This window comes from Asparagus officinalis, unplaced genomic scaffold, assembly GCF_001876935.1.
Source record: "Asparagus officinalis unplaced genomic scaffold, Aspof.V1 AsparagusV1_Un672, whole genome shotgun sequence".
Classification (NCBI taxonomy): domain Eukaryota; kingdom Viridiplantae; phylum Streptophyta; class Magnoliopsida; order Asparagales; family Asparagaceae; genus Asparagus; species Asparagus officinalis.
The window spans coordinates 13,953-86,041 of NW_017972933.1; the positions used below are offsets into that span (position 1 = coordinate 13,953).

The window sequence follows — 72,089 nt, forward strand, 5'->3', positions numbered from 1 at the left end:
GAGGTTCATGAAGAACCAACACCTCTTCCTCTCCGAGCGTAGAAAATTCTAAAAATGGTTTCAGACGTTGACCATTTATTTTAAAAATGTTACCATTTTTAGGATTTTCTATCTCGACAGCCCCATGCGGAAAAACTTATGTGAAAAAACTTGTTTGACAAAAAATGGACCTGTCCATCTTGATCTTAGTTTTCCAGGAAAAAGATGTAATTTTGAATTGTACAATAAAACTTTCTGTCCTGGAGAGAAATTTTTTCGCAAAATTGATTTGTCATGAAAAATTTTTGTTTTCTCTTTGTAAATTTTTGAGTTTATGTATGCATCATTCCGAATTTCTTCCAACTCATTTATTTGGAGCAATCTGTTTTTACCTGCTGAGTCTGAGTCAAAATTTAACTGTTTTATTGCCCACATTGCTCGATGTTCTAATTCTACTGGTAGGTGACAAGCTTTCCCAAACACTAATCTGTATGGTGACATCCCCAAATTGGCCTTAAAAGCTGTTCTATACGCCCACAGAGCATCACACAATTTTACAGACCAATCTTTTTTGTTATGGTTAACTGTTTTTTCTAAGATTTGTTTGATCTGCCTGTTTGTGACCTCTACTTGTCCACTAGATTGGGGGTGATAAGGAGTTGACAATTTGTGTGTGATTGAATATTTCCTCATCAAAGCCTCGAAAGAACGGTTACAGAAATGTGTACCGTTATCACTGATGATCGCTCGAGGTACTCCAAACTGGGCAAAAATGTTCTCTTTTAAAAGCTTAACAACAACCTTGTTGTCATTAGTTTTGCAAGCTACCGCCTCAACCCATTTTGACATGTATTCAACGGCTACTAGAATGTACACATTTCCAAAAGAATTTGGAAATGGTCCCATGAAATCGATGCCCCACAGATCAAAAAGTTCAACAGATAAGATGGGTTGTAGGGGCATCATATTTCTTCTAGTGACCTTTCCTAAAAGCTGACAGTGGTTACAAGTTTTGCAAAACTCGAATGAATCCTTAAAGAGAGTGGGCCAATATAGCCCAGATTGAAGAACTTTTTCAGCTGTTTTTCTGGGACCAAAGTGGCCCCCACAGGCTTGCTCATGACAAAATGATAGAACACTCCTAGTTTCTTCCGTGGGAACACACCTTCTAAAGATCTGATCAGGACAGTATTTGAACAGATATGGATCATCCCAGTAAAAGTATTTTACTTGGGAGAGAAAACAGGATCTATCCTGTTTGGACCAATGAGAAGGGATCTGGTTCATGACTATGTAGTTTACAATGTTAGCGAACCAGGGAATAGATTGGATTTCTAGGAGTTGTTCATCTGGAAAATGTTCATTGATTGGAACAGTTGATGTTGGTGCATTCGAGAGTCGAGAGAGGTGATCTGCTACGGGGTTCTCTGTTCCCCTTCTGTCAAGAATTTGAATGTCAAACTCTTGAAGAAGGAGAATCCATCTAATGAGCCGTGCTTTAGTATCCTTTTTGGTCAAAAGATGGATCCGAGTGGGAATCAGCTCATTAGCCTCATTTTGGATCACGGTGATCCCAGATTTCTTTGGAACAACTTGGACTGGACTCACCCATGAACTATCAGAAATGGGATAAATGATCCCATGATCGAGACATTTCAGAATGTCTTTCCTAACGGCTTCTTTCATCACTGGGTTTAACCTACGTTGAGCATCTCTAGTAGGTTTGGCATCATCTATCAAATGGATTCGGTGTTGAACAATGGTTGGACTAATCCCTTTGATATCAGCCATGGTCCATCCAATGGCTTCCCTATTCTCTCTTAAAACAGCTAAGAGAGCTTCCTTTTGACCGGTAGTCAACTCAGAAGAAATGATAACTGGTAAAGACTCGTTCTCCCCTAAGTAGGCATACTCTAGATTTTCGGGTAGAGGTTTGAGCTCTAACTTAGGGGGTTCCTCCACAGATGGGCGAAGCTGGACTCGGGGTTCTATCTCTAAAGGTTCTCGTTGCCAGCCAACAGCAAAAACATGATTGACCAGCGGTTCTATCTCAAGTTCGTCATCAGAAAGCTCCTCAATCATTAAATCAGATGCATTTGAATCAGACTCACACTCTCCCTCTTGTTGTTCACTGGATATTCCTTGAATGAAATTCACTTCCATGGGTTCATCAGATGGATCACTAGGCTGTCTCCCTAAGTTGAAGATATTGAGGTCAACAGTCATATTCCCAAAAGATAGTTTCATCTGACCGGTTCTACAGTTTATCAAAGCATTTGAGGTGGCTAAGAACGGTCTTCCTAGAATGACGGGGATTTGACTTTTGAGATTGGAAACGGGCTGCGTTTCCAAGACAATAAAATCAACAGGGAAAATGAACTCTCCAACTTTGATCAGAACATCCTCTACCTCTCCTTTGGGAATTTTTACAGATCTATCAGCTAACTGTAGAGTGCATCTTGTCGGTTTAAGTTCTCCTACACCTAGCTGTTGATAGACTGAATAAGGAAGGAGGTTGACGCTGGCTCCCAAGTCTAGAAGTGCCTTATCAATGTGAGTGTTACCTATGACTCAAGGAATTGTGGGACAACCAGGGTCCTTGTATTTCAATGGCATGGGTTTCGAAAAAATTTCACTAAGGTTGGCAGCTAAGAAGACTTTCTTGGGGACGTTGGTGGTTCTTTTCTTAGTGCATAAGTCCTTCAAGAACTTTGCATAAGAGGGGATTTGTTCGATTGCATCTAGGAGGGGGATGTTGATCTTGACCTGTTTGAATGTTTCTAGGATTTTCTCAACCTGCGGGGAGTTTTTCCTAGGTTTGAGTCTATCTGGAAAGGGGGCAACGGGCCTATACCTATCTAGATCAGGCTCAATCTCAAGTTCAGCATTTTGGTCATCGGAAGGAATTGCTTCATCGGAAGGAGTGTTTTGAATGGGAGAAGGGGTTTGATCCGGTGGCATTCTAACCTGATTGTCTATTTGTTTTCCTGATCTCAGAGTGTGAATTGCATTCAGTTGAGCTGGGTTGTTGGAACTGGATCCAGTGTCTTTAGGGTTTGCAACAGGTTGACTTGGAAATTTTCCTTTTTCTCTCTCACTCACGGCAGCGGCTAGTTGCCCAAGTTGGGTTTCTAACCGGGCTATGGCTTGTGTGTTCGAGTTGAGCACTTGGCCGGTGGTTTTCATGAATGAATTTAGAGTGGTGGATGATTGGGTCAACATGTTGGTAGTTTGTGTAGAAGCTTTGATCATAGCTTCTAAACCCTTTTCTAAGACACTCAAACGTTTGTCATGATCGGAATTTGATTGATTTGTAGGCTGGTGAGGATGAGGATGTTGGTTTGGAAAAGGTGGGTTAGAAAAATTGTTCGGTGCGTTGAATGGGACAGTGTTTCCCCTAGGGAATTGTTGGTTTGACGCGGGAATAAAGTTTTGGTTTCCATGAGAATTTCCTTGGTTCCAAGCAAAATTGGGATGATTTCTCCAACCTGGATTGTAGGTTGGAGAAAATGGATCATTTCTAGGGCGCTGGAATGCAGCGTTCATCTGTTCTAAAGCATGGTTGTTTCCTAGGAGAGGGCATTCCTCTGAAACATGGGTAGGAGACTGATAGTTATGACAACTCGGGGCATAAACATGATTGATTTAAGCTGGAGCTCATTCCTTAACTTCTAAGTCTTCTAACCTCCGTATAATCGTCGCCATCTTCAAGTCAGATGCAATGTTTGACTACAGGGAAAGACCACTAGACTTAGATTAGGGAACAGATGAAACCCTGTCATCACAGTTTTCCCACTGCATTGTTTTCTCGGATAGACTCTCTAGGAATTCCCAAGCTTCATCGGCGTTTTTTCTCATAAAATCTCCCTGACACATCGATTCTAAAGATGTTTTTGAAGAATAGTCCAATCCTTCATATATGACTTGGCACAATCGCCATTTTTCTAGACCATGATGAGGACATTGGATTAAAAGATCTTTAAATCGGTCAAAGTATTTCCAGAATGGCTCTCCCGGGACAATTTTGAAATTCTGAATGCTGTTCCTAAGCTTTACCGTTTTGTGAATAGGGAAAAATTTCTTGAGAAAAACGGTGACAAATTCCTCCCAAGTTGAGATGGAATTTATCGGTAAGCTGTACAGCCATTTTTTAGCTTCGTCCTTAAGGGCAAATGGAATAAATCAGAGCTTAATTGCATCTTCGGTTAATTCTCTCATTTTAATCATAATACATACTTCCTCAAATTCCGAGATAAATATATATGCATCTTCTGTTTCATTACCTAGGAATTTGGGAAGCATGTTTATGAAATGCGGTCTAAGCTCAAAATTTGCTCCATTTACTTCGGGGAGTCTTATGCAAGATGGAATTGCATTTCTGGTGGGGTAACACATATCCTGAAGAACTGGTAAGGAAAGAAAGTCGAACCCAAAATTGCATACACCAAAACAATTTTTTTTTAAAGGAAAGAAAGAAAGAAAATTAGTTTTTTTTATATGAAAAGATAAAGGAAAAGAAAAATCCTAACTAAAACAAATCAAGGCAAACACTTTTCAATCAACTCTAACTCTAGGGTTTAGCCTAACTTCACTAGACCAGCTCCTAACCAAAAATTCCTACATTGAAAAGATCAAAGTTTTACCCAGGTAGTTAGCCAGGTAAGGATAGTACTAGAGGGTGATCAAAGATCAATTAAGTACCTCTTTCCTTACGGAGCGCTTTACGCAACCCCTAAACCTTACCTTAGACACCAACTATCCTGAGAAAAGGATTTATTGTTCCTTATTGAGCTCGAATCCTTAGGGGCCAACGTCTAATGAGTTTTAGAAGGCTTGGGTTTGTGAAGTGAGGAATTAGTGATTTGTGGGCTAAGGAAAGGGTGATGAAATCCCTTACCTTATCTTGATTTTGGGTTTTGCCCTTAAGAATGTTTTAAGTGTGTGCCAAATCAAGTGCTACAATCACTTTGGTGAATTCCTACACTATATGAAATGCAACCCTAGAAATTAAAAGCAACTAAAAAGGATGATAAAAAGAAAATCTTTTTTTTTAATTATGGACTAAAAAGGATGGAAAAGAAAAATCTTTGTTTTTTTTAAATTATGGTCAACATTACTCAAATGTGAGAAGAGAGCTCTTGTTTGAATTTATTATCTTGTTAGTTAATGTCCAAGTGAAAGATGAATTTTATTATGGTCAACAAAAATAAATAAAATTTTTTTTTAAATCCTAATTGTCTCTAATTATGAAGCTAGCTAAAGAGGGTGGAATTAAAAACTAGAAAGAAGACTTACCCGAAAGCAATGCTCCAAATTCTTGATCTTCAATCCAAGATTTTCAAGCTCCAAGCGGTTCCTTCACAAGAAAAATACACAAGTTAAAGAATCAAGTTAATAAAATCCTATTTTAGCACCTTCCCCGGCAACGGCGCCAAAAACTTGATGTGGCATAATTATGTACCAAAATTGCAAGTGCACAATTTATCAAGTTATAGTATAAAAAGATATCGATCCCACGAAGAAGGTGATTTTAAGAGATTATTAAACTTGGTTCTTATATTTTGTGCGTGACAATTAGGAATAAAGAATAAGTGTGATTTTGTTGAGTGATTGTTATGAATATATGCAAAAGATAATAAATTGAATTTTAGAGGAGAGAAGGAAGAATTAAAGAATAAATGAAATCACAAGGCAAGAAATATGAATTAATAAAATCAAGAAATAAAACTAAGAATGAAAAGAAAATTTAAGAAAGTCAAGATGGAGGATTCAAAAGAGGTAAGAAATCTAGAATATAATCCACTAACCAATTTCAATTACAAAATATAAACTATTCTCTTTTTATCATATTTCAACTTAGATTTATTAAGCATAGATTATCAAACCATTTAAGGAAAGTGTAACCTATCAAATTATCATCTAAGTTAAAATTACTATTCATGATAAGAACAACAACATGATAATAATCCTAGAATTCATAAGCATAACCTATCAAACCATTTAAGATAAGCATAGATTATCAAATTCTTCTTCTACCGATTAGTTCTCTAGTTGATTATCCTAAACATGAACATTTTAAGTGCAAGAGAATAATTCATACAATATAAAGGAAATTAGACTAGTTTCATATAATTCTAAACTTCCTACAAGAATTAAATTCACATCTTTAAGAAATAAAACAAGACAAAGAACTAATAAAAAAATAAAAAGAAAAGAAAAATCTAAACTATGAACAAGAAATAAATCTAACTACAAAGAAAATGAAAATCTACACTACAAAATATATTACAAAAATTAAATGCGAGAAAATAAATCTATTCTACAAATTAAAGTGCAAAAAGAAATAAAAAGACAAGAAAATCAGAAATTAAATGCAAGAAAAATAAATCTACTCTACAAATTAAAGTGCAAAAAGAAAATAAAAAAGACAAGAAAGTAAATCTATACTACAAGCATGAATTTAAATCTAACTAATAAGCAATAATAAAGAAATTACTAAAAAGAAATAAAAGAGAAAAGAAATGCAAACCTTCAAATTGCTCTTAATCTCCATCCTCATCATTCCACAAAGAGGAGAAAGAACAAATTTAAAGAGGAAAAAATTATTTTTATTAATTGCAACTAAAGTTACAATTTTTGGAAGGCCTTCTCAATTAAGAGTAGCCCTCCTCTCCAAAAGGAGTTACAAAATTTTTTCACACCCTTAACCCCTCACTCTCTACCCCTATTTATAGTAATCTTCAATGAATATGAGCCATTGGATTTGTCTTGAGCCCCAAGTAACAATCTCCACCTTTGAATTGATTTTCCAATCTTCATTTGATTTTCCAAGGCCCAATCTTTATTAAATTGATTTTCCAAAATGAAAGCAGCAACAAGCAGCGGCCCAGCTGAAAATTCGGTCTTCATTTGAGTAAGAAATTAATAATGCATCAAGTCCATTCATGATTTTCGGCCCAGCAACACTCATTCATGCAGCAAAGGTCTAGAGCTCATTTGATTTTCAAAAACATTTCCATTTGGCCCATTCATCAGCAATCAATTCTTTGGCCCATGATGTTTGGTCCATGTAGCAGGTCCTCTTGTGGAGGCTTCATTTGGTTTTTTTTTTTTTTAAGAAAGAATGAAATCCGGCCCATTTGATTAAATCCCAAGTCTGCAGCAACCTCATCCAAGACCGGTTGCATTTGATTTTGAAAATCAAAATTGATGAGCTGCAGCTACACATCCGGTCCATATATGATTGCATAAAAACCCATTTCATTTCACTCTTTTCATCCAAGTCCATTCCAATTCTTTGGGCCTTTTAAAATTCAATTATTTGAATTTCTCTTATTTCTTCATTTACTCAAGGGCTTTTGTTGAGAGATGGGATTTTTGGGATTTATTCTTCATTAACCTGTAATTAAAAATAAAAGCAATTATTAGTGGTATATTTATTCATATAAAATAGATAATGAGGGTATAAAATTGTAATAAAAATGTGATTATCATTGCCATATTTAATATATCTCTTTCATGATGTAATGAATGCCATACATCTTTAAAAGAGATAGAGAGAAGGGAGAGTTCTAAGGTTTTGATTTGAGCAGAGATTATATTGAAGACTTTGACCCTCGAAGCCTCAGAAAACTCTTTCTCGTCATGCACAATATCTTTACATCATTTCAACAAAGACAGTTGCCCTTAAATTTATCATCTGCACCGTTCTTTATTATGCTACACTTAGATTCATCGAACGATAGTTTGTTTATCAAAAGGGCTGTAAGTGTTTCTTGTTCTTTTGGATTGTAATTGGCACATGTTACAACAAAAGAAAATATAGTGAAACAAAGGAAATTTTATTTTTTTCGTTGGGTTCTTTTCCGTGGATTGTAATTGGCACCAATGACGCCTTTTGACTTGATTTGAAGCGTGTAGGGGGGTAGGGGTTAACTCGTGTCTGACTTAGTCGAATCGATATGAGTTGCTTGGCGAGGTTTGCTTCAACCATCAGGTGACCTTCGCTGTAGCTTGTTGTGGGCTTGACTTTAGGCCCATTTGAAGTGTTTAGCCTATAGGCGTTCACTTCTTGGATCTTCAGTGAAAATATGTTTTGAATGTCTACAATAACCCCCCCCCCCTAAAGTTTTTAAAATCCTGTGTTTTAATTTATGGCTAGGATTTGAAATACTTTGGGTAGATAGCCAGAGGTGTAGTGTTGAATGTAGCTTGAGTTGTCTTGATTTGGTGAAAACTTGCCTTCATCTGCCTACTTAGTTGCCAATGGTGTAGTGTTGATCATAGCTTCCTTGTTGTAGACTTGTGTCGAAGGATAAATGATGCTTGCATTCATCCAAATCTATGCTTGGAACGAAATTCGCCTTTTCTGTTGTTGAGGCGATATTGAGGAAATTAGCGAAGTTCGACTGATTTTGTGTGTCAGTTAAGGTTGCTCAATTTTGGGCTGCTAGGCGAAGTTCATCGATTAGCAATGTTTGCTAATTGATGGGGCTCAAGTTATTCCGAACTGTATTGGCGAAGTTCGTCGTCTGGCGACGTTCGCTGGCTAGCAAAGTTTATTGGGATTCGCCTCTTGATTTGTGCCGTGATTTATGGCTGATATTTCTTGATTGAAGATCTCGTGAGATCCGCTAAGGATTGGACTGAGTTTTAGGCTAAGTTTTAGCCTTTTTGTCCGATCCAATTAAATCTCAAAAGATGTGATTTTCTCGGGAGTTAGGATTTGAATGAGGCTATAAATAGTAGCCATCCCCATCTATTCTCACCGCCTCTATATTCTTCTTCCTCCTCTTCTCCTCCATGTCTACGCCAATGTTGCATACACCGGAGATGCTCCTCGACAGAGGAGCTGGAATCAAAAGACACCAACAGGAGTTAGCCCAAGTTTAGGGCAAACAAGCAGATGAACTCCGCATACTACGTCGCCTGGCAAAGTTGCTGTTGGCTAAGAAAGAGATGCTCGAGCGGATCATCGAGAATCTGTCGGCTGCTCAGGGTGAGCCGACTCATGATAGAGATGTGTGGAGTTTCGAGTGCCTCGCTCTGCATAAGACCGTTTGGCAACTAAAATGGAGCTTGAATAAAGATCCTTAGATCTCCACGAGTGAAGACTCCGACAGTAACTTGGTATCACCAATGTGATCCTAGATCGCAATTAGACGTCATGTGGCTGACTCAGGCCCGGCGTCGAATTTTGATATAAGAACGTGCTTCTTCTCATTGATATGCCTCACTTAGAGGAATATGGGCAGTTCTTATCTTCATGGGGAAACGTTTAGTTCCCCAAGTCATGTAACGTCAAAGGAACAAGGGATATAGTTTTGTGTAGTTGGCATCCGTTCCTCAAGCATCACATTACCCATATCTTAGGAATATAAGGCAGTAGCAAATAGCAACAAGTACCCATCATCCTTATAATTGGGCAGTGTTGAATGTTACCTTCATATAGTAGAGTCTTCGATCAATAAAAATAAACTTTTCTTCACTTTGAAATTGTCCATCTTTTGTGCGCTTGATCTGCTCGCACTTCTGTAGCGAATTTAAACCCTGCATAGCTCGATCTATGCATGGAGTCATCATATTTGAAAGCGAAGCTCAAACTTGCTTGTGTTGGCATGAGTCAATTTGCTAAAGGACGTCTCAAACAAACTGAGTTAAAGCCTTACTCAGCTTAGGGTTCACATATGGCTGCAGTCTAAGGTGAAACCCAGATTGTCAAACATGCCAAGCACCAGCATCATGCTACGACATGTTTCACCATTATGGTCACTATCTCTCTAGAAGAGTCAACAAATAGATGAAGGTATAAAACAAGCAAATAATAGAAATAGTACAAGATCATATATGCACAGAAGAAGCGTAAGAATAATCAATAAATGAGCCTAACTAAAATAAAATGAAAATATCTCTGAGTCTGAAATAAATCTCAACATAATGAGTCAAATAAAATCTCACTAAGGCACTCAGCCTCTACATAATGAAATACAAGTCTAGAGTCTGATAAAAACCAACTAAATGTGGAGTTTTGAAATAACTACAAATATAATAACATCTAGATGTAATCTAAGATGCAATCCCATCAAACTACGACTCTCTGTGCGCTAGACTCGCTGCTTGAAAAGAGGGGAAACAACAAGCGTCAAAACACTAGCGAGATCATCTCCATTGCTCCCAATGGTAAGGGGTAGGAGTATATAAGAAAATAGAGTTAGTACATATAAGTATAAAATCATTCATATAATTCTAATTGGAGATTAGTATTTAGAAATCCACAACACGAGAATTAGCACATCAAGCAAAATAATCCAAACATGGAAACCCTCATGTATATACCATGTCTCAAATTGTGAATCCCTAAATATCAATTCCAACTCTATGAATAAAAACAACAATCAAAAGAAAGTGTTCTAAACCTCAACTATATAGACCCATATGTCACATCTTGAACTACCATCGGGTAGCCGGCACAATAACAAAATAAGAATCACCCAATTCAAAAATCACCATGGGCCATATCATGTATGCCATATATCAAAGGATGTACCCTACTCTTGGGTAATCAAAGGATGTACCCTACTCTTGTAGGCGTTTAGTCGATATAGATGACTTTCGTTTGTGAGCGAGGTTCGCCTCTGCTCTTGAGTATGACGGCTGCACTTAGTCTTCGTCCGCTAACTCATTCTGTCATCTTTTTGCAGTTGCTAATTCAAGAACTCATGTGAATCGTCACAATCATTTTGGTCATGATGGGACTCATGATCCTGAGGTGACACATGTTTTTGACGGGAACATTCCATTGTATCTTGACGGCAGTAGTCATGAAATGATTGAGGTCATTCACACGGGGAGCTATAAGACTTTGCGGGAGATAATTACCGATGTAAAGTTCTCCGTGCCTCATGAAGATGTGTTGGTGAAATCGCATTTCCTCTTTAAAGATGGTGTCCCTTGAGGCAACTCTTTCTTTCACTGTGGGGAGGAATAATGGTATTACGCTCAGGGGGATCGTTAATTTGTTTTGTCAACGATAGAGCATCAAATCTCCTTCTTGTTTTTGCAGCGTCTTCCTATGCCTTGTTTTATGCGCTTTAACCTCACAAAGAGGGAGGATAGCATCAAGATAGGCATTCTGAAGTATGGGTCGGCTTCTATCAAGAAGGACTTTACGAGACTAGCATTATAGGATAGCGTCCAAGCTTCGTGAATGAGGATGCGCCGCTTAATGAAGTTGTTATTATCCCAAACACCTTTGGGAATGAACTTATCAAAATCAACGCCAAGTATCCGGATGGGGATGCAAGATTCCCCGGTTGGGTTAGATTGACAGATACCTAGTGGTGGAATCGTTTGGTAGACTTCACTCGCATCATCTTTGAGGAACGATTGCAAGAATCAGGGCTCTATACTACAGTTAGAGCCTCCAAGTACGGTGCTGAGATTTGTGCACCGATTTTGTATGGCATCCTAGAGCGTTACAACGGTGACAACAATACTTTCTTCAATCCGGTGGGGGAGATTTGGATCGCTATTCACGAGATGTTTGAAGTGTCTCGTTTACCGATGGGCGATCGTCTGTACAAAGAGTGTTTTCTTATGAACATGGAGTTGAGTACTTAATCTGATACCGTTCATGTTACAGAGGCTTTTAGAGAACTGGTTTGCCACTTACTCATTTACCAGAGGACTACCGAGAACACTGGTCATGACCATATCATACCTCGTGTTCCTAGGGCAGAGTATTTATTTCCTAATGTTAGTAAAAAGGGAAATATGGGTTCGATCCTTCCAGCCATAGATGTTGAAGTTGGGACTCACATCTTTAGGGATGGCTCTGTATTGCATACTACTGACTTTGACTTGTACGGGTTTCATGTCAATGACCAGTTTGAGAGTTTCCATTATCAGGCAAAGGAGCTAATATCTGAGTTGGCATTGTTTTCAGGGTTCTTCTCGATCTAGCTGAAGGGTTGTGTTGTGCCTTCTCAGCCAAAAAATTGCATCTCGATTAAGGTGTTATTCCCTGCTGTGTTGTTGGCCTCTCGATACAACTTACCTCTTCTACTGGTGATGATAGGCTGCATTCATCATGGCCTAAGGGAATTGGCCACTAAATATCTAAAGCAGGAGGACAGTTGCTCGAGGAATCAAGTACCCAATCCTAGGGTGGAGCTACCATATACCTATTTGGTAATATGGTTCACTCAACACTGTCATCAATTGATGTCAGCCACTATGCCTAGTAGTCGGAATGTTGCCTTGCTTCAAAGGTATGAACATTCAAAATGGCTTGTTAAATACCTTGCTGGGATTCGTAGGATTCTCCAAAACAAGGACCATTCAGTTCGCTTGTTTTGCAGCCCCTTCGGTTCACTTGTTTGCGCTTGTTTTGCCTTTACACGTGTTTCGTCGCTTCGCTGACTTGTACGCTTCACCGATTCGCTTCATGCATTTACCGATTGAGAGAAATAAATGTTTGAACACAGATATTATAGTTTCTGAAAACTGCTGAAACACCCGACTTTGTAAAATCAATTTGACATAGTAAATCAACTCCAAAATTCATGAAATATTGAGGGAAGTTTCTAAACATACATGTGAACATGTTAGAGAAAGAATTTTGTCAATATCACTTCCTATTTAAGAGGAATAATTTATTTTATAAACTGGTCAAAAAACTAAAAATATGGAAACTGTAAACAGGACATCGGTCGACACATCAGTCGACTAAAACAAAGCAGAGAGAAAATGAAGATTCTAGGCATATTCATCAGTCGACTGATTAGTCGACTGAAATCATCAGTCGACTGATTAGTCGACTGATAACACACTATCAGCCTGTTTAAAATTGTGTTCTCTCCATCTCGAATAATAACATTCATCGTCTTTTCTTCATCTCGAGCTGTGTTTGGGGACTTATTAAGTAATTTTTGACATCTACAGATACCCCCTTCAAAGTGTTTCAATCTTGCTTCTTTTATAGAAGAGACTGAAATGCTTTGGATGTGATAGGCCCAACCTTCAGTCGGTGTGAAAGGACATGTAATTGGCTTTAGCTCTTGACTTCTTTAGTCTTCAGTCTACTCAGTATTTTGTTGAATAGATAAAGTTCTTCCGGTGCTGCATTTATCGTCTGATTGTTAGTTGAAGTCTTGAACTGAAATTGTGTGTAAGTTTCTGAACTTAGCTCATGCCATTGAGTTGGCTTTGTACTGATCATCTTTGTTAGGAATTCATATCTGAATGTGATTGAACACTTTGGCATCATTCTTTAACCTAGATTTTTTTTCTTAGCCTTATTATGGTGAAATTATCGATGCGTTAATCGGTATCGACCTTTACTGTAATGCGTTAGCCGGCGTTATCATAGTTTATACTCGTACTTTTACTAGAGTCTTCACAATTTCAGCTCTTAAGGTGTTGGAGCGAGGAGAACCAGTTTATACTCGTATACTCCTAGGAGTTTTGGGAATTAGTTTAACCTCATATACCCGTTGGAGGTCGTTGGGTTATCTTTAAGAATATTCTATGCAATATTCTCCAGAAACTTCCCGTCGATGGTATGAAATAGTTTAGACTCATATACCCATTAGAGTACAAATAAGGGTGCCAAATACATCAAAAATACTCAAAATGGGCAAAAATATATGCGAAGCACCCTCGAGGCTCACCACACGTGCGAGCCAGCATTTCGTGGCGCACGTGTGCGAGCCAGCATTTCGTAGCTCGCACGTGTGTGAGCCAGCTTTTGGTGGATCGTACACGTGCGAGCTACTAGTTTATATGTGGGGATCGGTTCAAGTCAACTTGGGTTCGGTTCAAGGGCCTGTTTTGAGTTCTTTTTAAGTCCAAAAATCTGACTTTTCTTCTTCTTCTTCAATCGTTTCCCAATTTCCTCCTAATTTGGTTTCCCCCTTGAGGTTAAAACTCCTCTTCTATTCGAACTCTTCTCTGTTCTTCGTAAAAGGGATTTTCCTCAAGTTCTTCTCCCCTCCACTTCTTCAATTCTGACGAGGTTAAGGGACTTCAACCTAGGGTTCGAACCAGAATTCAAGTTCGAGCTCTTAACCGTGGCCGAATTCATCCACCTTTGATTCCAGGTACGTCTATATTTTCAATTTCATTTGGATTTCAACCTTGGGCACTAGTTCTTAGGGAAAAAAATGAAACCCTATGTTGTGTTTTGGGGATAGCCGAACTTTGGGTCTAAAGAGATGTCTTTTTTTTTACAGGGTTCGAAATTTGTTTCTTAGGAGTTTAGAAATTGCTCAAGCTTCACCTCTTTGATCGAGGTAAACCCATGCCTCATGTCTCAAAAAAGTAACTAATTCTAGAGCTTCGACAAACTCTTTTTTCCTTTTAGTTTTAAAAGTGAACCGAAACTTAAGCTCGAATTTGGCTTTGGTTGTGAGAATTATTGGTTATGAACAAGAATTAAATCAAGTTCTCAATTCAAGGAAAACATCGAGGCTCTAATCTTTGAACTTAGGCATGGCTGAACCATTTATTTCTTTTTTTTAGTTCGTTGGAAGTCTCCATGACCCTTGGCTTCGAAGGTGTCCCAAAACCTGTAAATTTGAATGGGAGAATTGATCTTTAAATCTCGGTTATGCATGATAATTGAGCTTCTTTGCTTGGTTTTGTGTGAGAACTTGTATGGCAATCGAACTCTTCATTTCACTCATTTAGTTGAACTTCAGGTGATTGTCGAAGATTTGACTTCGGTTTGGATGCTAACCAAATTGGTTAACTTAATCTTGAGATCCGAAACTCTTGGACTTGGGTACATGATTGCGTGCCTTTGATTCATCTTCTTGCATTTTGATTTTTGGCTTTGAGGGGAATTTTGAGACCTTGTACTTGGATATCAGAGCCTACCCCTTAGCTTAACCATTGTGTAAGAATTGAGCTTTTATCCACCCTTTGCTTCTATTCCCAAACATGAATTGAAGCTCTTAACTTAATTGTGCGAGGGATATAACGGAAACCCTTTGAGACTTGTAATCATGGCCGAACCCTTGTATGCGTGAATTTGGCCAAACTTAGGCTTGCGATCCTTGGGCTTTTAGTCATGCACGAGAACTGGATTTGTAGGCACGTCGAGCTTTCTTGTTTGGCAACGTGCATGTCTTGAACTGAAACTCTGAGATATTTGGCTTGATTTGTTGCACGATCTTTTTGTATTCACTTCTCGACATAATTGAACCATTGATTTTCTTTGCAGATTAGTCATGTCTCCAAAGAGGTTACGTGTCCCGAGGGGTCGTTCGGCGACTCAATCGCCTGAGCCAGCACCTTTTACTTGCATAGGTAAACTTTCGCTGCCTCTTTTATTCATGAACTCAATATTAATATATCATACTGCATATTGCACTCCACTTTGATCTCCTTGGTGAGGCAATTGGGAATAACGGCCACCCTCCTTCGTGGGGGTGGACACTTCACAAGATGTGTTTTGCTTGGTAAAGACATGTCTGAATTAACTCGGGGCGATTTTCTACTTTACTATATTCTGGAGGGCGGGTATATTGTCGCGTTATTCGTGTGATAATATATCCCGTGCTTCATGGGTATAGTGCAGCTCTTAATCGTCTCGGCTAGTTAATAAGCCATTTTTTATTTCCCTTTAAAAAGTCATCATGACTATGTACCCGGTATGATATCCTCGCTTTGCTCTCCTTTGTGAGGCAATTGGGAAGAGCCGCCACCCTCCTTCGTGGGGGTGGACTCTTCAAAAGTTATGTTTTGCTTGGTTGAAACACGTTTTAAGTCAATATGAGGTGATCTCATGTTGTGTCACGTCACGCGGGCTAGGGTATATCATCGCATCGTTCGCGCGGTAATATGTCTTGTCCTTTACGTGCGTGATATGATTGAGATTGTCTCGCCACTTATAAGGTCGTGACTCTGTCTCACAGCTCGTGAGGTGAGTTTAATGCCTATACTACCTCCACATAGGTATTTATGACTGTATTTAATAATCGCATATTGTTTACCTCAGTCAAGTTTCCCCCGAAGGCATTTAATGCTCATGCGGGGGAACGTCGCTGCAGTGAGGCTTATGCCTCTACTGATGAGCCAATTCTTGTACCAATGGCTCCCCAATCCGGGTGCGCCTGAGGAACTTCCCCAACTGGTGTGGAAGGGAGAGCGCCACACTCTAAGACAGTTGATTATAGACGTGCCCTTAGTAAAGGATCCTAGCTCCACGCATCCCCTGAAGAAGCCAGATTACTTATTTGGCGACTCTGTGGAAGACCCGACTGCCGTGCCTCTTGGAGCCGAACAATGGTTGCATCATGATGATAGTGGATACTTATATCTTCCTCCGATTTCTCGCCACCGCTCATTAACCGAACCGCGGTGCCAGGCCATTTCGAGAGAGATGTCGTGGGGCTTGACAGAGGAGCACGACCACGTTCATTGTGGGTATATCACCCCCCAAGCCCCAAGCCGTTCCTGGCTCAAGCGATAGGAATTATATAACCAGATTGCATCCGGGTGTATTAGGGCTGAACGACCCGCCAAGAGGTGAGCTCTTCACCATTGCCACTACCTTAAAGAACTGTCTCACAAGATTTGGGCGGGAGATGCTTGTGACAGGTCACCGGTGCTACGGCTAGGTTCACTCTTCAGACAAGCTCTGGTGGACTCCTCTAAGTAATTATGTCCATAACCGATAGGATGAGGAGCTGAAGGCTAGTGGTTTGTACGTGGCTATCTGCGCCACAATGTATGGACTGACAATCAATGTTCCTCATTTCTTAGCGCTGCTAGAGCTCTGTGACCCCGATACGAACACTTTTCTCACTAAGTACGGAGAGTTAGGGTTGGCGCTCCATGAGATGCATAAGGTTTCTGGTCTACCGATGGGAAATATGGTATATTAGGAATACTTCCCTTCTAACCGGGAACTGCAGCTATTGAAGTCACGGTCGCCCAACCGCTACAATACTCTGTGGGATCTCATCTGTCACTACCAGATAGCCTTAGCAAGTGCCGATACATTGTCGAAGAAGCCGCGACCATAGATAAGTTTGAAGAGGTTTGTGGATTACTTGTTCAGGAACTTGGATAGCAGCTCGGGTAAGGTGATATATGAGTTGACGCCGCTAACCCCTTCAGAAGTCAACGAGCTAATCAGGAAGTCTAACGCCTGGTCTTTCACTACTATCAGCGTCGAACATAATTTCCCTATAGGAAGTAAGTTCCAGACTTTCTTATGGCAGGCGGTGAAGCCCATCCAGCCGCCCATCCAGCCGATGACATTGCTAGCTAGCTACCTCGCAATCTGGCTGAAGAAATGTGTGGTGCCATACCAATCTACTGACGCTCTGCTCCTGGAGGTACTTTATCCTGCCGTCCTGCTCACCCATCGAAAGAATCTATGTCTCCTCTTGACGATGGTTGAAGACATTCACAGAGGGCTTCGACAGATAGTGAATGTGTTCACGCAAGGGGAGGGCACACCATCGGATCAGATCCCTCTCACCAAGGTGGAGCTCCCTTATACATATCTGATGGCGTGGTTTGTCCTCCATTGTTCTGATATGATGTCGGCCCCAGCTTCTACGGATCAGTCTATACCCTTACTTTAACTGATAGAGAACTGTAAATGGAAAGGATGAGGATTTTCAGAAATCAAGAGGCAGCTAAAGAATCAGAAGTGTTGGGTCTTCCCTACTTGTTTTCTGTGATTTTCAGGTCAGTATGGTGAGTCGTTGATTGATGTAGAGACTCCGGGAATAGGTCAAACTTGCCTCAATGTCGGTTGCTTCGACTGGTTAATAAATATCAGACCCGGTTACCTGACTTTTTAAGTGAGGAACCATTGTTACATTGAGCCGTACCTACCATGTCGGTTCACCCATCAGCTTGGATATAACCAGATATATATTGGGAATTCGAATCGACAGCTTTAAACTCACGGTGGACTAGTATATGGTGCCCGGGCCTAGATATGGAGCATCACGAGTTGTACTGGTGCTCGGTTCAGCCTTCGAAGTGCTGAATGCCGGTTGGAATTGACTTTCTTGTACTGTCGGTGGCTTTTGGTGGCGAACGAACCCGTCCCGCTAAGGCTAATTGCAGAATTAGTAGCCAAAGAAGCGGCTCGGATTGCTACTCGGATGGTATATGATGTTGAGTACCAGAAAAGAAGGAGAAAAGAACATGTAGGTCCTTCTAGCCAGGAGAAGCCGAAAGAGGCTATGTTTTCTTCTGGTGAAGAAGTCTCAAAAACTGATATTGCGGGTAGCCAAGAGACCGCAGTCAGTGGTGACGAAGAGGAGCTCAGAACAGGTCTGTCGGATGCCCTTTCCTTAGAATTATTTGAGTTAGTGATAGCTAATCGAGCTCACCGATCCAACTTTCCTAAACCTTCGCCAGCTCTGAGGAAGCCGAAGATGAAGGTTTTATTCACTTATCCTAACAAGATGTCGGTTGAACTCCCAGGTGCAACTTTCGAGGAGGAGGAGGAAGAAGAAGGGCCCCACCTCATACGTCGGATGAGATCTCAGTCGGTTGATTATTTCGAAGGACCTGGCTTCTTGCAAGTGATGGACGAGGTCATGGCCGAGGAGTCCACAGATGTGGAAGCGGATATAAATATTGGAGCTAGTGGACGAGGTCATGGCTTTGATTATCTAATTTTTGCTTGGTACCAAGTTCCTACATTTTTCTCATATATACTAAGCATAAATTTTGTGTTTGGTAGTGAGGTGTCATATTACCATCTACTCCCTAATCCACGTTAATATGGTCCCCCTTTTGAATAAGTGGAGTATATATATATATTTATGTATATATATATAGAGAGAGAGAAATATGGGTATGCTTGGTACCAAGCACAAATTTTATGCTTGGTAGTGATGTGTCACATCCCCATCCTATATATATATTGAAAAGTAAGTAATTTCATTGATACTAAAACCAAGTACATAAGTATAAGAATTGGCTAGTCAAACTATCATCTAATTAAAGAAATTGTAGAGAGGGGAGAGGACCCAGGCTGTCACCCTCAACTAAGCATTCTAGAAAGATAAGCAAAATGACCAAAAGCCAAACAATCAAATTTGTACAACCACTAACACAATCAAAATAGCTCCTAGACACTTGAAAGGAAGAAAATTTTCACTGATAACCGGGGTCAATTCCCCAATTAGCTAGGATGACATTGTTTCCAGACTTCCAGAAGCAGGTTCGGAATAATACATTGATGTCCTTATATAGTCTTCTAAACACCATAATCTTATGCATCTACTGATCATGAAAGATTCGGCGGTTCCTTTCTTGCCAAATATGCCAGACTGTTGCACTCAAAACCAATCTAGCCAAAATATAAGCTTTATCTTTCACCTTGAATTTATTTTGTATTTCTATTGCTTCAGTTCTCAGGTCATAAATAACCGTAGCATCAATTTGCACCTTCAGTTTACAGAGTTTCCAGATATAAGTGGAAAAAGGACATTGGAAAAATAGATGATCTCTAGACTCCTTCATACCCGAACAGAGAGCACAATCTTCAGTCGAGGAAATCCCAAATCTGAACAGTCTGTCTCTAGTAGCCAATCTATTATGTAAGCTTTTAATCAAGCAGCAAGCCATCTTAGGATTAGAGTAAGGAAACCAAACCACATTGTATAGGTCAAAATTTGAATAGATAGTCCTTACCTGATCCCAAGCAGAAGCAAAAGAAAAAATACCATTAGGATTTGGCAGCCAAGACCATTGATCCTCCTGGCCAGAGATTTGAATATTAGATATAGATTGCTTCAGTGGGATAAGACATGGAAGCGAAACGTGCCATTGAGAATTGTAAATGATAAGAGAAACAGACCATTTTCCTGTGCCTGTGAGCTGTGGGTTAAAATTATGAAGGATATCTATAATTCTGCCTTCATGAATCCATGGATCAAACCATAGAGAAGTAGTCTCACCATTGCCAATACTTTTTCTAATACAACACAAAGCTGTAGATTTGAGGCGTGTTATGTGCTTCCAAGTTCCAGAGTCCAATATATTTACTGGAGCATCCCAAAAGTATTTCCCTTTGATGTATCTGGCATTCATCCAGTTAGTCCATAGTGTAGAATTGTTAAGTAGTCTCCATATCATTTTTAAAGCAGCAGCACGACAGAGATCATCCAACTTCCTTAGTCCAAACCCCCCTTCCTGTTTTGGTCTACAAACCTCCTTCCAGTTGATTGCATGAAGTTTCCCTTTCCAAAGGAAATTAGCAAATATAGCTTCTAAACTTTAAACAATTGATTCAGGGAAATTATAAGCAGAACACTAGTAAGCAGCGGAGCTAAATAGGACAGATTTAATGAGTTCCAGTCTCCCTGCAAAAGATAAGGAGTGTGACATCCAACCCTCAATTTTATATCTAACTTTATCAATTAAAGGAAGAAAATCCTTGGCTTTAGGATAATTGATTGATAACGGTAGACCCAAATATTTTACTGGTAGAGAACCTCTTGAAATCTCCACTATAGAACTTAATTCATTTTTGTTTCTGCACCCTCTACTGAAAAAACCTTGCTTTTGCTTCTGTTAATATTCAGACCAGTATTAAGTGCCAGAGAATCTAAGAGATTGTTAATACCTTGAAAAGATCTCATGTTTGCTCTACAAAAGACCAACATATCATCAGCAAATAAGATATGAGAAACTTGTAGATCTTGATTCTTCTTAAAATTTTGAATATTCCCTGAAATGGTAGCCATTTCCATGNTGTGTGTGTATATATATATATATATATATATATATATATATATATATATATATATATATATATATATATATATATATATATATATATATATATATATATATATATATATATACACACACACACACACACACACACACACACACACACACACACACACACACACACACACACACACACACACACACACACACACACACACACACACACACACACACACACACACACACACACACACACACACACACACACATATATATATATATATACACACACACACACACACACACACACACACACACACACACACACACACACACGTGTGTGTGTGTGTGGGTGTGTGTGCATATACATATTCATACATACATACATATATATAGGCACACACACATATACCTATATGTATATATATACACATACATACACACACACATATATATACATGTATAAATACATACATGTATATGCATGTGTGTGTGACTATATGTATGTATGTATGTATATGCATACATATTTGTTATAATATAAAAGTTATCGATCCTACAAGGAAGGTGTTTATATGAGATATTTAAAATTGGTTCTTATGTTGTGTGTGTGACAATTAGGAGAGATGGATGTGATTGAGGAGAGATGGATGTGATTGTGGAGAGATAAAGAAAGTGAGAGTGATTGTATGTAAATAAAAACAAAACAAGATTGGGAGTGGAGAGCTAAAGAGTGGGTGTGATAAAGTGTAAGTGTAAACAAAACTAACAAAAGGGATAAAAAGATTAAGGAAATAAAATCAAGAAACTAATGAGAGAAAAATCAAGAATAAAGTGGAAAATAAAGAAAGTAAAAGATGGAGGATTCAATTAGAGATATGAGGAATCTAGAATTAAATCCACTAGATTGTTTCATGCAATTTCTAGAGTTTCCACAAGTACTAATTTTACATCTTTAATAAAAGGAAACTTTCTAGAGGGTTCTAGCCTCAAGGCGAATCAAAGAAAAGAAAAATAAATAAAAATAACTTAAACGTAGACTTCAAGACCCGCGTTGTCAATCTCAAACGCAAAGTTCAAGACTCATGTTTTTAATCTCGAACGCAGTGTCCAAGACTCGCGTTTTCAATCTTAAACGTAGAGGTCAAGATCTGTGTTCTCAAATACAGAAATCAAGACCCGCTTTTTCCAACGCAAGGGTCGAAACCCGCGTTCAGAGTTCATAATTAACACAAAGTTCTAACTTTGCATTTTAATTACAAGAAAAAGGGTCATCTTCCTTGTTGTCAAGAACCCATTTAGGGTTTTTAGAAAACTTGTCAAAACAAGTTATTATTACCACCACTTACCACAATAAGGAGGCCCACACAGCGGCTGTGATGAGGTGCTCACAAAAGCAATGATAGCACCGCCGTCCTCAGTCGGCGATGTCTCTGAAGCCACCCTGGTGATCTTCTTGGAGCCAGAACTCATCCTCCTAGGCGCCATTGACGCAGTTGATTGGAGAGGATGAAGTTCGCCGGAGATTCTGTCAAAATTAAACGAGGGTTCTTGTTCTTAGAATCAAGCTAAAAGTGGAAAGAGTTGAATGACTCTTTATGTGACCATACATGTCTATTTATAACAGTCGTCAAGCTATTAAAGTGGTACGAGATTCTAGGAGAGAATCCTAACCATTTTTTTAGAAATGCTATCTTTAGCGTTAATGGGTAAAAGTCTTTTGGACTTTAACCTTAATGTAGAGGTCACCTATGTGTTCAAATTCCCAAATGCTAGTCCTAGGCCTGCGTTATGAGAGTTCTTAACTCTGCGTTTCGAACCTCAAACACAAAGGTCACCTTTGCGTTGCAATTATTCTGAACAAAGGGTCCACCCCTTTGTGTTTTCAAACATGACACTTATTCTCTAAGTTCATGAATTCTTTTAACAAGGTGTTGTTAAACCTCTGCATCTACTCAGCAGAATCTAAGTTATTTCAGCTGACAAAACTCTCATCAGAGTAATTCTACACTTCTAACAATCATCATCCCCCATAGAGTTTGAATTTAGCTTGCATCGCTCCCAATGTGATGACAATTCCTCTGTCAAAATCAACTTATCGATTCTAATCAATAGAATGATAAGTCCTCTGAATCATTCAAATCATGATCAATTTACTAACTCTCCCCAACAGAGTGGTAAATAACCTAATCTATCAACTCCCTTCAGCAGAATGATAAAATTCTTAAAATCTTGTTCAAATCACAAGTAACACCAAAATTCATCATTCTGAGGATAAATCATCTAACAGTCCTCCCCAACGAAACGCTAAGTCCCTCCAAATCTTGCTCAACATTTTTCCTGTCACGTTAATATCACACCTCTGACAAAATTCACTTATCGACTCTCCCCAATAGAGCGATAAGTCTTCAAAATTGCCCCGATCGCAATATATTTTTCCTGTCATGTTAATATCACACCTCTGACAAAATCCACTTATCGACTCTCCCCAATAGAGCGTATATTTTTCCTGTCATGTTAATATCACACCTCTGACAAAATCCACTTATCGACTCTCCCCAATAGAGCGATAAGTCCTCAAAATTAGTTAATATCACACCTCTGACAAAATCCACTTATCGACTCTCCCCAATAGAGCGATAAGTCCTCAAAATTACCCCGATCGTAATATATTTTTCCTGTCACGTTAATATCATACCTCTGACAAAATCCACTTATAGACTCTCTCCAATAGAATGATAAGTCCTCAAAATTGCCCCGATCACAATATATTTTTCCTGTCACGTTAATATCACACCTTTGACAAAATCCACTTATCGACTCTCCCCAATAGAGCGATAAGTCCTCAAAATTACCTGGCTCATAATACATTTTTCCTGTCATATTAATATCACACCTCTGACAAAATCCATTTATCGACTCTCCCCAATAGAGCGATAAGTCTTCAAAATTTCCCCGATCGCAACATTTTTCCTGTCACGTTAACACTTTACCTCTGACGATCCAATCCACTTATCAATCTCTTTCAATAGGATGATAAGTCTACAAATTGCTGTTACGTTAACATCATACCTCTAACAAGTTCAAACCCCCCTCTTTGAACCTTTTTATTCCTCTACATAAGAATAACAAGTGTTCCCATAAAATCCCTAGCAGATCAAACTCTTTCCGGAATTATCCCTAGTGGTAACAAGGAAAAAATTTTGAACTTCACTCCATGTGAAAATTCATGCAAAGTTAATACCACACCTCTGGTACTTATATATTTCTTTCAGTGTTTAAAGCAAAAACATAACACAGGAAGAATTCTACTAGTCAGTCCTATCCTAAGGGAATGACAAGTACTTATCCCCAGTAGGTGGAAATTTTCTGGAATTATCTTAAATGATAATGAAGTGAATTTTCTAAATCTGGCATTCCTCATATAACTTCATTGTTGTAAGTCGAAACACGACACGTGAAGGAAATAATGAAAAGCTAACATCATTTTCTTTTTATTTTATTCAAAAACATTAAGAAGTGATGCAAAGTCTTGTTCTTATCAAACAACAAGAGCAATACATAATTAAGCTTCTGGGGCCGTAAAACTAAAAAACGCGAGCCGGGACTTAATAGCAGAAAGCTTCTCCTCATGAGCGGTTTGTACCGTTATTTTGGCTTTCTTCTTAAGTGCATGCTCGCCCGACATCGCCGTGGCAGCTTCCTTTTGGGCAAATTCAAGAGCCTAGATCAATGAGCGATAAGTGGCGTAAGTCTTCACACTTTCAACCGTGAGCCTTTTCAGAATTTCTTTTTCTCGACCAAGCTCAGCCTTGTATCAGGCTAACTCCACCTCTAATCGATCGATCTCCGATTGAGACGACTGTATAGCAGTATTAGAAGCAACCACACCCTGTTTCTTCTGAACACATTGCCCTTACAAAAATGCAATCTCAAGCTCCCTTTCAGCTATATTTTTTTGAAGAACTTCATACTTATGAGCTGCCTCAGCCTTGATATCAGCAAAGGTTGATGTAATCTGAGTAGTGAGATCAGCACAGCGTAGCTCCTCTAAAGCTTTCAAGTCCTTTTCCAATCGAGAGACATTGTCTGAGCAGTACTGAAGCCATTGAGCGTTGTCCACACACTGGATGCTACTCAGATAGTTCAAAAATATTAGCCTAAAGGAATCAAATGAAGCTCGTCCAGTACTAACTTCCTCAATCATCATCTTCATCATATCCTCCAACTGCCTTATGAGAATTTTAAGCATGAAAGGAATGACCACCGGACTTAGAGAAACAATAGAGGACCTCACTGGGGCACCTGAAGTTGTTGATCTCGGTGTGAGAATAGTTGGTGACGATGGTGAAGAAGCCGGAGAAGCTATTACGACATTCAATTGTGAAGGACTTGAAGGGACAACCATAAGTGCCCCTGCCTGGGCTGAGCTTTGCGTACTCTCCGTCTCCGCAGGCTTGAGAGAAATCGTTAACGGAGGAGATTTCTCTTGCAAAGGAGTTGTCGCTGTCTGTGTTTGCTCTGGGAGAGAAGTAGCTATTGCCTGTTAGTCGGAAGGCAAAGTCGTGTCAGCAATTTTATGAGTTGGAGATCCTACACAAAAAAGCAGTTAGTACACAAAAAGAAAAATACCAGAAGGATCAGATTGGATGAACCTGCACGCAAAAACGGTCGGAACACGGAAGGAAAGTGCAAGGGAATTCTAAATAAACCAGGCTTATGGGTGATAAAAAAAGGAATATGAGCAGACGCCTTATCAGATGCGATCTTAGGATCATCATCAAAAGTAGTGATGACATCTATAGAATCACACTCTTCATCCTCCTCATCGCCCCCCCTGACGCTATCAACCTCAGTGCCTTCATTATCTCCATCACCATCAGCTACATCACCGGATGAGGAGGCTTCATAATCTACTTTCTCCTCATCATCACGCACAGCTAAAGACTCAAGTGGACTCATGACGGCAGCCGATTTAGTCATGAGTCCCGTTGTCTGGATAAGCCTTGAATCGCCAGTCTGTAGCATTAGTGCTGAAGAAGAAGGAGATTGATTCCCTTCGAGGCCCCTTAGGTCTAATATAGGAGCCTCGTGGGAGCCCGCTGCCGGAGCAGATTCTGCGTCTATAATCATTAATTCATCCTCCTCTCCCTCAGGGGGATGGTAAGAAGAAGCTTCACTAGATAGGGCTGGACTACTTGAACGAAGCCCAGTTCTGTGTGGAAGGCCCGTGACGGAAGACTCTTGTTGTTCTTCTTCTTCTGTAGACTTAAAAGCGTCTCCCATTAACTTTGGTTTTTGTTGGCCTTTAAGGGGAGAAAACTCAACCATCAACTTTCGACGAGTTCGTTTATTATACTGGACAGCTTCATCTGCTGTAAGAGCCCTTCTACCAGCAGCTCTCACTGCAGGAATATCAGCTATCGAGTGATCCCCTGCATGGGTGACTTCAGCCATTTCATCTCCCCTTTTTTAACAGTTGCGCTCTCAAAGGAAAAATACTCATCAATTCCTCTCAGATGAGATGTCTTGGATCCCTTCTGGGATGCATACATACGTCTGATTTCCTTCAAACAAGATGTATTCAGATTGTAGCCGGAGACCTGAGAAGCAGCAGAATACCAGTTACAGAAACCCATAGAAGTGTAAGAGTTAGGTGTTTTGTGAGGGAGCTTGAAGATGGCCTTGGAGCAACCAGCCACTGAATAGTACCAAGCACTTGCCCCTTCATATAGATTACTCACAATCGCAAGTTAAGGTCGAGCATTCCCGACATATAGCTGGTCATATCTAAATTGACGAGCAAATCTATATGGTTGATAGGGTTCAATGAAACACTTCCCGCCTTGTCAAAAAATTAAATAACCTGGCCTGATGTAGAGCAAACAATGGAAAACACCCCCATTCAGCTGAGTGAATCCGTTAGGACCTGACACATCCTGGAATGTTGCCCCGTATACCCCACCCTAAAAATCGGGGAAGCAACGTAAGATGTGATAGTTAGTATCCCTTGACAAAATATGACGGATCCTAACCACGTAAGTCCTCTCCCACTTTGTCTGATGGGGACGACACATCGCTTTACCACAACATCAAAAATCCTACCAACAGTGCCATATATGAGATAGGGATCTGAGCTTGATAGTGGAAACTTTCAAACTCTGTGTAAGCAGGAAAAATGTCCTCTTTGGCTTCATTTGTGTAATGAGAGGTAGAAGCATCGATTCGGGTCTGAATCTCCTCCAAAGTAGTCGCAGGTAATCTGGTCACTGAAGCTCCCTTATTGGTTAGATTCTAGAACAAGTATTCTGCCCAAGATACTTGTTTTACACCACTTGCTCGAGCCCCCATCTACTGCATACAGATATGGAAGTAACACATAACTTTCCAGAGAGTGGAGTAAACTTCGGGGCTAGTTTTTCTTAAAATTTTAAGTTTTGTTGATCCCGGAACAAATTCTTCATATGGTAAATCCCTGAAAGGTAGACCTGAGATGTCATGCATCTTGTGAAGAGCAAAACCCAATTCCCCTACTGGAGTAAAAAAAGTGCAAGTCTCAGGGTTGTATCGCTCCAAGATAGAGAAAAAGTGATAGTGCTCTGAATGATCCCATATTTAGTAGCCCTCATAGGAATCTTCAAGCCAGTTTGGGTGAGAGTTGTCTCCAACTCCTCCAAAACAAAATTGGTTATTCGGGTCCACCACCCTATCACCGAAGAGTGAATCCAGCCAGGAGATCTGAATACTTGTGCTGGAAATTCTCCTTTATTCGCCATAAATCTCTTAACAAAAGTATTCGCCGAACTGGTCACATCACCAACTGGGTATTCTTTGACGAACAAGCCTGGTCATAAGGTTGTCACTTGTCTATTATAACCCACTGTGCGAACCCCCTGGAAATTTAAGATTCCAAGGTCAACTCCGTCTTGTTCCTTGACAAGGTCCTAATCCATACACCTTAGAATGGAAGCACAATGGAAATATGATATCGGGTACATCCTCTCCATATTGGGTAAGAAGAGGTGACGGTCCCCAACTTTCCTTAGCCACTTGTAATCCCCATCATAAGCAACACCTGTTTCAAAATCAACAAAGTCCCTGAAAAAGAATGCTAGTTTGACGAACAGTTTACGGCTCAGACTTTCAAATTTGGCATCCGTGACCAATGTCCAAAGAGTTTCAGAAAAAGCCTGAATGATCGCTTCAACACGATCTTTGTCAGTGATACAGAAAATAGGGAGCTCTTGGCGTAGATTGAATGTCATATTTTGATCTATGCCACCTTCATGACCAAAATGATGGCGGAAAGGAAGAGTCTTAGTAGTGTGACGCACTGCAAATGAAGAAAATAATCAGTCAGTACAAAGGCAAAACAGACACGGAGATTGAACTCTACGTCAGCAAAATCAGACACGGAGATCGAACCCTACGCGGAGATGAACCCTGCGCAGAGATCAAACCCTGCGTCAGTAAAAGCAAATGTAGAGATTGAACCCTACGTCAGCAAAAGCAAACGCAAAGATCAAACCCTATGTCAGCAAAAACAAACGCAGAGATCAAACCCTACGTTGGTAAAATTTTGAGCGCGGGGGTCAAAACCCTCATGCTACAAATTTCAAACGACAGAGCCACAACCTTGCGTTATGTCATTTGAACGAGTCTCCTCATTGATTCAAAGTTCAGAACTCGTTGTAACAAGTTTTACGACCATGGAGATCACACTTACCACCGACTAAAGGAAATTGAGGCGGCAGCATGCCTATCTGAGTCACAGTACCGTCGCGGCCGGCGAAGACGGAAGCGAGCTCTGAGCTGTGGCGACAGCGGGCCTGATGGGTTGAGACACGATCTACTTCTTGGGCACCATTGATGTCACTTGATGAGGAAGATGAACAGTATTCGCCGAAGATAAAAACAAAATTTTTTGTTAAGCAACTCGGGGAAGAATGGAGAAGAGTTGAATGACTCTTGGTTTGACCCTAGTTGTCTATTTATAGATAACTGTGAGCTGTCAAATTAGGATGAGATTCTAGGCTAGAATCTTGCCCAAACATGACCTTTGCATTCGTATTGGTTGAACTTCCGAACGCAGAGTTCACCCTTGCGTTTCAATTCTCAAGCACAGAGTTCACTTATGTGTTTTAAATGCCAAAAAAAGGAACATCTTGACGACCAAGACTATGACATAGCTTCAAATAAATAAAGAGAAGCTAACATTGGCCATCAAGGTGACCAAAGCTGAGAAGAAACTGGCTTATGACAAGCAACTATGTAGCCTCTTGGATGAAGTACAGATAGGTTACGGTCAATGATGTTGAAATTATAGAGCTCGATCCGTCGCGCAACTCATTCTTCTGAATGGCTATAATATTCCAACCAAGATTAATAAAGCCAAAAGATGCTTAACCTCACTGAAGAAGACCTCGTTAACAAGTTTGCAGTTGGCGTTTCTATGATAGTTTCACTATCATCTGCTCTTTTATTATTACTTAATGCCCGCAGTTGCACGTCGAGTGTTCATGAATGCCTACAAGAATTTTCTGGACACTGAATACACCTCTTCGCAAGTTGAGTGGAGTATCTCAAGGACCCAGACAAAATTCAAAGAATACACCTCTTCATAAGTTGAGTGGAGTATCTCAAGGATCCAGAAAAAATTTGAAGAATACACCTCTTCTCAAGTTGAGTAGAGTATCTCAAGGATCCAGACAAAATTCGAAGAATACACCTCTTCGCAAGTTGAGTGGAGTATCTCAAGAATCCAGACAAATTCGTTATCATCATCATTCTTGTTTGGTTCAATAACGATGGGCTTTAGCTTGTTTGAGGAAGTTCATTTTCATCAAGACGCAAAAGCTACCTTGTTTGATTTAAAGAAGCGGAATCACTACGTTCCAAAAACCAGGTCCACAATATCTTCGAATCAGACGGAATGAACAATCTATCAACAAAATCTTAGGATCCAAAGTATTCTGAAAATTCATCCCGGTCAACCACAAACTTTTAAAAACTTTGGAGGGGGTTCTGTAGGCTGTCTAAAAATCACGACAGATAGTTGGTCTCTGTCAAACTTCAATCAATATTTCGATAATAAAAGTTACAATCAAACGAATTTCACGAAAGTTACAAATGGAGGACTTTTTCACATATATCGAGAGGAGTTATAATTCAATGATTCTTCTGACGACTGATGAAAACTCTATTCAGTGGTCTTTACCATCAACTGCGAGAGTTACAATCTAATGACTCTCACACCTCAAAACAACTAAAGCGAAAATTATTGAACAATGGTCTTTGCAACGCTTTACAGAAGAGGTTACAAGACATTAGCTCCTTCTAAATGCAGAACTCATCTTTGCGTTTCAGTTCTTGAAACGTAGACGACCCCTGCGTTTCCAACACTCAGCAAATGAAACGCAAGTGGACCTTACGTTTTCAGCATCCAGCAGACACCCAACTCTGCGTCTCTAATCTAAGACGTAGAGTTAGGGTCCCTAATGCCGATCTAGGCATTTGACTTATTCAAACATGAGTCGAATGGTTTCAGAAGTGTTTTCCCACGATCTGAGGGAATCACGCCTACTTAGGAGCGGATTAAGGGGTCAGTTACACCCATTATCCTCCTATAAAACCCCAAAAAACTCAACAGAGTAGAGTGTTGGGTTTTTGGAGTTTGGATTAGCTGATTCTTCTCGGATTTTTGAGAGATCTAGGGGCAATCATCCACAAAATATCAGATCTTTTGCAATAAGAAGATCAAATCTTGGAGCATCCTTCAGCAACAAATAAATCTACTTAGCTATTAACAGAATTTTCAGTTCAAACAACTCTGTTTGACAGAGTTTCAACTCGTTCTGAGTTCTAAAACTCGTTAAGAGTTCTTAATCAAACTTAACACGCAAGTTAGTTGTTCCAGTGAATTGAGACGTGCAGATCGTCAATGGAGAGCAAAATAGACACGATCATTCGAGGGAGGCACTCCATCGCCACCGTGAAGAACCCAGACTTAAACAAATGGGAGAATTCAGATCAATTCTCTTCTCTTTTATAATCAGGAAATTCAAATTGTAATTGAGTTTGAGAGAGTTGTAAACATTCTTTTTCTAAGCAGTTAGAGAGAATAAAATCAAACACAATTCTTTTATTTTCATTTCACAAATTTTCCACCAAACATGTAGTCGACTACTAAGCCTAGTAGTCGACTACTAATGCTGTTGCCTAAATTTTTATTTTGCATCTGTTAGAGATATGTTTGTGGGTTTCGAGCCGCACTTCTTTATATATAAATTCACGAATAGTGTAGTAGCACACACATGGGTATGTTGAAAGGAATTATGATGGGTTTTGACCCGATTACTTTGAGAAAGAGTTTAGTACATATTATACACGCACCTTCTGGATATCGTTGATAAGCTCAGTTCAGTACTACGAGGGTAGTGTGTCGATATTCCATTTGTACAAGCTATTGAATTGGGTTTGGATGCTTTATCTAGCAGTCCATCCGCACGAGGGTGCGATTAGGATTGTGAGCCATACTTCTAGGATACTTATATGGTAGGTCGTTCCACACTCATGTTACGCACTAAGATCGCGCTGAGACTAATGAGCCGTGTACACTGATTGGGATACCTACAGGGTAGTTTGTTGCACATGATAATGCTAAGTATCAAAATCTTGCACGAAGTTGCATTGAGATAGTTAAATGATAGCCCGAGTCATTGGCGGATGCCAGTTATGTTTTTGACTCACTGCTGAAATATATGACCCAGAGTACTTTGCATTTGAAAGTACACGAGATTTGTGTCGGTGTTCATTCTATCTTCCCAGTGACAGTGGAAGATATTATGAATATGATATGTTGATGTTTTTACTTATTTTTACTGCTTTTTCTTTATTTTCTTAGTTGAGATCAATAAATAGCGATTCCCAATTTGAAACATATGGTATATACATGAGGGTTTCCTTGTTTGGATTATATCGCTCGACGTACCAGTCTCGTGTTGTGGATTTCTAATTGTTGATTTCATATAGATTGTTTATCTTTAGTTCGGTATTAATGTTTAGATGTTTACAATTTGGGACATATGGTATATACATGAGGGTTTCCTTACTTGGATTATTTCACTTGACGTACTACATTTCGTATTGTAGGTGTCTAAATATTAATTCCATTAGATACGGGGAAAAATAATCTAGGTAGACTATGCTTAATAAATAGAGTCTCCACTCCATCTAGCAGCCCTTCCCCTGGAGCGGATGGAGGTGATCCAACTATAGCGCTCTAACGTTCTTGTTGTTGCTCTTTTTCTTCTAATATTCTTTCAGGTAATTCGGAGTACCAGAGAGTCGTAGGATGACGGAGTTCTTGTATAATCACCATCACATGAGATTTATTAGAGGCACCACCGTAGTTTTATATTTTTTTCAGACCTTAGAGTTTATTTCATAGTGTAAAGGCAGTGTGTCTTAGTACGATTTTTAGTTATTTCTTGCCGAGACATATTTATTCATTTTGGATACCAGATGTATTCCAGGTTGTTCATTAAGACATGATTTATTTATGAGATACTTCTTTCTATATCATGTCTATTGTAGTTATTTCCTTTCTTTTGTCTGTTCTGTACCTGCACTTTATTTTGATTCTACTAGAGGATATTGCTGTAATAAGTAAAACTTGTTCTCGTACAGTGTGGGTGCATGGTAGGTTTGACATCTCTGAGTTTATCTTGGATTGCAGCCATATATGAAAACAGGGGCGTCACAGAGAGTGAGAGTGATTGTATGTAAATGTAAACAAAACTAACAAAAGGGAAGAAAAAAAGGTGAAGGATGTAAAATCAATAAATAAATGAGAGGAAAATCCAGAATAAAGAGAAAAATAAAGAAAGTAAAAGATAGAGGATTGCCTAGAGTTCCTACAAGTATTAGTTCCACTTCTTTAAAAAAAGGCATTGCCTAGAGTGCTCTAGCATCAAGGTGAATCAAAGAAAAGGAAAATAAACAAAAATAAAAACTAATCTCAAGAGGGTTCTAGCCTCAAGGCGAATAGTACAAGAAAATAAAGTCTAAACTACAAAATAAATTGTAAAAATCTAAAGTATAAAATAAATGCAAGAATTTAAAGCAAAGAAGTAAAGACATAAAAGCAAATATACTCTACAAGCTTAAAAATAAATCTAAGGCAATAGTGTTATAGCCTCTTGACTATTTAATTTAAACAAGAACAAAAAGCAAAAAATAAATTTATTAACAAAGAGAAAATTTACATTCCAAGAGAGTTCTAGCCTCATGGTGATAGCAAACATTTATTTTGATCTTCATCTTCATCTTACACTCATCTTCATATTCAAAAAAAGAGAAGAAAAGAGAAATATAAAGATGTTAAAATATTTCTTTAATAATTGCAACAAAAAATTATAATTTGGAAGGTCTTCTCAATTAAGAGTAACCATCATCTCTAAAAAGAGTTTTTACAAAATATTTCACACCCAAACCCCTCATTCTCTACCCCTATTTACAACGTATTACAGGCAATATAAACCCTTGGATTAAACTTGATTCTCAAGTTAATCAATTTCAGCCTTTAATCCGTAACAGTAAACTTTGTATCTATACGGGTATCGATACCGCTATCGATACTGATATCGATACTCAGTCATCTTGTTCTTCGGCTGATCTTCACTTGTGTGTATGAGCTTGGACTTCTTTGGCTTTTTGAGAGATGAGATGTTGAGTTCTTCTGGGCTTTTATTCATTAGCCTACAATTAAGGTAATGACAACACCCTAGAGGGGGGTGAATAGGGTTTATGCTAATCTTATTAGATATTAATACCGATTAAAATTTATTAACAAATTATTCTTGCAAGATAGATATACAATGTGTTATGAGCAAGAATGAGCAATATATACAAAGGGCAATATCCTAGCAATGAGATACACTATAAGATATATGCAAGGATATAAAGACAAGAGTAAATAATATAGTGGGATAAATAAACAATGCAAGAATGGCGATATATGATATGAGCACAAATAAAAGAACACCAAAGCAAACTCAAACACACAATATATTAACGGAGTTCGGTCAACCACTTGACCTACGTATCCGCTCCTCACCTCGAGTAGATCTCTACTATCACAATCGGGTTTTCTACACTCACCCGAATAACGTTTACACCTCACAACTCGGTTTTCTAGTTCACCAAAAACTTTATAACTTACACACTTGCAATCACACTCTACACCCTCTAAGTGTTGGCCTAGCCCCTGTCCCCTTCCTCAAGTGTTCGTAATTACAAACTCTCACTAGGCTTTACTACCGACCCTACACTTCTTGGAACCGACCCCGTCTCTCACCACACACTTCTCTCGGTATACAAGTGTATTACAACGTATTACTCATAATAAGGCTCAAATACAAGATTTTATTTTCTACAATAGATGAGAACACAATATAAGCTCACTCTCACAATATCACAATCCCACAACCCAATATATGAGAGAACACAATATAAGCTCACTCTCACAATATCACAATCCCACAACCCAATATATGATGTATGAAATACTAAAAGCTCAAATAGGGTCACTCTCACAATATCACAATCCCACAACCCAATATATGATGTATGAAATACTAAAAGCTCAAATAGGGGGGGTGTGATAAAATAAGTACAAATAAAATCTAACTCAAATAATAAACTAGCAATAATAAGAATATGAAAATTAATAATAAATTGCTAGATAAAAGAGTTAGAAAAAATTTTCTATAAACACAATAAGAGGATGAAGAAGATTGAGGATGAATTCCTTAATTTGACAATGCAAGCTTCCTCTTTTGTAAACAAACACCAAACTCAAACTTGAGAAGAAACAAACTTTTAAGCTCTTTGATCATTTCAGAAGTGAAACAATAGGGGGTATATATAGGATGAAAAACCAAGGCACAAAACCCAAGAAAATCCAGCAAAAAGGACAAAATAATAAAAGCTGGAAAAATAGCCATTGGGGCTTATCGGTCGACTGACAGCTCTCATCAGTCGACTGATAAGCTGGCTGTTATAGGCAATTGGCAGCTCATCGGTCAACAAATAATACGATCAATTGACTGATGACCTCATCAGTCAATTGGTCAGTCGACCAGAATTAAAACAGAGATTTTTAGCAATTGCAGTCAGTTTTATCAGTCGACTGATAACCAATTTTCAGCATGTATTGCTTTTTTAAATTGAATTTTAAAGTCCTATTAAAAATAACAAATAAATTCTAAAAAATATAAAACTTTGGAAAAAGTTTATAATTATGAATATGAACATGTTGGAAAAAGAATTTTTCAAATTGCTCTTATAATTTGTGAAATCTCTGTAATATTCAAACATACTAAAAATACATGTGTTTAAACATATTGAATTTGACATTTTAGCTCAAATCAAGTTCTGAAAACTTGTGTAATGTTTTTATGGACTTTATAGAAGATGTTAACAGTGTTTGTATAGTCCAAAGCATATTTGAATATATTTTTCATAAAAACACCTATATTTGAGAAAATTCACAAATGAAATGTGTATGTATATTTTAGCTTATAGAATTAGCACACATTATATAAACTTATACAAAGTATACCAAGAATGAATCTTCTAAATCTTGAACTTGATTGATTGACTTGATTTGCATAGGTTTTAATATCAATGTGGCTCATTTACCTACGTATACTAAACAACACAAAAAAAATACTAAAACCAATATTAATCGTAAATTGTTTGTTAAATCATCATCAAAACAAGAAGGCCAACAATCTCCCCCTTTTTGATGATGACAAACAATTTACCAATATGCATAATAAATTCAATAAAACAAACCAAAAATAAATACTATATACCTCACATTTTTCTCTCCCTTTGGCAACATCAAAAATGGGGAAAACAAAAAAAAAAAAAAGAGCGAAAGCTTCCCCTATCAATAAGCACGGGTGAGTATAAATAACAAAAAAATATAGGGATGATTCCCCCTATCAAAATGCCTTAATGAATGTATACAATAATGATCAAGGCAAACATATCTGAGCAAGCATAGATGTAAAGTATGCTATATACAACTCACATACAAAGATAGACCAAGTGAAGACATATACATATATCATTAAGAATAGAGTCACAAGAGTCTAAAACATAAATATATATATCCATAGGATATATATCAAAAACAAAAAATAAAAATCAAAGGTTTAAAAATCAAAGATCAAGAATCAAATAATTTGTCAATAAATCCAAGAGAAAATTCATAAGTTATCAAACCATAAATTATGATTGATTAAGAACAAATATAAATACATTATTATGAGAATGATGTCTCAATACATAGAAACAAAGTATAAGTTCATGAAAACTTATAAAAACCAAAATCTTGTTCATGAAAATTTATGAATCCAAGAAAGGCAATAAAAATGATACCAAAAGAGAGTCCAAAAGAGAGTTCATGGAAAAGCATAAAGTATCATTTTAACAAAGAAATATGATTGAACAAATACATAATTCAAATGACGAACATGCTCAAATCACAAAAAAAAACTCTAAGCAAAGAGGTTAGGCAAAGATGTCCACTAAAAAGGATATTTTGTATCAATGTAAAATGTCCGCACACATCTTTCCTATATACATGATCACAAAGAAAATTTGTCGAAGCATTTATTGTTGGCCTTCTTGTTTTGATGATGTTTAACAAACAATTTATTACTAATGTTGTTTGTCTAGTGTTTGTGCATTCCTATGTTTTGTAGACAAACAACGTAGTTGGAGGTTGGATGGATTGCGCTTCAACGATGATATCCAAAGGAGGTTGGCGGAATGTCGGTGAAGCCTTGCTATTCAAAGTTCAAGATCCAAGTTAAAGCTTCATCCGCAAGATTACCTAGAAGAGCTTATTGAAGATCAAGATCTAGAGGTTGGCGGAATGTCGGTGAAGCCTTGCTATTCAAAGTTCAAGATCCAAGTTCAAGCTTCATCCGCGAGATTACCAAGTCAAGCTTATTGAAGATCAAGATCATTGCTTGGGTAATTTAGTTTAGGAATTTATATTATGTGTGTTAGTACTTTAAGCTCAATCATATACACACATACACGTTTTGGTTTTTGTATATATATAGTTATATATATACATATATGTTTTGGTTTGATAGTTTTCAAGTTTTACTATGAAACAAATGAATAGAATTGGAAAATACTATTTTGTTTCATGTTTATATGCCTATATATGATTTCACCTTTAACAAGCTTATATTTAATGAAATCATATTTAGTGTTTTGAATATATTTGCATAGAATATGCAATTTTATGAAAATATTGTATTTCTAGGTTATAGACTTCATAACAACATGTTATATCTTTTATCAAGTCTATACAATCATTTCATAAGGTTTCAAAATGTTGTTTAAGTCAAAATATCAAAATATCAATTTTCAGGTTTTCATGTTTTGGACTATTTTGTAAAATGATGATATTTTTCATTTGGGAAGTCCTTTTTGATAACCAGTCGCTGTAGCATGTTTATTATCATGTTTACAATCATTCCCCAAAGTTTTACATTTTTTGGAATTTGTTTGCTATTTTTAAACAGCGTTTCAAAACTATTTTTCAGGAGTATCAGTATTCGGTCGACCGCACCGGTCGACCGAACCTGAGTTCATATGTTCACTGGGTGACAGAGAGTCTGTCGGTCGATCGGTCCGGTCGACCGAAAAACTCCATCGGTCGACCGCACCGGTCGACCGACGAAGTCTCTGCTTGTTTTTTGTTTTTCAGACCTGCTCGCGGTCGACCGGATTTTTTCGTCGGTCGACCGAATTCTTTTTTTCGGTCGACCGAACGATCTGTCGGTCGACCGACAATAGAGCCGTTGGTTCTAACGGCTATTTCTGAGCTGGTTTTTCTGGGGGCCTTTTGGTCATTTTGTTTGGGTTTTTGCTGAGATTTCTAGTGGGTATATATACCCCATTGCTGATGTCTTTTCAACTAAGCTAAGAAGTTTTTAAAGAAGTTTTTAAACAAGGTTTTAAACAAGGGTTTAAGCTTGTTTTTGTTTGGTTTAAGTTTGTTTTGGTTTGCTGTTACAAAGAGGAGTTTACAATCAGCTATTGAAGAGTTCATCTTCAACATTTCATCATCCTCTCTTTGTGTTTATAGAGAAGTTTCCTTAACTCTATTTCCTAGCATTTTTACTATTGAATTTCATATCAATTCTTATTGCTAGTTCTTATTGAGTTAAGTTTTATTGAATCTCACTGTTACACACACCCACATTGAGCTTATTGTATCTTTCATACATAGTATAGTTGGGTGGTGAGAGATTGTAACTTTGATTTGTGCTTTCATTGTGTTCTCATCTATTGTAGAGAACAAATTTATATTTGTTACATTGTGAGTGTTGTAAGGTTTTCGGTGAGCTAGAAACCGAGTGTGTAGTGAGGTTTTCGGTGAGCTAGAAACCGAGTGTGTATTGTAACCGAGCACTTGAGGGAGACACGGCTAGGTCCAACACTTAGTGGGTGTAGAGTGTGATTGCAAGAGTGTGAGTTGTAGAGTTTTCGGTTAGCTAGAAAACCGAGTGTGTAGAAGAAGTTCCGGCTTCCAAAAACCCGGTTGATAGTGGATTTCTCCCCGGGAGTGGGGAGCGGAGACGTAGGACGGAAGGTCCGAACTCCGTGATCATATTGCTTGTTTGAGTGTGCTTTGGCGTTCATTCATATTTATGTTCATATCTTATATCGCCATTGTCATTAGCTCTTTATCTATTTCATCCACTATCTTCACCCCTTGTGTTGTTTATATATCCTTGCATATATACATATTCATCATATAGTATACCTCTTTGCTAGGATATATCACCTTGTGTATATTGCATATTCTTTGCTTATAACTATTGTATATCTATCTTGCAAGAATATAGTTGTTAATTAATTTTAATTGGCATTTAATCGGATTAGATTAGCATAAGACCCTAATCACCCCCCCTCTAGGGTCTAACAATTGGTATCAGAGCTTGGTGCTCTTTAATTTAAAGGTTTAACCGCCTTGAGTTAAAGATCCAAGTTATCTTATTCTATCTAATCTTGTTTTGATTACATTTGCATCTTGCTTGCATATTTTTTACAAATTATGGATATGAATGATGCATCTTGTTTAGGCTATGATTCTAGTATTGCTCCTAAATTCAATGTTTTCCCCTATGCTCAATGGTGTTTTAGATTCAAAATATTTGTTCAATCTAAAAATATCGATTTATGGGAAATCATTGATTGTGCTTATATTGTGCCCACGTTGGAGAAATCCAAGTGGAGCAAACATGATAAAAAGATGTTTATTATGAACAAGCTTATGTTAGAATTTTTATTAAATGCATTTGATTCATTTATGTCTAACAAGCTTGATTCTTTTGATAGTGCTTACACCTTATGGAAATTTATTGAAGCACATCAAGGGGACTTGGAGGCGATCCAACAAGCTTTGGCGGATCCGGCTTCAAGTTCATGTGGAGCGTCATGCACACGTGCACTAGGCGATAGCCCTAGTGAGGTTTGCGAGTTCAAATCTATTAATGATTTACCTAATGATGAACTTGCTTGTGCTAGTGAAAAATTATTGCATGCCTTTAACAAATTGCAAAATGATTTCATTAATTTACAAAGCAAGCATGTAGAACTTATATCCGATCATGAGAAGCTAGCTTCCAATTTTGATATCATTTCCAAAGAAAATGTTTCTCTTAAAGAAAGTAATGATATGTTAAAATTGGAAAATGAGAAATTATCATCATCCATTTCTAGCTTATCTCATGCTAAGATTGATGCCATGTTAGAAGTAGAGAACATAAAAAATAACACTGCTTCATTTATAAATGACTATTTATGTTCTACTTCTAAAAATGCATATGTGCCTAAAAATGAAGATTTGAATCTTATGAAAAATAGTATTTCATCTTTAGATTCAACTTTGAAAACATGCATTAATAATCATAAGAAGCTTATGGATATGTGTGCTAAGTCTAAGAAGTCATCCACTCATTATGCACACATGTATAGCAAAACTTATAAGTGTTCTATTTGCGGCCGTCAAGGTCATTTAGCTAAGTTTTGTTATGATGCACACAAACATAAGAATTCTAATGTTCCTTGTGCATCTCATATAGCTTCTTCATCTTGTACACTTACACATTCACATGCTCATTCTCACAAAGTTCATCATAAGCATGCTAGTGTGTTCAAGTGTGATTATTGTGGTCGTTTTGGTCATTTGGCCAAATATTGCTTTGATTTGAAAAGAAAATCTCATTTGACAAATGCTTCCAATAGACCACATGTTTTTAAATGTGATGTTTGTGGTAGGTTTGGACATCTTGCTAAATTTTGTTTTGATATACAAAAAGCTTCTAAATTGCAATATGTTCCAAATAGACCATTGTTTAAGAATGTTTCTCATTTGCAAAATAATTTTAAAAGAAAATCTTTATTTGCAAATGATTCCCGTGCACGAGCTAATGGTCCACAAAAACAAATGGATCTCTTTCATTGCACAAATTGCAATCGGAAGGGTCATTTGAATGAATATTGTTTTGACCATGTTAGTGCACCATATGTGCCTAAGAGGGTTCATAACCCTAAGGCTTTGAGCTTTAATGATAGGGGTCATGTCCCTAAATCTTTTGGTACCAAGAGTTCTTGGGTACCAAAACAAATTTAAATTTTAAACCAAGAATTTTAGTATTCTTATTTTTCCTTTTTCTTGGTTATTTGAAAATTATGCTTTGAAACTTTTTATGAAAACAAATTTTCTTTGGTCAAATTCTTATGTTTTCATAATTCCTAGTTTTGATTTTGATGAGAGGTTTGTATTTATATAACCCTCCGGATTTATTGGGTGTTTATTCCCAAATCATGTTTACCGGATGCTAAAATGTTCATATGGGTTAATACTAACTCAAGAGCTAGATAGAGTTGCCTCTCTTGATTTTTGTACATATTTTATATGGCATTTTGATAGGGGGAGCAATCCCTATATCCTTTTATGTTTTATACTCACCTATGCTTATTGATAGGGGGAGCTTTCGCTCTCTTATTCTTTTTGTCCCCTTTTTGATGTTGTCAAAGGGGGAGAAATATTGTGAGTATACAATTCCTTGTTTATATGCATGTGTATTATCTTGTATATGTTCATTTCCTTCATGCATATATTCCTTTTTGTAAATTGTTTGTCATCATCAAAAAGGGGGAGATTGTTGGCCTTCTTGTTTTGATGATGTTTAACAAACAATTTATTACTAATGTTGTTTGTCTAGTGTTTGTACATTCTTATATATTGTAGACAAACAACGTAGTTGGAGGATGGATGGAATAGAGCTTCAACGATCATATCCAAAGGAGGTTGGCGGAATGTCGGTGAAGCCTTGCTATTCAAAGTTCAAGATCCAAGTTAAAGCTTCATCCGCGAGATTACCTAGAAGAGCTTATTGAAGATCAAGATCTAGCTTGGGTAATTTAGTTTAGGATTTATATTATGTGTGTTATATACTCTAAGCTCAATTATCTATACACACACATTTATTGGTTTCTTCGTATATATATATATAGTCATATATATATATATAAGTTTTGGTTTCTATGCATATATATAGTTATATATATACATACATATGTTTTGAGTTTTTATGGTTATATATATGAAATTCTATATTTCATATTTTCTATTATGTTTTTGAAAACATTGCATAGAATATGCAATTTTGTGAAAATATTGTATTCTTAGTTTATAGACTTCAATATCAGTTTATACATGTTTTACTAAGTCTATAAAAACATTTCACAAAGTTTCAAAAGTTGGTTTATGTCAAAACATCAAAATTCAAGTATCTCATATTTTTATGTTTTGGACTATTTTGTAAAATGATGATATTTTTCATTTGGGAAGTCCTTTTTCGAAACCAGTCATTGTAGCATGTTTATTATCATGTCTACAATCATTCCCCAAAGTTTTACATTTTTTGGAATTTATTTGATATTTTTAAACAGTGTTTTAAAATCAGCAAAACATGTTTTTCATATGTCAGATTTCGGTCGACCGCACCGGTCGACCGATCATTTGTTCATTTCTTACCATGCGACAGAGAGTTGGTCGGTCGACCGGTCCGGTCGACCGAAAGCTCCATCGGTCGACCGCACCGGTCGACCGACGAAGTCTCTGCTTGTTTTTTGTTTTTCAGACCTGCTCGCGGTCGACCGGATTTTTTCGTCGGTCGACCGAATTCTTTTTTCGGTCGACCGAACGATCTGTCGGTCGACCGACAATAGATCCGTTAGACACTAACGGCTATTTTTCTGAGCTGTCTTCTGGGGTCTGTTTTGTCATTTTGTTTGGGGTTTTTGTTTAGATCTTGAGTGGGTATAAATACCCAATTGCTGATCTCTTTTCAAGTATCTAAGAAGTTTTTAAAATAAGTTTTAAACAAGGGTTTAAAGTGTGTTTAAGGGTTTGTTTTGTTTGTGAAGAAGTTTTCACAAGTGGAGGAGATCATCTTCTTGTTTGGGCTTCAATCTCCATCTCTCCATCTTGTTATTCAGAGAAGAATCTCTAAACTCATTTCTAGCTATTTATTATTTTGTTTATAATTTCTATATGCTAGATTTTAATTGAGTTTAGTTTTGATTTTGATTTCACTCATTGTTTACACACACCCACTTGAGCTTATTGTATTTGCATACATAGTATATTAGGGTTGTGAGAGTTGTAACATTGAGTGTGAGCTTTTATTGTGTTCTCATCCATATTAGAGAACAATTTATATTTGTTACATTTGAGTGTTGTAAGGTTTTCGGTGAGCTAGAAACCGAGTGTGTAGTGAGGTTTTCGGTGAGCTAGAAACCGAGTGTGTAGTGAGGTTTTCGGTGAGCTAGAAACCGAGTGTGAGGAGTGACGTTGATCGGTGAGCGTTGAAAACCGATACTGTGAGGTGTAAACGTTATTCGGGTGAACGTAGAAAACCCGGTTGATAGTGGATTTCTCCCCGGGAGTGGGGAGCGGAGACGTAGGACGGAAGGTCCGAACTCCGTGATCATATTGCTTGTTTGAGTGTGCTTTGGCGTTCATTCATATTTATGTTCATATCTTATATCGCCATTGTCATTAGCTCTTTATCTATTTCATCCACTATCTTGTTTAGATTATTTACCCTTGTGTTAGTTTATATATCCTTGCATATATATACATATATAAATATATTTCATCATATAGGATATATCACTTTGTGTATATTGCTTGTTCTTGCTTATAACTATTGTATATCTATCTTGCAAGAATATAGTTGTTAATTAATTTTAATTGGCATTTAATCGGATTAGATTAGCATAAGACCCTAATCACCCCCCCTCTAGTGTCTAACATTTATGAGTTTTATCCATAAAGATCAAAGATTAGTATGCTTTTGATAAATACATAAAAGATCAATATACTAATTTTTGACAAAAGCAATGAAAGCTTGTTTCAACCCATATGAATGCCCGGTAAATATAATTTGAAACAAAGAATTAATACATCGGGGGGTTGCAAAAAAAAACCTCTCGTATATAAACCCAAAACAAAATATGTTAAAAAAAGATGTTTGATCAACAAAAGGAAATCTTTCTTCGACAAATTTGATCAAACCACATAAAAATACATTATAAAGTTCTAATTGATGATCCATAAGCACAAATACATAAATATCATCAAAAGAATGTTTTACAATGATCTCATAAAGCACAAACACATCGTTCACATCAAAATGAATCAAAAACAACACAGTTCAAACCAAGACTATAAAATACATGAGAAACATGAACTATAGTTTTAAAAATCCAAAAATCATTTTGATTTATCAACAATATAAAATGTATATATATTTTTTAAAATACTTTCTTTTAAAGAGTTTAAAAATTGTTTGCAATTTGTTTATAAAATAAAAAAATCATCTTTAAGAACATGAAAAACTAAAAAGTTAAAAAAATTATTCTCAAAGATCAAACTTATTTTAGTACCCAATTACTCTTAGCACCAAAGAGTCTAGGGACATGACCCCTATCATTAAAGTTCAAAGCCCTAGGGTTATGAACCCATTTGGGTATATTTTGTGCACGGATATAGTCAAAACAAAAATTGTATACATGACCCTTACGATTATAATTTGTGCAATGTAGAGGTTGAAATGATTTGTGTTGACCAAAATGTTGTGCACGTGACTCATTTGCAAAAGTAGATTTTTCTTTAAAATTGTTTTGCAAACGGGAAGTTATTCTCAAATCGAAATAAAACTTGGTCAAATGACCAAAATGACCACAAAATTCACACTTATTCACATGGGCATTTTTATGATGATCATTATGTGTGTGTACATATGTATGAGATGGAGAAGCTTGATGGGATGCACAAACATGATTAGACTTGTTAGGCTTTTGTGCATTATAACAAAATTTAGCAATATGTCCTTTACGGTCACAAATAGAACACTTGTAAATTTTGTTATACATATGTGCATAGGGAGTAGTTTTCTTGGAAGAATTTGTATAGGACTTTGCACATATGTCCATAAGCTTTTTGTTATTAACAATGCAAGTTTTTAATGTTGAATCTAAAGAGAATATTCTACTTTTAACATGATTCAACTCATTATTGTCCACAGAAGCATTGTTATTAGAAGTAGAACATACATGATCAATTTTGAAAGAAGTAAGCTCTTATCTAATGTTCTTAACTTCTAATATGGCATCACTTAATGTTGAATCTAAAGAGAATATTCTACTTTTAACATGATTCAACTCATTATTGTCCACAGAAGCATTGTTATTAGAAGTAGAACATACATGATCAATTTTGAAAGAAGTAAGCTCTTATCTAATGTTCTCAACTTCTAATATAGCATCATATTTAGTATGAAACAAACTAGCATTTTCCAAATTTAATTTTTCATTGCATTTTTTAAGATTTACATTTTCATTTGCAATGAGATCAAACTTAGTAGCTAGTGTTTCATGAGAGGATTTTAATTCGACATGCTTTTTTTTCATATCAATATAGCTATGTTGTAATTTCTTATAATCATGCATCAACAATTCATAACCATGTGCGAGTTCATCAATAGTATGATCATTTTCGTTATCGGACTCGTATACCTTACTAGGGCTATCACCTAATGGCCGTATGCATGAAGAGGCTCCATGTGAACTTGAAGACGGAGCCGCCAAAGATTGTCGGATCGCCTCCAAGTCCCCTTGATGTGCTTCAAAAAATTTTCATATTGTATAAGCACTATCAAAATGAGCAAGTTCGTTAGAAATACATGGTTCAAAAGCGTTATGCAAAAATTCTAACACTAACTTGTTCATTGTAAACATTCTCTTGTCATGATTGCTCTACTTGGATTTCACCAAAGTGAGCACAATATAAGTATTGTCAATTACTTCCCATAAATTGATATTTCTAGACTCAACAAAAATTTTGAATCTAAAGCACCATTGTTCATAAGAGAAGTTTCTATATTTAGGAGCAACATTTATATCATAGCCTACACCGAACATATCCATAATATATGAGCAAGCAAAATATATAATATCAAAACAAGATTAGCAACAATATTAAAGCTTAAACCGTTAACTCAAGGTGAGTAAACCTTAAATCAAGAGCACCAAGCTCTGATACCAATTGAAAACACCCTAGAGGGGGATTAATAGGGTTTATGTTAATCTTATTAGATATTAATGTTGATTAAAACTTATTAACAAATTATTCTTGCAAGATAGATATACAATGTGTTATTTGAAAGAATGAGCAATATAAACAAATGGCAATATCCTAGCAATGAGATACACTATGAGATATATGCAAGGATATAAACACAAGAGTAAATAATATAGTGGGATAAATAAACAATGCAAGAATGACGATATAAGATATGAGCACAAATAAAAGAACGCCAAAGCAAACTCAAACACATGACATGTTTACGGAGTTCAGTCAACCACTTGACCTACGTCTCCGCTCCTCACCTCGAGGAGATCTCCACTATCATAACCGGATTTTTTATGCTCACCCGAATAACATTTACACCTCACAACTCGGTTTTCTAGTTCACCAAACACTTTATAACTTACACACTTGCAATCACACTCTACACTCTTTAAGTGTTGGCCTAGTCACTGTCATCTTCCTCAAGTGTTCGGAATTACAACCTCTCACTAGGCTTTACTACAGACCTCACTCCTCTTAAAACCGACCCCGTCTCTCACCATACACTTCTCTCGGTATACAAATGTAATACAACGTGTAACTCATAATAAGGCTCAAATATAAGATTTTTTTCTCTACAATAGATAAGAACACAATATAAGCTCACTCTCATAATATCACAATCCCACAACCCAATATATGATGTATGAAATACTAAAAGCTCAAATAGGGGTGTGTGTGATAAAATGAGTACAAATAAAATCTAACTCAAATAATGAACTAGCAATAATAAGAATATGAAAATCGATAATAAATTGCTAGATAAAAGAGTTAAAAAAACTTCTCTATAAACACAATAAGAGATGAAAAAGATTAGGGATGAATTCCTCAATTTGACAATTCAAGCTTCCTCTTTTGTAAACAAACACCAAACTCAAACTTGAGAAGGAATAAATTTTTAAGCTCTTAAAACTCTTGTTAAAAACCCTCTTGGATCATTTCAAAAGTGAAACAATAGGGGGTATATATAGGATGAAAAATCAAGGCACAAAAACCCAAGAAAATCCAGTAAAAAGGACAAAATAACAAAAGCTAAAAAAATAGTCGTTGGGACTTATCGGTCGATTGACGGCTCTCATCAGTCGACTGATGAGCTGACCGTTATAGGCAATTGGCAGCTCATCGGTCGACTGATGATATGATCAGTCAATTGATGACCTCATCAGTCCACTAGATAGTCGACCAGAATTAAAACAGAGACTTTTAGCAATTGCAGACAGTTTCATCAGTCAACTGACCAGTCGACTGATAACTAGTTTTTATCCTGTATTTATTTTTAAAATTGAATTTTAAAGCCCTATTAAAAATAACAAATAAATTCTAAAAAATGTAAAACTTTGGAAAAAGTTTATAATCATGAATATGAACATGTTAGAAAAATAATTTTTTAAATTACTCTTACCATTTGCAAAATCTCTGTAATATTCAAACATACTAAAAAAACATGTTTTTAAACATATTGATTTTGATATTTTAGCTCAAATCAAGTTCTGAAAACTTGTATAATGTTTTTATGGACTTTATAGAAGATGTTAATAGTGTTTGTATAGTCCAAAGCATATTTGAATATATTTTGCATAAAACACCAATACTTGAGAAAGTTCACAAATGAAATGTGTTTGTATATTTGAGCTTATAGAATTAGCACACATTATATACACTTATACAAAGTATACCAATAATGAATCTTCTGAAGCTTGAACTTGATTGATTGACTTGATTTGCATAGGCTTCAATATCAATGTGGCTCATTTACCTGCGTATACAAACAACACAAAACAAAATACTAAAACCAATATTAGTCGTAAATTATTTGTTAAATCATCATCAAAACAAGAAGACCAACAGGTAAAAACATGTTTATTAGGGATTTTTTTATTTAAATCAAATAGATAATGAGGATATAAAAATATAATAAAAATGTGATTATCAGTCAACTTTATTTATTTTAGAAAACACCCATGAATTATGATGTGTGTTCCAAGACACTCTCAAGTTTCAAATTTTTTTAAGACTAAAACATGGGAAGACACCTCTTAATTTTGGATCATTACTAGATAACCGCCTTAATTTTGTCAAGGGATTATCAGAAAATCCCTTTGATTTTAATTTTTTCCCTAGAAATTCTCCTAAAAGTGTGAACCCTCAATTTCAATAGCAAATTAAAATGCCTCCCTTTCTAATTTTACTCATCCGTGTAAAAACTACAAAATAATGTTGTTTATGGGGGAGGCAGTTTCTTGTAAAAGTTTAAAGTTAAAGGTGTTATTTTAGAAGCCCTAAACTTTTGTGGTGGATTATGACATTTTAAAAGTTATGACAATAATCCAAAGCTAGGGTTCTGATATTTAGCTTTCTTAACAGACCTCCTGAATGTGTTAACTGGTGTAAGAAAACCAGGTGAAGATTAAATTTTAGGGAAATTTTAGCCATTTAATTCATTTGACATTCTAATTAACCACTAACTAAATTAATTTTCAACTAGGCAAAGAGGAGGGGAATGCACGTCTCCTCAAAATGGCCCGCTTGCTAGCAGGTCATCTGAGCCGCTCACGCGCTAGGTGAGCGGCATTTTTATCTGTTCATGCCTCCATGTGCTGCTCAAATAGCTCGTTCGCATACGGACCGTTTTAAGGTGTATGTTCAGAGGAGTAGGGGGTGGCAAACAGGTTGGGTCAGGCCGGGTCATAATTGACTCGACTCGTATAAATATGATCCGACCCGACCCATTTAATAAATGGGTCAATACGATCCGACCCGTTTATTAAACGGGTTATCCGATCCGATCCATATAACCTGAATGACCCGTTTATCAAAACTCACTGAAATTAATGTTCAACCACTATCGTTGCCGAAGACAAAAAAATGCATTACCATGTTGAGAACGATGGATTGGCTGGTGGCTGGGGCCCGCAGGGACGCCCCCGGGGCTAGGTTCAGGGGGAAGAGAGCGTGAGACACTGAGACCTTGATTTTTTTGGGATTTAAGGGTACCTTGATTTTTTTTCAATTAGGCCCACATGTCATTCCTATTACACACACACGCTAAAAAAAACGTCCACATGTCATTCCTATAAAATAAAAAGTTCCCAATGTCATGCACATGAACAAACTAAACTTAATTGATGTCAGATTGGGACATTTAGTAGTGGAAATTTTTCATGAATGCTAATCGAACCATCATAACAAGTTTACACGCCTAACATATTTCCACAGGTTAATCGTCTAATCTATAGGTAGAAAACTGAGCTATTTTAAATCGGGTTGCTTTTTTTCGTTTGAAAGTCATTTATCTCTCATCAGAAAATTAAAGCGTGGTGAGAATCCAAATTTTAATTTTATACTTTAAGATGTATACGCCTCAGAGGTAGTCTGGTCACTGCAATTGCAGGAGCAGTAAGTCGACATGACAACGTGCCATTTTGGATTAATTAAAGAAATTTATTTTATTGCAACTCATTAATGCAGTTGTAACTATAGTTGGAGAAAAGTATCCACTTGCAGTTCAGGATACATAAATTCAAGTAGTATAAAATTGCATATTAACTGTTTTAGCTGCAAGATGAGTTTAAGTTATAATTCCAACAAGCTTACTCGTGCGATGCATGGAATTTTGCAACTAAATGTTGTTGCAGATATATATCTTGTTAAATAATTACGATATCTAGTGAGTTCAATTTACCAATATATAGTGAATGTACATATTTTTTATATTATTGGTTATAGTTATGAGATAGACACCAAAAAAAGTGGGTGGATAATATCTTATCTTAGAGGTAAGATATCCATATCCCTGGTGAGTGTGGAATTCTTTCTTTAAGCTCTTATATGTAGATATAAGGTTTTTTCATGATGGGACATAGAGAGACAAAAAAAAACATACAAATACACTACAATAATCGTCATCTCCCAAATACACTACAATAATCGTCATCTCCTGCTTCAATCAAGTCTGTGCTTTATAAAGTTGTCGCAAGTGATATGTGGAGCTTCTCGTCGGTTGCACTGTTTGGGGAGAAAGTTGATTTATTCATTGTTGTGTTCATTACAACTTCAAACGTTACAATGAAAACAAAAAAGATTAGTCTTTTTTATAAGACCCTTACACAATGAAAATCAAAAAAAGTACAACTCTCGTCAAACAACGCAACGGGTGTTTATCGCCCGCTGCTTGCTTGGGATCTTGGCCTGTGACGGGGACGTTGATATCTGTGAACCACCAAACGATTAGATCAGATCCGAAGCTTCGTTGATTCGCGAAGGAATAAGGAAGCCGAAGTAATTATCTCGGCAACAGCGAGATAATCACTCTTCTCGAGATCAGCGTAACGGGGCAATCTCAAGGCAAAAGACCGGGAAGTGTAGATCTGACGAGCTCCTCTTCTTTATGCAGACGAACTCAATCCGATCTCCTCCTCCCTTCTAAAATTCATGTTCCTTCAGTTTGGGGCTGTATTTATAGGCTTTAGGACCTCTGTTTTCGGATAAGAACAATCGATTCACTCTTATCTTCAGTTGTAATCACTTTATCATGTTCTTGGATAGATTCAGATCTGTTGGAACAAATCAGGTGGTTAACGTCGAAAAACAGCTTAAAACTATCAAAAATCGGTTTTCGGGGCCGCGAACACCCGTGGGTGTCTCGGATATTTTGGCTCTAATGTCTTCATATAATCTCCAAATAATATGATTCAAGATGCGTTGGAAAGATGACGAAGATATCTACAACTTTTGTCTTGAACTTTTTCATATTTGAATCGAATCATGGACATAATCTCTATTCTTCTCTGATACACCAACACTGTCTCGAAATTCTGAGGCAGTTTGTACTATCTTTGGTATTTTGGCTTTATCTCTCTCATACGATCTCAGAATAAGTTGATCCAAGATGTACTAGAAATCTAACAATTAGCTCTATAACTTTTGTCTTTTGAGCTTCTTCAACTTCAAAGCAAATCACCGTTAAAATAGCTCTACAAGCTCCGAGACACCTATGGGTGTCTCAGTCAAGCTTTGGCCGAGATACCTATGGGTGTCTCGCTGAGGTCTGGAGCATTGTTCCATGCGTTCTGTCCGTTTTTACCGTATCTTTGTCATCCGAACTTGGAATTATGCGATTCAAAATGCGTGGGAAAGTCGACGAGAAGATCTACGAGCTTCCATAATTGAATCATATGTGGAGTAAACAGGACATGAGGGGCACTTCGTCTTTCGTAAGCGACGCGTAGCTCCTGATCCATTCGTGTTTCCGTTATTCCGAAGTTCCGTTGGTTTGCATGGTTCGTTGACTCACTTCATGCGCTAATCGACATCAATTAAGCTTCTGTGACCCGGATAGTGACGTTCATCGTCTTCTCTCTGTCTCAAGCCGTGTGCAGGAATTCATGGGCAATTTTTAACGCCTACAGATACCCCCTCTAAAGTGTTTCAGTCTTGTTTCTTTTATAGAAGAGCCTGAAATACTTTGGATGTAATCGGTTCAACCTTTAGTCGATGTGAAAGAACCTGTAGTTAGCTTCGCTTCTTGACTTCTTTGATTTTCAGTCTATTTTGATGAATAACTGAAGTTCTTCCGGCGTTGCGTTTATCGTCTAGCCATCGTTGAAGTTTCGAATCGAACTTTGTAAGTTAGTTTTGGTTCGTGTCATTGAGTTGACTTTGAACTGATTATCTCCATCACAACACATCGACCGGCATTGACTCAGAGCTACGTGTTGATCGACGTTGACCTTAGGGTTTCGCATCGATTAGCGTTGACTTTCATCGCAACGCGTTGACTGGCATTGACTTAGGGCTACACATTGACCGACGTTGACCTTAGGGTTTCGCATCGATCGGCATTGACTTTCATCACAACACGTTGACCGGTATTAACATAGTTTATACTCGTACGTTTACTGGAGTCTACACAGTTTAAGCTCTTATGGCGTTGGAGTGTGGCGGTCCCAAATATCAAGACTACAGGACCAACTATTAAAGCTGATTCATCTGCATGTATGGATCTTATCCTGAGGTTGTTGGATGCTCAAGTCATGAGACCAACTAATGAAGCTGATATGTCAATAACTCCTGTATTTATAGGATTTTTGGTAAATCCTTAGCTATCAACGGGTTTGATTAGCCTTTACCGACTACCGTTTGAGTCGGGCTAGCGCGTAGATTGTTTAAATCCGTTCTGTACGTAACGTTGTGCTAAAAGAGTCAACTTTTTTAGTGCTACGATATTGAATACGTAGACTTTATCTTTCACTTAGGAATAGACTACCCGGCAACGCATGTTAAGCATTGACTTATCCCTATTTAGGCATCGGGATAAAAATCCCCAGACTTGGATTCTGGTATCTTCTTCAATCGGTAAAAGACTAAACCGGCAATGCGTGTTAGGCGTTGACTTATCCCTACTTAAGCTTCGTGATAAAATTCCCCAGACTTGGATTCTGATGTCTTTTTCAATTGGTGAAAGACTAAACTGGCAACACGTGTTAGGTATTGACTTATCCCTACTTAGGCTTCGGGATAAAATTCTCCAGACTTGGATTCTGGTGTCTTTTTTAATCGGTGAAAGACTAAACCGACAACGCGTGTTAGGCGTTGACTTTAGGGTTTTTGGCAAACCCTCAGCCTTCAAGGGGTTTGAGTGCCTTTACCTATTATCATTTGAATCGGGCTTGCATGCGAATTGTTTAAGTCCGTTCCGTATGTGACGTAGTGCTAAGAGAGTTAACTCTCTTAGTGCTATGATATTGAATACGTAGACTTCGTCTTTCTTACGGAAATAGACTACCCGGCAACGCGTGTTAGGCACTGACTTATCCTTACTTGGACTTCGGGAAAAAAGTCCCCAGACTTGGATTCTGGTGTCTTCTTCAATCGGTGAAAGACTAAATCGATAACACGTGTTAGGCGCTGACTTATCCCTGCTAGCCCTTATATTTTGATGATGTTTTACAACCACCATTATCGGTACTAATGGCTTATTGAGTGCAAATGTAGTGAATTTATTTATCAAGCTTGTTAGTGCCATGAATGGAGGATTGGATGGAATATGCGCTATAACGATGATATCCAAAGGAGGAGAGGAGGAGGCATAGTGATGAAGCAACGTTATTTCAAGAACAACAAATTCATATAGAAGCTTCATCCAACTCAAGCTATATCAAGACTTAAGAATTGCATTCTATATGAGGATATTAGCTAGTTTTTATTTTTCTCTCTAGTGCTAGAATGTAGGCAAAGAGTTATTGATTTTACTTGAAGCTATTGGGATATCACACACACGTTTTCATACTTATGTTTTTAAGCGTTTTTCACAAAATACTATTTTTCACAAGTATGAGGACCTATCTGCAAAATTCCTTTTCCAAACAATTTGTTTCTAGTATTAAAAACATTTTACAAAGTTTATATCAGTTTTCGGTCGACCGGTGCGGTCGACCGCCAGTTGTATTTTCCTGAGCTCAGTTGTTTTGTGCTCGCGGTCGACCGTACCGGTCGACCGAGAGAACATCCAGAGAGTTTTTCGGTCGACCGCCGCGGTCGACCGAGAACTCGAGACTTCCCACGGTCGACCGCACCGGTCGACCGAATAAGTCTCTGCTCATTTTTCTCAGTTTAGGATCTGGATCGCGGTCGACCGTGAAGTTTTTCGGTCGACCGCCAAATGTTTTCAAAAGGCTATTTGTTTTCGATTTCTGCGCCGTCTGTACACAATCTCTTTCAGATTGTTTACAGATTGTGTTTCAGATTTTAGGGGATTAGGTTTTGAGTTTAGACAGCTAGTTTTCACCGATTTAAACTCATATTCTTCTTCTTCCTAAAGGTCCCAGCTTTTGCAAAACCAGAGATGTTGTTTTTTTACTGAGCAAAATTTTCAAACATGTTCTTTCTGAGTTTTGTGTGTTCTCTTCCCAGCTTCAGTGTGCTCTTTCTCTTTACCATAGGGACGTTGTAAAGAGAGAGTCTTACACCATTTCTACTAACTTGAGAGGGTGATCTTGTGTAGATCAATTGTGTGGGAGTGTGATCTAGTGAGATCAACTGTGTAGTGCGAGATCGTGAGGGGATCGTTGTGTAGACGAAGTTCCGGCTTCCAAACCGGGTTGTGTAATGGATTTCTCCTCGAGAGTGGGGAGCGGGGACGTAGGTCAGCGGACCGAACCTCGTTAACACATCGCGCGTCACAGGATAACGATTCCTAACCCTATCTCCTCTATTTTGATTGCATTAGAATACTGTGGTTTGCTTGTCTTAATTTTATTACATAATTATAGCCTCTTGACCCTAATCACCCCCCTCTAGGGTCCAACAATTGGTATCAGAGCTTGGTCTCTATATTAGTTTTTGGTTTAATCACCTTAGAGAAATGATCTTATGGAGGCTTCAATGAATATGCATATGTTAGAAGGACAATCTACCACTAGACCACCTCTCTTCACCGGTAGTAATTTTGCTTATTGGAAGGCTAGGATGAGAATTTACCTTCGTTGCATTGATCTTGACATCCTAGAACTCATAGAGAAGAAGTATGTAGAGAAGTCCAAAGTCGGGAACATGACCGATGGAGAAAGGCACCAAGCCAATCTCAATGCTAAGGCTATGAATGCCTTAATTTGTGGTCTTTCCCCCAACGAGTATAATAGGGTTTCCACGTGTGCAACCGCATACGAAATATGGGTGAAATGTGTATTACACACGAAGGAACCCCCCAAGTTAAGGAATCCAAGATTAGTGGACTTATGCATGAATATGAGTTATTTCAAATGCTTCCAAATGAATCAATTGATGCTATGTTTTCTCGCTTCACTAACATTATCAATGAATTGCATGGTCTTGACAAGTAATTGACTATTCAAGAGATGAACTACAAGATTCTTCGTTCATTGACTCTGATGTGGGAACCCAAGGCGACGGCGATAGAAGAAGCTCATGACCTTACCACTTTACCCCTCGATGGCCTCATCGGAAAGCTCAAGGTCCATGAGAAGAAGCTCAACGGGAAGGCGAAGGAGGAAGTGCCCTCACGAGAAGTTGAGGATCCATCACCAAAATTGAAGACCATAGCTCTCAAAGGAGCTAGTGATTACTCCTCTCCGTCATCGGATAGTGAAGTGGATTTTTCTAGAGAAGTGGCTCATCTCTCTAGAAGAATCTCTAGACTCATAAAAATGAATAAGAAATTTAACCCCCGATCTAACAACAAATTTTCTTCACTTGTAGGAAAATGTTTCGAATGCAATGAACCGGGCCACATCGCTAAGGATTGCCCCAAGCTAAAGGAGAAGTACATGAAGTACAAGAAGAAGAAGGCTATGTATGCCGGATGGGAAGAATCCGAACCAAGTGATTCGGATAGTAATAAAGAAGGAGCCAAACTTGCTCTTCATGATCCCAACATTTGTTTCATGGACCATGAACAAGAGGTAATATCCGAGACCGAAAGTGAATCTTTCTACATGCAATGTGACATAGCTACGGCTCTAGAAGAATTGAACTTTGAATTTAAGAGAATGTCAAAAGAATACTCTTCATTTAAAAAGTTGCATGCGTCTTGTGATATTAAGCTAGAACAACTAACAACCTCTCTTGTACTAAAAGATGAATTGCTAGGAGATCTCGATTTCAAGAATAAGCAATTAAGATCAAAGATTGAAAGACTAGAAATTGAGAGTGGTAGGACTAGACCCACTCATGCTTATTATAATCATCATGGTAGAAATAGATTTCATAGATCTCATGCTCATACACACAAGAGAAATTTTGTGTGCACATATTGTATGAAACATGGACACATTTCTACTCATTGTAGGATTAAAGACAACCATGATTTTTATGGAATGATATGGGTACCAAAAGGTACCAAGACTACTAACCACCAAGGACCCAAGACTTGGGTACCAAAAGTTACTACATCTTCATCTTCATCTCTTGTAGGGAACATCACGGCAACGACGTAAGGAGATGTGGTACCTTGATAGTGGTTGCTCACATCATATGACGGGCAACAAAGAGTTATTTGCAACCCTATCAAGAATTGAAGGAGGTAACGTGTCCTTCAGCGGTGGTGAGAAAGGTAAATTCATTGGTGTTGGTTCTATTGGTAAGAAACCCTCACCCGTTATAGAAGATGTTTATTTGGTAAATGGTTTGAATCATAATCTTCTTAGCATTAGCCAATTGAGCGATAAAGGTTTTGATATTTCCTTTAAACCGGATAAATGCATCATTAGTATGAATGGAAAATTTGTTTTTATTGCTAATCACAAATCTAATATATACATTTTTGAGATGAATGAACTAGTGAATCAAGATGTGAAGTGCCTTGCGGCAATTGATGAAAACCCTTGGATTTGGCACAAGAGACTTGGATATGCAAATATAGAATTGATATCAAATTTGTCTAAGAGAAATCTTGTAAAAGGGTTACCTAGCTTGCACTTCATCAAAGATACCACATGTGCCAAAGGTAAACAAACAAAATCTTCCTTCAAATCCATCAATGAGGTATCGACTTCTAAACCTTTGCAATTACTTCATCTTGATTTGTTTGGTCCTATGTGTGTTACCTCTCTTGGAGGCAAACACTATGTATTTATGATTATTGATGATTTTTCTCGTTTTACATGGACAATATTTCTTGCAAAGAAAAATGATTGTTTTGAAGAATTTGCAAATCATGTTAAAAGAATTGAAAATGAAAAGGATTTGAAAGTTGTTAAAATAAGAAGTGATCATGGTGGTGAATTTCAAAATGAATTTTTCTATGATTTTTGTGCTCATCATGGTATAACTCATATGTTTTCCGCTCCTAGAACACCACAACAAAATGGTGTTGTTGAACGGAAAAATCGCACCATACAAGAGATGGCACGCACTATGCTTAATTCTTTTGATTTGCCAAAATATTTTTGGGCGGAAGCCGTCAACACGGCTTGCCATGTTTTAAATCGTGTTTTGATTAGACCAAAGCTTAAGAAAACCCCTTATGAACTTTATTTTGGAAAAACTCCTTTCATTGGCTAAGGGTCTTCAACAAACGAACTCTTGTTGTTGAAGAATCTATAAACGTTACTTTTGATGAGACTAATGTTGGTTCTCAAGTTGTTTTACCTAGGAAAGATGATGATGATGATGTTGAGGGAGGATTGGACTTTTTACAAATCAATGATACTCCCTCTATAGAAGCACAAAAGGATGTGGATAGCTCCAAAGCTCATGAACAAGTTGAACTTCCTAAAGCTTGGAAATTCGCATCAAACCATCCAAAGGAATAAATAATTAGGAGCCCTTCACAAGGAATTGTTACTCGCTCGACAGCTTTGAGTGAGTGTGGTAATGTTGCCTTCTTATCTCAACTTGAACCTAAAAAGATTAATGATGCTTTAAATGATGAATTTTGGGTTTTGGCTATGCATGAAGAACTAAATAATTTTTAAAGAAATGATGTTTGGAAATTAGTTCCTAGACCTAACAATGCTAGTGTTATTGGTACTAAATGGGTTTTTAGAAATAAACTTGATGAACATGGCATTTTTACTAGAAATAAAGCTCGTTTGGTTGCCCAATGATACAATCAAGAGGAGGGCATAGACTATGATAAAACCTTTGCACCGGTTGTAAGGTTGGAATCTATTAAGATGTTTTTGGCATTTGCTAGCTTAAAAAATTTTCAAATTATTTCAAATGGATGTTAAAAGTGCCTTTTTAAATGGTTTTATAGAAGAGGAAGTATATGTTGAGCAACCCCCCGGTTTCATAGATCATGTTTTTCCTAATCATGTTTTCTGGGTTTAAAAAGCTTTATATGGGTTGAAACAAGCTCCTAGAGCTTGGTATGCTCGCCTCTCTAGTTTTCTTGTTAAAAATGATTTTTCAAAAGGAACAATTGGTAACACTCTTTTTGTGAGAAAAAAGAAAAATGATTTCATTTTAGTTCAAATATATGTTGATGATATCATTTTCGGTGCTACTAATGAATCTTTGTGCAAGGAATTTTCTAAGGTTATGCAAGATCATTTTGAGATGAGTATGATGGGAGAGCTTACGTTCTTTCTCGGGCTCCAAGTCAAGCAAACTAAGGATGGGATATTCATTTCTCAAAGCAAGTATGCTAAGGAATTGGTGAAGAAATTCAATTTGGAGAATTCTAAGCATGCGCCTACTCCCATGAGTACAAGTGTTAAGCTTGATGCGGATGAAAGTGGTGAGGACGTGGACCAAAAACTATACCGAGGTATGATAGGTAGTCTTCTTTATCTCACAGCTAGTAGACCCGATATCATGTTTAGTGTGTGTGCATGTGCACGTTTTCAAGCATCTCATTTAATTGCGGTTAAAAGGATCATTAAGTATGTTAATGGAACTTTTAATCTTGGTTTATTTTATCCAAAAAGCACCTCTTTTGATTTATATGGTTTTTGTGATACCGACTTTGCTGGATGTAAGGTAGATCGCAAGACTACGAGTGGAACATGCCAATTCTTAGGAAACTCACTTGTTTCTTGGGCTTCCAAGAAACAAAATTGTGTTACATTGTCCACTACGGAAGCTGAATACATTACCACCGGCTTATGTTGTGCTCAAGTTTTATGGATGAAACAAAGCTTAGTTGACTATGATTTGAATTTTCAAAATATAAAAATCTTTTGTGATAACACTAGTGCTATAAATATTTCCAAAAATTCGGTTTTGCATTCTAAAACCAAGCATATTGATGTGCGCCATCATTTCTTACACGATCATGTAGAGCGTCTAGATGTATCCCTAGTGTTTGTTAACACAAAATCTCAATTAGCGGATATATTTACTAAGCCTCTTGGAGAAGATGATTTTTGTCGCATAAGAAATGGCTTGGGCTTATGCAATATGTGAAAGTTCTAAATTGCTTGCTTGTTTAGTTGCATTTTGCATTTCTCTTTACCCCATTTTTGATGGTGACAAAGGGGGAGAGAAATCTCCTCATTTGTTGCACATACTTAGGGGGAGCTCATAGATAGGGGTACCTATCTATAAGCTATATTTATTTTTGCTCTTATATAATGGTTGGTTGTCATCATCAAAAAAGGGGAGATTATTAGCCCTTATGTTTTGATGATGTTTTACAACCACCATTATCGGTACTAATGGCTTATTGAGTGCAAATGTAGTGAATTCATTTATCAAGCTTGTTAGTGCCACGAATGGATGATTGGATGGAATATGCGCTACAACGATGATATCCAAAAGAGGAGGAGGCATAGTGATGAAGCAACGTTATTTCAAGAACAACAAATTCATATAGAAGCTTCATCCAACTCAAGCTATATCAAGACTCAAGAATTGCATTCTATGTGAGGATATTAGCTAGTTTTTATTTTTCTCTCTAGTGCTAGAATGTAGGCAAAGAGTTATTGATTTCACTTGAAGCTATTGGGATATCACACACACGTTTTCATACTTATGTTTTTAAGCATTTTTTATAAAATACTATTTTTCACAAGTATGAGGACCTATTTGCAAAATTTCTTTTCTAAACAATTTGTTTCTAGTATTAAAAACATTTTACAAAGTTTCATAATTTTCAGAAGTCAAATGAATATTTTACAAATTGTTAAAGTGTGTCATATATCAGTTTTTTGGAATGTATCAGTATGCGGTCGACCGCACCGGTCGACCGCACCTGTGTTCATTCGTCAGTGGGCAGCAGAGAGTTTGTCGGTCGACCGCCGCGGTCGACCGAGAGCTCGAGACTTCCCACGGTCGACCGCACCGGTCGACCGAAGAAGTCTCTGCTCGTTTTTCTCAGTTTAGGAATTGGATCGCGGTCGACCGCCAAGTTTTTCGATCGACCGCCAAGTGTTTTCAAACGGCTATTTGTTTTCGATTTCTGTGCCGTCTGTACACAATCTCTTTCAGATTGTTTACAGACTGTGTTCTAGATTTTAGGGGATTAGGTTTTGAGTTTAGACAGGTGGTTTTCACCTATTTAAACTCATCTTCTTATTCTTCCTAAAGGTCCCAGCTTTTGCAAAACCAGAGACGTTATTTTTTTACTGAGCAAAATTTTCAAACCTGTTCTTTCTGAGTTTTGTGTGTTCTCTTCCCAGCTTCAGTGTGCTCTTTCTCTTTGCCATAGGGACGTTGTAAAGAGAGAGTCTTACACTATTTCTACTATCTTGAGAGTGTGATCTTGTGTAGATCAATTGTATGGGAGTGTGATCTAGTGAGATCAACTGTGTAGTGTGAGATCGTGAGGGGATCGCTGTGTAGACGAAGTTCCGGCTTCCAAACCGGGTTGTGTAGTGGATTTCTCCTCGATAGTGGGGAGCGGGGACGTAGGTCAGCGGACCGAACCTCGTTAATACATCGCGTGTCGCAGGATAACGATTCCTAACCATATCTCCTCTATTTTGATTGCATTAGAATACTGTGGTTTGTTTGTCTTAATTTTATTACAAAATTATAGCCTCTTGACCCTAATCACCACCCCACCCCCCTCTAGGGTCCAACAATCCCTACATAGGATTCAGGATAAAATTCCCCGCCCGTGTAAGGCACGGATTATGGCGTTATTAATAACAATCTGTCACAATGTCGAATATGTAAGCTTTTATCCTTTTTACGGTCAAAGACTAACCGGCAACGCGTGTTAAGCGCTGACTTATCCCTACTTAGGCTTCAGGATCAAATTCTCAGACTGGGATTCTGGTGTCTTCTTCAATCGGTGAAAGACTAAACCGGTAACTCGTTTTAGGCGTTGACTTATCCCTACTTAGGTTTCAGGATAAAATTACCCTTGCGTGTAATGTACAGATTATGGTGTTATTAATAACAACTTGCCACAATATCGAATATGTGGGCTTTCGTCCTTTTTACAGCAAAAGACTAACCGGCAACGCGTGTTAGGCGCTGACTTATCCCTACTTAGGATTCGGGAGAAAATTCCCCGTACGTGTGAGGCACGGATTATGAGAGTTGAAAAAAATAGTGTCTTCTTTTGCGGCAAAGACGAACCCGATGCTGGAGAGGAAGAATTTTATATTCTATCTTTAATTGCAATGGAAACTCAAAGTGGGATCTCCACTTTGAGAATCTGAAGAGTGAAACTAAGAGTGGGATCTCCACTCTGAGAACCGAAAAGATTCGGTTAATCCTAACTCTCGGATGGTTTGATTATCGAACTAAAGGTGAATTTCTCATTTATCGAGAGTGAATTGTGGTTTTAACCCTAACTGTAGGAAGGTTTAACCAAGCAAGAGTTTGAGGTAACCCTAACTATAGGAAGGTTGATCATTCGATTTGAAAGTGAACCTCTCATTCATGGAAGGAATCGAGAGGAGATTTTAGCTTTGACCCTAACTGTAGGAAGGTTTGACCAAATGGGGGGGTTTGAGCTATCCTAACTGTTTAAAGGTTTGATCGTTCGATTCATGGACCTCTCGTTCATGGAAGGAATCGAGAGGAGATTTTGGTTGTGGTCCTAACTATAAGAAGGGTTGACCAGGTATACAATGCGAGTGAGAGTACAAATCACATTGGGAGTGTTGACTTATACTGATCACTCAGTGAGTGTTCTTGGTGTCGAGTGATAAAGACTTAACACGAAGGAGTTTGACAATTATCGAGGATTGACAGATTAAAATTCCAAGCATTGTGTCCAAACTCTGACAATTGGAGTGTTGAGTGCACAGACACAGTGTGAGTTTGAATGGATTAAACCAGAAAGAATTTTAGTGGACCCACTGTCAATTAATTTGATCAGTGAGGGACTTTGTGGTGGAGAACTATGAATCGTCAATACCAGTGAGAGTTTTTTTATGAGGAAAGATTGATCTAACGATGTGATCAACTCTTATCTCAGCAAAAGAGTGCTCGAAAGCTGGTGGAATTGCTCCCAGCATTTAGAGTCCAAGTGGGAGTTTCTTATTCATCCTATTTTTGTAGCAACCGGGTTATCCCTAAGAACACAACATAGAACGTTCTTTCGAGAACTTCCCATTACATCCACCCCCACCTTTCTTTGTGAAACTAAGTCTAACATTGTACTCAGCTGAATGATCGGGTTATCCTTAAGAATACCACATACGATATTCTTTCAGGAACTTCTTGTTAAAATTAGAAAATAGTTTAGACTCATATACCTGTTGGAGTGTTGAGAAGCAGTTTATACTCGTATACTCTTCAGAGTGTCGGAAGGAGCAGTTTATACTCTTATACTTATCGGAGTCTTGATTCGGCTTAATTTAACGTTATGACGCCAGCTTCAACCAGGGTTTGGATGCTATTCTTAAGAGCGAAGCAAGCCTTGGTGGGATGAATGGTCCTCCTGTGGTACGCACAATACTTTGGATCCACAGTATTGTCAGCTTGCTCCTGATTTTCGATAGGTGGTAGCTTGATCTTGTTGTTCTCAAGGAGGGATTTGAAAATAGCTAGAACGTCTTCGTCCTTGAAAGAGTACTCTTTTTGGAGTCTCGAATCCAAAGTCTTTTACTGTCTCCGGGATTTCTGTTGTGACTTCTGATTAGCATCAACAATAGCTGCAGGGGCCTTCCCTTTACCACGGGAGACGAAGCTTGAATTTGTAGGGTTATCCGTCGGTTGGCTTCTCTCAACTTTCTTCCTTCTGAGGAAGTGCTCGGCCTGCTCTCCACGCACTTTCAACTCTTTCCAGGTGTTGGATGGTGCTACTCTCATAACTTTCAACACGTCCAAAGAGAAGTTGTTGTGACATGTTTGGAGAATGAAGTCCTCTATGATCGGATCTCGACAGTTCATCGCCTTATTTCGGAAGCGCTTGACGAAGTCGTCGACCATCTCGTCGTCTTCCTGTTTCTCATTAAAGAGTGTCCTGATTGATACCTTGACGTCATCATCAAAGAAGTGAGTGAGGAACAGGTTCTCCAGGTCATCCCAGCTGTTGATGCTTCCAGGCTTGAGATGGTAGTACCAGTCGGAGGCGGGCCCGTGAAGGGTGCCAATGAATGATCGAACCATCAAGGCTTCATTACCAGAGATCATGCCCAAGTGGGACTTGAAGTAGATCAGATGTTGAGTGGGCGAGCCCTTCCCGTCGAACGGCGTGAAGTTGATCAGGTTGAACTTCGCCTGGTACGGGATCGACTCCCACTCTCTCGGGTAGGGACACGGGATGCCGGTCTTCTTCACCTCTCGAACAGACATCAGAGCATTGTCTTTGCTCTCGAGGTCTTTCATCTTTTCATCCTCGCTCGTATCCTTCCTTGGTCGATTTTGAGGAGGAACAATTGCAATTGCATAAAAGAAGAAGAAGAAGTTGCGGATTGCAATTGCAGCGCACTAGGCATCGATGCCAGCATCGATGCCCACATCGATGCTAGCATTGATACCCTTATCGATGCTGGTATCGATGCCATCGTCATTCTGTTACGAATCTAAGGTTGAAATTCATGGTTTTTGGATAAGATTTCGATCCAATGGCTCCCATTCACTGATGTTTACTGTAAATAGGGGTAAAGAATGAGGGGTTAGAGGTGTGAAAAATTTTATAACTCCATTTGGAGAGGAGCATTACTCTTAATTAAGAAGACCTTCCAATTTTGTAACTTTTGTTACAATTAATAAAAGAATTTTTTTCCACTTTAAATTTTTCTTTTCTCCTCTTTGTTGAATGATGAGGATGGAGATAAAGAGCAATTTGAAGGTTTGCATTTCTTTTATTTTTCTCTTTTATTTTTTTTAGTAATTTCTTTATTATTGCTTATTAGTTAGATTTACATCCATGCTTGTAGTGTAGATCTATTTTCTTATCTTTTTATTTCTTTTTATACTTTAATTTGTAGAGTAGATTTATTTTCATGCATTTAATTTTTGTAATTTATTTTGTAGTTTAGATTTTAATTCTTTGTAGTTAGATTTATTTTTTGTTCATAGTTTATATTTTCCTTTTCTTTTTATTTTTGTAATTAGTTCTTTTTCTTCTTGCTTTTATTTCTTAAGATGTGAAATTAATTATTGTAGGAATCTTAGAATTGTATGAAAATAGTCTAATTTCCTTTATATTATATGAATTATTCTCTTGATTCATGTTTAGGATAATCAACTAGAGATCTAATTGGTAGAAGAAAATTTTGATAATCTATGCTTATCTTAAATGGTTTGATAGGTTATGCTTATGAATTCTAGGATTATTATCTTGTTGTTATTCTTATCATGAATTGTAATTTTGACTTAGATGATAATTTGATAGGTTATACTTTCCTTAAATGGTTTGATAGTCTATGCTTAATAAATCTAAGTTAAAATATGATAAAAAGAGAATAGTTTGTATTTTATAATTGAGATTAGCTAGTGGATTCAATTCTAGACCTCTCATATCTTTAATTTAATCCTCCATATTTTGTTTTCTTGATTTTTATCTTTTTATTCTTGCTTTTTATTTTATTCTTTGATTCTTTCTTCTCTTGTCTAAAATTCAATTTATTGTTACTTGCATATATTCAAAACAATCACTCATCATATCTCTCTTCATAATCACACTTATTCTTTAATCCTATTTTTTCACGCATAAAACATAAGAATTAATTCTAATAATCTCTTAAAATCACCTTCCTCGTGGGATCGATAACTTTTTATACTATAACTTGATCAATTGTGCACTTGCAATTTTGGTACATAATTATGCCGCATCAAGTTTTTGACGCCGTTGCCGGGGAACGGTGCTAAGTAGAATTTTATTATTTTGGTTCTTTAACTTGTGTGTTTTCTTATGAAGGAACCGCTTGGAGCTTGAAAATCTTGGATTGAAGATCAAGAACTTGGGGAATTGTTTTTAGGTAACTCTTTTTTTAGCGTTTTTAATTCTACCCTTTTTAGTTAGCTTCACAATTAGAGACAATTAGGATTTAAAAAAAAAGATTTTATTTTTGTTGACCATAATAAAATTCACCTTTCACTTGGATATTAACTAACAAGATAATAAATTCAAACAAGAGCTCTCTTCTCACATTTGATTGTTGTTGACCATAATTTTTTAAAAAAAGATTTTTTTTCCATCCTTTTTTGTCGCTTTTAATTTCTAGGGTTGCATTTTATATAGTTAGTAGGAATTCACCAAAGTGATTGTAGCACTTGATTTGGCACATACTTAAAACATTCTTAAGGGCAAAACCTCCTAATCAAGATAAGGTAAGGGATTTCATCAGCATACTTAAAACATTCTTAAGGGCAAAACCTCCTAATCAAGATAAGGTAAGGGATTTCATCACCCTTTCATTAGCCCACAAATCACTAATTCCTTACTTCACAAACCAAAGCCTCCTAAAACTCATTAGACGTTGGCCCCTAAGGACTCGATCTCAATAAGGAACAAGAAATCCCTAAGTGAACCGGTTTAAGTTTTCTTAGATTAGTTGGTGTCTAAGGCAAGGTTTAGGGGTTGCGTAAAGCGCTCCGCAAGGAACAAAGTACTTAACTGATCTTTGATCACCCTCTAGTACTATCCTTACCTGGCTAACTACCCGGGTAAAACTTTAATCTTTTCACTTTAGGAGTTTTTGGTTAGGAGCTGGTCTAGTTGAGTTAGGCTAAACTCTAGAATTAGAGTGATTGAAAAGTGATTGCTATGATTTGTTTTAGTTAGGATTTTTTTTATTTATCCTTTTCTTCTCATAAAAAAAACTAATTTTCTTTCTTTCCTTTAAAAAATTATTATAAAAAGAAGTTGTTTTGGTGTATGCAAACATGGGTTAGGGATAATTCTCATCGTTTAATCCGTGTTGAACCAATCCAAGAAATGGAAAATCAACCCGTTCTTTAGGATATGTGTTACCCCACCAGAAATGCAATTTCATCTTGCATAAAGCTCCCCGAAGCAAATGGAGCAAATTTCGAGCTTAGACCGCATTACATAAACATGCTTCCCAAATTCCTTGGAAATGAAACAGAAGATGCATATATTTTTTTCTCAAAATTTGAGGAAGTATGTATTATGATTAAAATGAGAGAATTAACCGAAAATACAATTAAACTCAGATTTATTCCATTTGCTCTTAAGGACAAAGCTAAAAAATGGTTGTACAACTTACCGACAAATTCCATCTCAACTTGGGATGAATTTGTCACCGTTTTTCTCACGAAATTTTTCCTTATTCATAAAATGGTAAAGCTTAGGAACAGTAATCAAAACTTTAAAATTATCTCAGGGGAGCCATTCTGAAAATATTTTGACCGATTTAAAGATCTTCTGATCCAATGTCCTCATCATGGTCTCGAGAAATGGCGATTATACCAAGTCATATATGAAGGATTGGACCATTCTTCAAAAACATCTTTAGAATCGATGTGTCAGGAAGATTTTATAAGGAAAAACGCCAATGAAGCTTGGGAATTCTTAGAGAGTCTATCCGAAAAAACAATGCAGTGGGAACACTGTGATGACATGATTTCATCAGTTTCCCAATCTAAGTCTAGTGGTCTTTCCCTGGAGTCAAACATTACTTCAGAAGCGAAGATGATGACGATTCTGCGGAGGTTAGAAGCCTTAGAAATTAAGGAACGAGCTCCAGCTCAAATCAATCATGTTTCTGCCCCGGGATGTCATAATTGTCAGTCTCCTACCCACGTTTCAGAGTAATGCCCTCTCCTAGGAAACAACAATGTATTAGAACAGATGAACGCTGTATTCTAGCACCCTAGAAATGATCCATTTTCTCCAACCTACAATCCAGGTTGGAGAAATCATCCTAACTTTGCATGGAATCAAGGAAATTCTCCAGGAAATCAAAACTTCATTCACGCGTCGAACCCATAATTCCCTAGGGGAAATACACTTCCATTCAACGCACCAAACAATTTCCAACAAGCGAACCCAGTTTTTCCAACCCAACATCCTCGTCCTCACCAACCTACAAATCCTTTAAATTCTGATCATGACAAACATTTGAGTATCTTAGAAAAGGGTTTAGAAGCTATGATCAAAGCTTCTACACAAACTACCAACATGTTGACCCAGTCATCCACCACTCTAAATTCCTTTATGCAAACAACCGACCAAGTGCTCAACTCGAAAACTCAAGCCATAGCCCGGTTAGAAACCCAACTTGGGCAACTAGCCACTACCGTGAGCGAGAGAGAGAAAGGAAAGTTCCCATGTCAACCTGTTGCAAACCCTAAAGACAATGAATCCGGTTCATCCCAACCAGCCCATGTGAATGCAATTCACACTTTGAAATCAGGAAAACAGATAGACAACCAAGTTAGAATGTCACCGGATCAAACCCCTTCTCCCATCCAACACATTCCTTCTGATGACCAAAACGTTGAACATGAGATTGAGCCTGATCTAGATAGGTTTAGGCTCGTTGCCCCCTTTCCAGATAGACTCAAACCTAGGAAAAACTCCCCGCAGATTAAGAAAATCCTAGAAACTTTTAAACAGGTCAAGATCAACATCCCTCTCCTAGATGCAATCGAACAAATCCTCTCTTATGCAAAGTTCTTGAAAGACTTATACACTAAGAAAAGAACCACTAATATCGCACTTATGAGACAGTGTTAGGAAAGCGGGTGATTAGCATGCTCAACTATTTAGGGTCAAAGGAAGACTGATTGACATGTCTCCTGATTGCATTTCTTGACCAACTCGTATTTATATCGGGGATATAATCTAAGAGTGCGATGAATCAAGGATAGACTGTAGTATTCATGTACGCTCCTTCAAGGGGTCGAAGGTACTTGAGCAGACACGGTTAATCAGATCTGGGATATGAGATACCGCATACTTATAATATTTGCTGTGTATTTTATTTTAGGGAGATAATTATGTTGGTCCTAGCGGATCTAGCTGCAAGGCTACCTGCTTGCGGATTCTCAACAATCCACACTGCACTAACGATGTATGTACATGAATTTAAAAGGAATGAGATCCTTAAAGAGACTTTAACTCGAGAAGCCAATGATTCAGGGAGATAGCTCAGAGAGCAATGGATAGCACCCACTCATTTATGTGTGTGGGAGTATGTTGGTTATGGTTATGAGATAGACACCCAAATAAATGGGTGGATAATACATTATCTTAGAGATAAGCTATTCATATTCCGTGCAATCGCCTTCCAACTGTTGATCAAGAAATGTGCAGCAATCCTATAAGAAAGATCCATTTAGTAAACCCCAAATTTACTGTTTATCTTTTCTAGAAAGCATGTTAGGCTATTCATATTTTATGACCTCATTTCTAAGAAAACTGAGCTAGAATTGAACTAATTTTTGCCAATCAAAAAGTAAATTCAAATCTATGTCACGTTCAGCCGTCTCCCAGTTTTAAGAGGGACAAAATTTTAAAACCACCCACTTTCAAAATTTATTCAGCAAAACCAACCGTATGAAGATAATATTAGCAAAATCGACCCTTTTCAGATGAAAAGCGTCGGTTTTGCAGCTGGGCGTCGTAAACAAAGTGTACGGACTAGCAGCCCGCGTAACACTTCATTTCTTTGTCTTCCTCTGCTCGTGACCTCCAAATCCTCCACCCGACGAAACCCCAGACTCGACTCCCGCCCTCCTTCCGCACCTACCTCACCTCCTACCCCCTACCCCCTCACCCTCTACCCCCTCACCTCCTCTGTCTCCTCTCCTCCACCCTTTCTCCCCCTCTCAAGACCCTGGCCCCTCCTCACGACCCTCCCCCTCACCCCTCCGACATCGAGCTCATCCTCAAGCCTTCACTCCGTCCCCTCCTCCGCCCTCCTCCTCCTATGTCTCCTCCCCCCTCCCCTCCTCCCCCTACTCCCTCAACCTCTCCGTCGACCATCCTCCGAAAAGAACTGCCACTATTTTCAACGAAATCGACGATGACACGAGCAGCCACCGGTACACCCTCGCCATCGTCCTCGTCTTCCACCACAATTAACTGGGACCCACCCCAGCCCCGCCGCTGCCGCGGGGCCGACGTTCTTCGTCCAACGAATTCTCCGCGGCGATCGAGAAGGAGCACATGTTCGACGGGAGAGGGGGTGGGGAGGATGAGAATGGAGGAGAGAGAGGGGGGTTGGGAAATTAAGAGGCCGCGGGGATTAAAACAAACCGTATAGTTCGGATGCTGCAAAAACCGACCCTTTTTTCCTTAAAGGGTCGGTTTTCCTCATTAAAAATCTAAATGGTCGTTTTTGCTTAATAAATTTAAAAAAATAGCTTTTTTAAAAATTTGTCGTTTTAAGAGCTTGTTGAACACCCTTTGATAGTTGAATAAGCAAAAAGTCCAAGAAGTTGATAGGTGACAAACAAGTATAAATTTAGATAGATGGCTGGGCACTCAACCTTTGACCTAGCTAAAAAAAATTAATACCCTAAAATATTCTACAATTGCAATAACAATTTTGAACTATAAATTTTGAAAATGAATTATACAAAACTACGACTATATTTAGTGTGACCGCAATTGAAATGCCACTTGTTCATCTGTAGAAGACAAAAGATTTGCTTATCTTCTTTGATTTTCATCAGCAAGGATTCGGAGCTTTATTCAAACTGTTATCGCTGATTCGCTGCACCCTTCTCTCTCTCTCTCTCTGCTGTGCACTGCACTGCAGCAGGGGTCAAACAGCATTTTAAACTCCCATTCTTTGACCCGACCAGTTCATGCATGACCGGTCCGTACAGAATTTACCCGACTACCCCCGTCTCCAGAGCGCCCGCACATTTAACAGTTGAGGGCATTTCAGTCAATTAATTATTCCATGCTCTGGCGGATTTCCCGAGGCCTGAGCTGGAGAGCCGAAAGCTTGGTATCTTCTTCCTTGTCGAAGCGCAGAGAGAGGTTATGAAGAGAGCAGACGAAACAAAGCTTTACCCTCGGCGTCCTTCGCTGTTCCTAATTCGTACTTATTGCTTAACGATGAAGATTCTTCTTCTATATGTTTAGTTGCTATTATTATATATAAGTAGTGGTTGTTTATTACTAATTATAATCAGTTCAGAGCATGTCTTACTTTTTTTTTTTTGGATCGAAGAGTACTATATCTTAGTATTATTATACATTTTATCTACTGAGGATGTCACGTCAAGTTTTTTGACTTTAGTATGATGCATAGAGCATCATTGCAGATACAGTGTGCGATTCTCCAATAGTGAAAATAATTATTCCATGAGGATAATATATATGCAGAAACAAACAAAAGATATGTAGTACAGTGGTAGCAATTCTTCACGTACAAAACCTTGAAAAATACTGGCTTGTTTTTAAAATACCTTTTTTGGAAAATTATATCAAGGCCCGAAATTGAAAGAACTATGTGACCCACCCCTGATAGTATTTCACATGTGCAAAAGCCTTAAATATCCAAATTAAATATGGTAAGCAGTAGACAATTTTAGTATAAAATATTGGGGTTTTTGCTTTTAGACCCATTTGTTTACTCCTATTTATTTTTAAACCCATGTACTATTATTTGTATCTTTAAGCCCAATTCACATTTTGTATTTATTTTTAAACCCAATCTTCAAAATATAAAAATAAGTGGTTTTGGGTTTAAAGATAAATACAAAAGGTGAATTGGGCTTAAAGATACAAATAATAGTACTTGGGTTTAAAAATAAATGGGAGTAAACAAATGGGTCTAAAAGCAAAAACCCCTAAAATATTTCACCCAAAACTCTAAACTACCCCCTTCCTTTCCCAAAGCCCTAAAAAATCTCAGACTCCCCCATGCCCTCTCCCTCCTCTCCTCCTTCGCCGTCGAAGCCCTCGCTGCGCCACCTCGCCGCCGGCAGCACTGTCGTCTTTAGCGACACCAAGTGGGACACCTCTGCCTCCTTCGCCATCGATGTCGTCGTTGTTGCCACCGGCATCAGCCTCGACATCATCTTCAGGAGTTCTTCAACTGGAGAAGTCTTTATTTTTCATTGAGTTAGAGTTTGGTGTTTCTTTTGATATTTTGGGATCAAATCAATGGGGTTTCGTCCAATTTAAAACTGAAGAGGAGCAAGTTGTTGGTGTCTTCATGAAGGTGATGATGTGAGGTTTTCATATGCAAGGATTTGAAGCTACTCCTTTTTTTTGTATTTTTTTAATGCAGCTATATATGTAGAATGGAGGGTATTGACGATATTGAAGGATTTGAAGGAGGCGGTTAGGTCAAGATGGAGAAAAGGAATCCTATGTTTAGTTCCAAGGTGTGATTACTAATTAAGGATTAATTGAAGTTATTTTGGAATAATAAAAGAACTAAGATGATGATCAATTTACTCTTTGGTTTGAGGGCATCATCTTGGTGTGTGTTGTAATGTTGTGTGATAAATTTTGAAACCTTCAAAAATTATTAAAATTTTAGATGTCCTTGTATCTGAGGGCTAAAATGTTGTTTTACATGAATTGATTGTCACTACTGCATAATAACTATATAGCTTGGCTATTAACCTTATGTACTGCCTGTTAAAGTTAAAGGCTAGATGTTAAACTTACTTGTAGACAGTTAAAGATGTTTAAAACTTGGATTATATTCTAAACTTACACAAAATTATTCAACCATATGAATAAACAGTTATGTTAAATAGGAACATGTTAAATATACTACGTAGTTGTTAAGTTTGTTAGTGTTTTCGTCGAAAGTCGCCTTCATTATTGATTTCATTACAACTTTAATCGTTTACAATGAATTCAAATAACGAAAATAAAAATTACAACTTTCTTGAAAATAAACACAAGAATCGTTTATCGGTTCTTGCTTGTGTCGGTTCTTCGCCTGTGCCGGGGATATCGATATCTGTGGACGACCGCGGATCAGATCCGGTTGTCAAAAAATTGATAGAGCTCCTACTTCACCAAGGAAGTAGTCGTTTGAAGCGCTGAAATCGACCAAGCGAAATCAGTGGCTCTTCTCGAGATTAAGACAAAGCTTAAATCCGGATGAATATGGTACGGGTCTCAGATCTCTCGAACTCCACTCTTTATGCACAGGAACTCGCTAAGATCTGCTAACCCTCGTTGTAAATTCGTGGCTCTACTCTCCAATTCGGTAGCGTTTTACCCTCTTAATGCCCTCCCTGAAAGGAGGCCCTCATTTCATATTTATAGGCCTCAAAATCGGTTAATTTGGATGAGAATGGGAGATTTGGTCATATCTTCAGTCAATAACGGCTTAACCATGTTTATGGATGATATCCAAGCAATTGGGATGCTGTGAAACAAACAAATCACGAGAAATATCAATAAAAACCGTCAAAACGCGTTTCAGGCAGTTATAGGTGCGGCGCAGGGACCGATGTGACCGCCGTGGCGCGGGTCGGAGTACTGTAGCACGGGGGGGGGGGGGGGGGTACTGTAGTGGGGTCGGAGTGCTGTAGCCCGGATACACCAATTGTGACTCGCGTACTGTAACGCAGGGTCACGAATTGATGACTCGGCGTTACTGTAGCGCGGACGGAGTACTGTAGCATAAGGGGGAGTGGAAAGGGGGGGGGTCAGAGTACTGTAGTGCGAGTCGAAGTACTGTAGCGCGGGGGGTCACCAATTAGTGACCCGCGGTTACTGTAGCAAGCACGGGTCACGAATTGGTGACCCCGCGTACTGTAACGTAGGGGTCGGAGTACTGTAGCACGGGGGAGGGGGAGGGGGTCGGAGTACTGTAGCACGGGTCGGAGTACT

General features: G+C 37.9%; 1 long non-coding RNA gene across 2 annotated transcripts; it reads left to right on the forward strand.

The window, feature by feature from the left end:
• Positions 1–13,802: 13,802 nt before the first annotated feature.
• Positions 13,803–32,116, forward strand: LOC109828050. 2 transcript variants are annotated; one of them, XR_002243575.1, is made up of 4 exons: positions 13,803–14,078; positions 14,211–14,298; positions 15,203–15,288; positions 32,020–32,116. It is a non-coding gene; the product is annotated as an uncharacterized LOC109828050 (long non-coding RNA). The 2 variants fall into 2 exon arrangements; XR_002243574.1 differs by lacking the exon at positions 14,211–14,298.
• The last annotated feature ends 39,973 nt before the right edge of the window (positions 32,117–72,089 follow it).